Below are 72,089 nucleotides of genomic sequence, written 5' to 3'. Positions count from 1 at the left end.
AATCAAAGCACAGATCAAAATCTCATGTGAACAAGAAGAATGCAGAGTGTTGGGGCTGTCACAAGAAGGGACACTTTGAACGAGATTGTCCTATGTCAAAGTCCAAAGAAAAGGCGAGTGCATCCATTGTTGAGCAGATACATAATTCTAATGATGAATATGTATTAACAACGTCATGTAATAGTGGAGTCTATAACAACAAATGGTGTTAGACTTTGGTTGTACTCTATATATGACATCCCGAAGAGATTGGTTCAGCAGCTATGAGAAAAGTGGAGGAACTGTAGTAATAGGCAATAATGCAACTTATAAAATAGTTGGCATTGGTTCAATTTGGGTCACTGCCATGATGGAATCGTGAGGACTATTACAGAAGTCCGTCATGTTCTTGATCTGAAGAAGAATTTGATATCCCTAGGTACTCTAGATAATCAAGGCTACAAGTACATGAATAAGGGAGGTACAATGAAGGTGGCTAAAGGTTCTTTAGTCATGCTGAAGGCCAAGATAGAGGATGGCCTTTACACACTAGAAGAAAGCACCATTGTTGGCTCTATTAATGTATCTACAGTGCAACAGTTATCTGATGATGACAAGGTAAGATTATGGCACATAAGACTGGGCCATATGAGCGCACGAGGACTGGAGATATTGAGCAAATGCAACATTTTGAATAGTGAAAGATCAGTACACTTGAATTTTATGAGCATTACCTCTTACAAAAGCAAAAAAAGGTCAGTTTCAGCACTTGCAAGCACAAGACGAGAGGAATGCTAGACTATATCCATTCAAATTTATGGGGTCCTTCTTAGCTTCCATCGAATGGAGGAAATAGGTATCTTCTCACATTTATTGATGATTTTTCACAAAATATTTAGGTGCGTTTCTTGAAGGCAAAAAGTGATGTTTTTGAAGCATTTAAAGAATGGAAGATTTTGGTAGAGAATCAAATGGAGAGAAAAATTAAGTATCTGATAATGGCTTAGAGTTTTGTAGTGAAAAGTTCAATAATTTCTGCAAGGTTCATGGGATCGCAAGACATAAGATGGTCAGGCACACACCACAGTAAAATAGAGTTGCTGAGAGAATGAACAGAACTCTTCTTGAGAAGGCTTGTTGTATGCTCTTACAAGACAAAATGTCCAAAGTGTTTTGGGCTGAAGCAGTTCACACGGCTTCTCATATTGTCAATCGATCTCCAACATCAGCGCTTGACTTTAAGAATCCTAATGAGGTATGGTTAGGTGAACCCTCTAACTATTTATACCTGTGAATATTTAGGTGTCTGGCTTATTATGATGTTAATGAAAAAAAGCTCGAACCAAGGGCTAAAAAGGCTATATTCATAGGGTATGTAGATGGAGTAAAAGGGTACAAACTTTAGTGTTTATCTTTACTCAATTTATTATTAGTAAAGATGTTACCTTTGATGAATCCTTTATACTTGATCCCCATAAAGTTTCTGTGAAGTTATCAAGATACAAGAACAATGAATAGGTGGAGCATACCAAGGAAAAGGATCAAGAGACTCAAGTTGATGAGTCAAAAGATGCAGATCTTGAAGAACATGCTATCAATGAACCACACATAATTGTGAAGGGAAGGGACAAAAGGCAGATACAGAAATTGGAACATCTTATAGAGCAAGCAAATTTGATTGCATATGCATTCATAGCTGATGAAGAAGAATTAAAGACCTCGAGCCCTTTTTGTATGTTGGAGCAACTTCTTGCAAAGATGCTGCACAATGGCGGTTAGCCATGATGGAAGTGATGGATTCTCTTCACAAAAATGAGAAATGGGTCTTAGTTGAAAGGCCAAAGGAGAAGAAGACAGTTGGATACAAATGGATCTATAGAAAGAAAGAAGGTATTCCAGAAGTGGAAGATGCTAGGTTCAAGGCAAGATTGGTTGAAAAGGATTTCAATCACAAGGACGGAACTGACTACAATGAGATCTTCTCTCCAGTCGTGAAATATTTCTCAATTCGCGAGCTACTAGCATTGGTTGCATAATTTCATTTAGAGCTTCAACAGCTTGATGTCAATACTGTTTTGTTACATGGTAATATAGAAGAGAAAATCTACATAGAACAGCCTGAAGATTTCCTAACTAAGGGAAAAGAAGATCTTGTATGCCAACTGAAGAAGTCTTTGTATGGTTTGAAGCAATCCCCTAAACTGTGGTACAAAAGGTTTGATGCATTCATGACTACACATGGATTCTCGAGGAGTGCATTTAATAGTTGTGTGTATGACAAGAAAATGTCTAGTAACTCTATGATTTATTTACTATTGTATGTTGATGATATGCTTATTGCTGCTAACAACATCACAGAGATAAATATTTTGAAGAAACTGCTAAGCAAGGAATTTGACATGAAGGATTTGGGAGCTGCAAAGAAAATTCTTGGAATGGAGATTTCAAGAGAAGATGGTGTTGTATATGTTTCTCAGAAAAGGTACATCAAAAAGGTTCTTGAGAAATTCAATATGCAGATGAGCAAGACTGTAAGTATACCGTTAGCTTCTCATTTTAAACTTTTAGAGTTACAAACACTTCAGTCTGGGGATGAGGTAGAGAATATGTCAAAATTCCTTATGCTAGCGCATTTGGTAGCATTATGTATGCTATGGTGTGCACACGTCCAGAGATTTCTCAATTTGTGTAACATTCCTTAAAATGCACAAGTGCCTTAACAAATGCCTTAGGAATAGGCCACTCATGTAATACGTTATCCTTAATCTTTTTAGAAAATCTAAATTTAGAATATTGATCAGGGGGTCAAAAACTGTGGGAAAAATATCTCGGTGGATTTTTTGGACCCGTATATTGGAAGATAGATTTTCGAAGAAACTAACAAAATAGAAAGGTCTGACCTGGCAAAGATTTTCTGGCCGAGTTGGGTTTTTAATAAGGGCATTTTAGACTTTTCCTAATTGTTAGCTAATGAAACTAGACATTTTTAGGACCTAATACAACTCTATAAATTGACCTAAACCTATAATTTTATTCATTCTCCTATAATTCACCTACTCAAATATTTCTCTCTCTACAAAAGACTCTCAAGAAATCCATTGAAGACTTCAAGTAAATTCACTCAAGCTCTCCATTAAAACTCTCAAGTTCTTCCAAATTATTTGGCGTTTTCACTTTAAGGTATGTGGGTATTGATTCATGGATTCTTTCATCTATGAAGCCCAATCAATTTTTCAAGATTTACTATCAAATTAAAGTATGGTATTTTATGATTTTTATGATCTCTATTCCTATTGCATGAATTATGATGCAAAATATGATCATGAGTCTATTTTGATATAAATTAATGGTTATTGCATTGAATTGAAGAGTTTTTCCATGAATTCACCTATTTTGATCCCAAGGGTTCATGATGTAAATTATGAGTATTTGATGGATATTATCTATAAGAATTATGTATGGTCTAATATAAAGTGTATGATCATGCATATTTTCGTGTGAATTACATGATTTTCAAAGTCAATTGATTATGCAATTGAGTTTTACTCTAAGTTCAAGGTATGAATTTCATGCAAATTATGAAGTAAGGTGACTTAGGGCCCTATGTGGTGACCTAAGGCCTTAGGGCCCTATGTGGTGACCTAAGGCCTTAGGGCCCTATGTGGTGGCCTAAGGCCTTAGGACCCTATGTGGTGACCTAAGTCTAACGATATGAATTATGCAAATATGATTATAATAATGAAAGGACAATTCTCACATTACAAGTATGTTATAAAAATGAGCTACTCTATGATTTCAAACCTATGATCATGACTATAATATATGTAATTATGATTTCTACGCTATGCATGTATTCCATTGGATTTGACTTAGCACCGAGTGGACATAAGGTCGGGGCCCTACCAAAAGCCTTAGTAGCAGCCTCATATCCCATAAACTACGTACCACCATAGGTTGCCTTTATGGATTAGCTATTGGATCCATATATAGCGTATGTATTACCCGCCTAGCGGGGTAGAGTCTACCTTGGCAAGTAGATTCCCCTTTTTATAGAACCTAATGCAACTCTATAAATTGATCTAAACCTCTAATTCTATTCATTCTCCTATAATTCACCTACTCAAATATTTCTCTCTACAAAAGACTCTGAAGGACTCCATTGAAGACTTCAAGTAAATTCACTCAAGCTCTCTATCAAAACTCTCAAGTTCTTCCAAATTATTTGGCGTTTTCACTTACGGTATGTGGGTATTGATTCATGGATTCTTTCATCCATGAATACCAATCAATTTCTCAAGGTTTTCTATCAAATTAAAGTATGGTATTTTATGAGTTTTATGATCTCTATTCCTATTGCATGAATTATGATTTAAAATATGATCATGAGTCTATTTTGATATAAATTGATGGTTATTGAGGTTTTCCATGAATTCTCCTATTTTGATCTCTAGGGTTTATGATGTAAATTATGAGTATTTTAAATTATACTTCCAAAGAATATAATCTATATGAATTATTTATGGGCTAATATAAAACTTATGATCATTCATGTTTTCAAGCGAATTACATGATTTTCAAAGTCAATTGCTTATACAATTGAGTTTTACTCTAAGTTCAAGGTATGAATTTCATGCAAGTTATGAAGTAAGGTTACTTAGGGCCCTATGTGGTGACCTAAGTCCTAAAAGGTGACTTAAGGACCTATGTGATGACCTAAGGCCTAACGATATGAGTTATGCAAATATGATTGTAATGATGAAAGGACAATTCTTACATTACAAGTATGTTATGAAAATGAGCTACTCTATGATTTCAAACCTATGATCATGACTATGACATATGTAATTATGATTTATATGTTATGCATATATTCCATGGTATTTGACTTAACACCGAGTGGACATGAGGTGGGGGCCCTATAAAAAGCCTTAGTAGCAGTCTCATATCCCATAAACTATGTGCCACCGTACGTTGCCTTCATGGCTTAGCTATTGGATCCACATATAGCATATGTATTACCCGTCTAGTGGGGTAGAGTCTACCTTGGCAAGTAGATTCCCCTTTTTTTCATTGTATGGGGAGACAACGGGATTCCATGTATAGCTCGTATAGTCTTATTGTCGATTATGGTTCCTATCCCACATATGTATGATTTCCTAAGTATGTTATGATTTTTAATTTATGCTTTTAAAATGCTTTGATCAATATTATTTTCTCATGACTTTACTTATTCCATCTTATTATGTGTTTTACTTGACCTTTGCATTCCATGATTTACGTTGCATATCACGCCCTCATACTTAGTACATTCCAACTTACTAATGCATACTTTTTCCTACATTGTTTCATACTGTAGGGGTTGAGGTTGAAGATCATACTCATCTATATGGCTAGTTAAGCTTCCCTATTCAGCGGCATTGTGGTGAGTCCTCATTTATCGGGGACTAATTATTGAGTTAGTTACTGCTTCTAAAGACTTTTGTTATGTTTCATATTAAGGGTAAGCTATGGACATGTCTTATCCCCCTCTCATATTCATTAATAGAGGCATATAGTTGGACAAATGTTTTGAGTCTATGTTGTCATGTAACATTCTTCAATTACTATTCATGGTTTAGACTCTCTTATGATGTTTCCATTTTTTATTTTACCTTATGAATGCTTATGATATGTATAAGAGTCTTGGTTGGAGTCCTTTGGGGTTTCAATCACCGTGTTACGACTAGGCCCTAGGTTGGGTCGTGATAATCTGTAAGTGTTGTAAGTACGTACATGGTCAATCCAGGAAAAAAGGCATTAGGAGGCTATCAAGTGGATATTGACATATCTCAAAGGAGCTTCTGATGTTGGCCTAACCTTTTGAAAAAGTAAAGGTATTTCAGTTCTCGATTATGTGGATTCTAAATATGTAGGGGATCTTAATAGAAGAAGGTCCACAACTGGATACATCTTTACTCTCGTTGGCAGTGTTGTTAGTTAGAAATCAACTTTACAAACGATTGTGGCTTTGTCAACAACAGAGGCAGAATATATAGCAGCAATAGAGGAAGTGAAAGAAGCTATCTGTTAAAAGGTTTGGTGGCAGAATTGAGTTTGGTTCAGCTGGAATCAACTCTAAGATGTGATAGTCAAAGTTCTATTAATTTGATTAAAAACAAAAGATTTCATGAGCGCACCAAACATATTGATATCAGATTCCATTTTATTCAATATGTCACTGAAGAGGGAGCTGTCAAGGTCAAGAAGGTTATCACAGACGATAATGCTGCAGACATGCTGACCAAGATAGTCCCACTTGCCAAGTTTGCACAATGCAAGGACTAAGTTGGAGTATGCATCCACTGATGCAAACTCTGGTAGAACAACTGCTAGTTGGAGCTAGTGTGTTCAACAAAGGTTTGATTCTTCTTGTTTCTTGGTGCCTTCTTCTGATTGGTCTTCAAGATTACCTTATCTTCTGAGGGGGGCCGTCTTTTGGTGGAGTTGTCTTTTTCTATTGATAAAAGGGTCCACTTCTGGTGAGTGGTAAAAAAGGTTGTCGGCCAGTTGTTAAAGTTGATGGCTTCTTTTCTGAATAAGTTAAAGCTTCTTTTGGAAAGAATATTTACTTTTGGTGGAGGGGGTCCCATTTTGATTTTATCAAAAGATATTCCGTCTTCTTTGAGACTCATCCTTTTCTTCTTAAGCAATTCTGACACTTTGTGTCTCTATTTAGAAGACTAATTATTTCGTGTTTTAATACACTCAATGAGGATTAATCATCAAATGGATGTAAATAAGATTTTGCTAAAGATTTGGGATTTAGCATGTCTCCGTTGTCATCACTTTGTGATGAGTCTTCTTCTAGAAGGTGAAGAATTTCTTCTTCATTGGGGTTATCATCAATTTCTGATAATGCCTTCTGAAGTCTTTTCTTTAAGTCATTTTTGGGTGACTTTCTTGTTGAAGATGGAGAACCTTTATGTGAAGGTTGTTGGATTTCTTTTGGGCCGATGACCATCCTTTGATAAGAATTTCCTTGGATAAGTATTTGATCCTGTCAAATTCTGCAATACAAAAGGTCCAACTGATAATAAAAGAAATCCTTTTTTGGATAAAATACTTACACATTTGAATATGTTCTGGTAAAGTGGAAATGCCTTGATTAATTTAAAATTGACTAAATTTTTCAGAAAATAATTTAGGCATGGCTTAGTGATTTCCTCTAAAGCAATGCCACCATTCATAAAACTATCTAGGGATGATGGATTTGGCTTATTCGAGACTGTATTTTACGAACCACGTATGAGATAAAGGTCGTAAATACATAAAATTGAACCATGCATTTTTCTAATCCCACCAATTGTATGTCTGGGGTCTGTGTTCCCTAGAAAAGTTAATGGGTATGTGCAAATGATCTACCTGCCATTCGAAAGGAGTTAAAATCTTTTTAATAGTGAATTTCGAATATGCAATGCTATCCGAGTTAGACTTATCTGCTAGTTCATGCTCAATTTCAACAGAGCCTGTGTCTACCAGAATGAATTCATAATATAACCTAGTCTTGAGTGGATTTTTAGTATCCACATAATTCCTTTTAGTGTAAACAGGTTTAAGAAGATGTTTGATTTCGTAATTCTCATACTCTTTATCCAAAGCCAATATAGGGATAACCTGCAAAGAAACAAGATCAAAATTTTCTTTTTCTTTGGGTTTGGCTGATGGGGTCGTTGTTGAGGGTGTAATAGCTTCATCAAAGCTTTTGGGAGCTTTCATGGTGTAGCTATCTTTGGTCTGAGAAAATCATTGTTTTCCAGAGGGAGAAAAAGAACTGGGTTCTTGGGTTTGAGCAAAAGGATTTTTCATGACTAACATATTGGAGGAAGTGCTTGGAGGGAATGTAGTAGGGTTAATTAGAGGCAATTGTGCTAGTGCTGAATATCGCTTGGGGAATGGTCTAGTTAATTCTGGTCTAATGTTGAAGGGTTTGGCTGAAGTAGTTTTTGCAACTACTTCTTTTCCGTTGAAGGGTCTTCTAGCTGGTGCTCCTGGCCTTATGCTTACCATGCAAAAATTCCCTAGTTAGGAAGTCTGGGAGAGAATTATCTTCTCCCTTGAGATATTCTATCTGAAAATCAAAACTAGATAATAAAGCTTGCCATCTAGCAAATATCTATTTTGAAACAAGGTTTTTAACATCCTTCTGAAAGATATCTTTGGCAGATTTACAATCAACCCTAAGCAAGAATTATTTATTGACTAAATCATCTTGAAACTTGGTTATTCAAAGAACTATAGCAAGGGTCTATGATACAAAATGGGGGAAATCTAGATCAAACTCGGATTTATCTTACTTAACCTTTTTAACACTACTATAATTCTTTTGTGTAGAATTCCAGATTCCAGAAGTGTATCTAACTAATTGTTCTATTGATTCTAGGGACTTTCTTTATTTGAGAATTCCCCCATAACCCTGGTCAGAAGCATCAGTTTCAACAATCATAAAATAATCAGGATTAGGAATTCCTAGACATGGAAGGATTTTAGCAATCTCTTTGATTTTAATAACATCAGTTGTTTGTTACTTGTCCCAAGGAATGGGGTTTTTCTTTAATCTGTCATACAAAGGTTTACAAATCTTCCTAACTTTAGGAATAAAGTCAGCAATATAATTAACACTTCCTAAGAATCTCTGTAATTGGGTTTTATCAGTTATAAGATCAGGAAACTTGTCTGAGAACTCAATAGCTCTACAAATTGGTTTATAAGTACCTTGGTATAAATCATGGCCGAGAAACCTGATTTTTGTTTGAAATAGTTTGATCTTTCTCGTACTAACCACAAGACCATTTTTCTTAACAATGTTATAAAAATTGTTTAGATGTTTAAAATGAGAATCAATATCTTCAGAGAAGATTAATACATCATCAATATAAACAATTGATATATGACTGATATGATTAAAAATTGAATTCATAACATTTTGAAATTCAGAAGGGGCATTTTTTAACCCAAAAGGCATAATATTCCATTCATATTGCCCAAAAGAAACATTGAAAGCAGTTTTGCATTTATCCTTTTCAGAAATATGAATTTGTCAGAAACTCGATTTTAGGTCAAATTTGCTATAGACATTAGCTTTGTAGGTTCTTTTCAAAAGATCCCTTTTGTTACGAATCAGATATCTGATCCATTTTAAATAAGTATTTAGAGACTTATAATTATAAGTCTGGGAGATTCTTTTTCTTTTTCCGCAGCATTGTTAACATAAAAGACTGAATAGCTCCACGAAAATTTAGAAGGCCTAATGATTTTATTAGCCAGAAGAGTGTAAATTTCTTTTTTTGCAAATTTCCATTAATTCATGGTTCATTTGAATGGGCCTAGCTTTCATGGAAATATCCCTTTCATTGAATCCATCAATATATGGAAGATTAATAGAATGAGATTTTTGTTCCCAAAAAGCATTCGAAAAATCTGAGCAAATTTCTTTTTCAAAAGATTGTAGGAGATTGGCAATCTTAGTTACTATTTCTGGGGTTTTTAAAATTTGCTCAATTTTTTTGATTTTTATATCATCTTTGAGAAAACAAATCTGCTGAGAAATAAGGTTTAGTTTGAAAGCAGTCTGCTTGTGCAAAAGTTTACTTTCTTCAGGAGAAAGAGTTTTGATAACGGGAAATGAAATTTCTTTTTCTAAAATGTATATGAGTATAACATCAAAGTCTGAAAGATATGGTTTAATCTGAGTAATAAAAGGTATACCTAAAATAATTTCTTCATTAATGTTTTTTGTAATAACAAAATCATTAGAAAGACAAATACCATTATTGCAAATATGGGCATTGGATAGTTTGTAGTCTATCAAAATACGTTCTCCTGTAGCGCGGTATAATTTTGTAGTCCCTTTAGTGAGGTATTTAGTAGGGATCAAACCTTCCACGATGCAATTCCTATCTGCACCACTGTCTAACAAAGCAAATTTTTTTGAGTATAAAATTATTATTAATAACTAGCTTAACTAAAATATGAGAACTTTGAGGTCTTATTTTAGTAATTGCTTTTATACCTGCCTCGGTTTCATACCTTGGAGATTCAGTATCGGTGTTAGCTTCATCGGATTCTCTGGTGAGGATAACTTTTGAGGTTCCATCGTGATTATTGGTACCCTTTTTAACCTGTTCTGTGAGATTTTCAATCTCAATTTTGTGAAGTCTTGCCTTCACATCTCTGACTTCATTTTTAAGAGCTTTGACTTCTCCTCTTAATAACTCTATCGAAGGTTCTTCCTTCTTTAAATCAAATATTCCCATGATTTGCTTCATGCTAAACGGATCTACTTTGGGCCTTTCTTCCTTTTGCCTAGTAACTAATTTTTATAATTTAATTAGATATTTTCTCCTTGCATCTTCATCTTGAATATCTTCGATAGTGGAAAATAAGGTTTCTATCGAATTTTCAGATACAACATTGATAGTCTTGCTATCACATATGCATAATGCTCCATTGAAATTGCATTCTGAATCATCTTCCTTAGAATCAGTATTATGTGCGACGTTAAGGAACTCATCATCGCTTTCATCTTCGGAGGAAGATTTTGTTTCGGATTCTTCTTCTTCTATGATAGAGAAGAGCTTTTGTTTGGTTTCTTCATCTACTTCCAGTAAACTGACTTTCTTTCTTTTCCTTTTGTTTCTAGGGAATTCATTGGATCGGTGACCTTTCTTGCCACATGTCCAACAAGTTTCTTCAGACGAATTTTTAGAAGGTTTTCTTTTGAACCTTCTTTTGGGTTTATCTCTATATTCGTTTCTCTTAGAGAATTTCTTTTTATGAGAATAACTTCCCGAAGTTCTTCCTCTCTTTCCAATCTTTCTAGAAGATGGAGGTTTTAATACGGAGAAACCAAAATCTTGACAGAAGCTGCCAAGTTCTATAGAATAAGTTTTTTGCTTTTTCTTAAGATGTTCCTTTAGCTTAAGTTCGGTGCAGAGTTCCATGGCAGTTATATTGATAAGGCTGATAAGGTCTCCGTAAGAAAGTTGTGGGTAGGGGATTTTTCCCTCACATCTATCTCTAATTTTAGACCTTACTTTTTCGGCAAAGTGTGGAGGTAAACCGCTAAGGAATCATTCCTTCCAATAGTCATTATTGCAATTAGATCTTATCATGACTTTGTTGATGAACATGTGTTTGTACCATCTAAAGTCAGTCAATTTCTTGCAATACAAATTGTTCAGAATCTCTGGGCTTCTATCTTGGAAGAGTCGGGGTTCACCCACAAAGTGTTTTGCTATGTAATAGATTAAGGTAGCAATCGCATCTTCTATAACTACCTCAACCGTAGTTTCAACTCCATTTTTGGTTTTTACTACCATTCTAGTGGTAACTGCATTCTGAATTTTGGCCTTATTGTGATCAGTGAGATAGTTATCCCACCAATTTTTATCGTGCCTGTGAAACCTGCAATGAGTCTTATAGCAGCATTCTTATCACTGGCGCCTTTCATTTTATATGCCGTGATATTCATCCCTATTTCTTGGAGTTTACCATAGATTTTACCCTCTTCCATACCGTCTATGTTCCATTCCTGAATACTAGTTCCATCTACAGAGGATGCAGGGTGAAGAGTATCTTCTTCAAATTGGATGTCTGGAAAGGATGGTCTAGGATAGTAGTTTCTCTTGTTGGGATGACGACTTCCTTGGGCGACATTTTCTGTTATGGCTCTAAGTTTGTCTCCTTTGGTGATGTTGAGCTTAGAGAGATGGTCATTCATCTTTTCTAAGATGTCATTGGACTGACTAAATTGGTCAGCTAACTTAGGAAAATCTTCTTTAGAAAATTCTGGGATCTTGAAAATGGGGTTAGTTTCAATAAGGGGACTAGAGTAGGAAGTGTTGGGTTTACTACCAATGTGACTTATTCCTTTATAGTTTCCCTTGGCTTCTTCTATTTTTTGAGAGATGACATGAAGAACATGGTTGGTGTAGTGTTTTTGTTCAAAGATGCTATTGATATCAGTAGTAGAAACTAAGGCGGTTTCTTTTTCAATGGGTTTTTTGAAAGGTAAGGCCTTTAGGATTTCTTTCCTATAAGGAATTCTGAGTCCTTCTAGAGGAGGTATAACACTTTTTACCACTTGTTCTCTGGTGTACCATTTGTTAACGAGGACTTGAATGGATGATTGTGTTTCATCTATTTGTCCTGAATATTCAAACCATTTAAAAAACTCTATTTTGGTTTTGAGTCTTTTCATATCTGCAAACCATTTATCTCTAAAGGAGATCCTTTGTTCTAGAGAATAGGTATCTTTGTACCAGTCAACTTTTCTTTTGTGTATAGAAAGTTTCCACCATTTGTTTAACTTTCTTTGATTTGGGGAAAAGGTTTCATCAGAAGTGAGAACACCTATAGAGTCTTTTCTATTTGTTCAGGTTTCATGTCACTAAGAGTAGGGCTTCCAGGGGTTGTAGCTTCGTAATAAACCTTTGGGATGGTTCTAGAGAAATCTACTCCATGAACTTTCCCATGTTCAACATTTTCAGTGAATGATCCATCTCCCTCCTAGGGGTTAAAAGAAGAAGGTCTAGCCAAAGACATTCTTCTACTTGTAGAAGCTTGGCTGTAAGAGTTGGATCGTAAAAACTTGAGGTTAATAGATCCATTTGGGAATTGAATAACCCTTTCAATGTGAGACCATTCAGGTTGAATAGGCAAAGGGTTGGTGATGGAATCAAATTTCCATTCTTCGTTTGTAAGTATGTCATCCCATTTAAGAAGCCTAGGGATGAAAGTAGTACTGTGCTCTTGGTTTGCTTCCAAGAGCATAGTTACTCATTTAATGCTAGTGGATATAGCCTTTGGGGCTATAGTGGTTTTCATTAGCTTGTAATATACCCTATATATTATAGCTATTTCTCTGGTGTCTAGTTTACTGTTCATGTCACGACCAAGCTCCGTGGGCCGCAATTGTTGCCCTATTTGGATACCCAAATAAACTTACATACCAAAGTCGCGCGTGCAAAAAATAACATATCAAGCCAAAAGGGGCGACGAAATGCGCATCGCCGTATATGGGCATATATATAAACATATGGGCTGTTTTTTCCATTATAATGGAAGGGACCATATTAAAACAGAAGTCATAAATAAACAAACATACATGACCCATGACCCACACTGGTGTCTACAGGCCTCTACCAAAACATAGCAAAAACATATAAAGGGACAGGGCCCCGCCGTACCCAAATGGTCAAATATACAAGAGTGTGTACGTCGGAAAGACATATACCAAAATGTAGGCTCTGGGTCAAAGGAGCACTCTGTAGTAGAAGAAAATATGTAGCCTACGCTGATAGATCCTAAACGTCCGTACCTGCGGGCATAAAATGCAGTCCCCAAAAAAAGGAGGTCAGTACGAACTTTATACTAAGTATGTAAAGCATAAACATAAAGAATATAGATCGTAACTGAAAGAAAAGGTACAAGAAGCACATACCAAACCAGGACATCAAAATCTGTATTGAAAACATATGTACATAATGCAAAAAAAAAATCATGCATAAGGCTCGGGAACGTGGTCACCACCCTGACGCTCGTACCATAATATATCATACTCCGAAAGGTTTCAAATCTCCATACAAACCCGGAACACATCATATCATCACAACATGTCATATCATCAGAACATCTCATATGCCATATCACATCATGACAACATAAATGGTACCCGGCCCTAGGGCGAGGTCTCAGGAGCCGTAACACATCATACTTCCGAGTATGTTATAGGGCGCACGATTATAAAGCCGACGCGGGTTCGGCGAAAGATATCATAATAGTAGGCACAAGCAGAGTAGTTAGAATCTAAATGCAATTTAAAATAAAAAACAATTATAGAGACACAATAGCATAATCCTGATGACAAATCATAATCAGAGTGCGTGACTTTCCGATGTTACGATAGTCTATGTCAAAATATTCTTGTTGAAATCGTCTTCATATTTTAAAATATATATTATTAGACTGAATGGAATAATTAAAATAATAGTCGTATAATATTTGGAAGAGTAACCATGAGTTTTCTTTAAATTCTACTCAAAATAGGCCAAACGGAATAACAAAGTAAAGTTCGGGAATAGTGGAGGCCACCTCGGCCAAATAAGGTGGCGTGTACAAATTATGTGCGTTAAACTTCCTAATGGTACCTCTATGGGTTTCAAGGTAGTCAAATTCTATTTATGTAAATTCTAGAAGTTTAGACAATTTTTCAAAAATATTCATAAATATTTAATTCAATTCTACTAAATAGAAAAGAGGCAAATTTAGGTGTTGATTCCGAAGAGTAGATTCATCCACGAGGCTCGTACCCAACCCTATTGCACCTAAGACATGCCAAGAGAAGAAAAGGTAAAGCTTTACATACCTTATTAGCCATTTACGCTTGTCCAAATTCAATTTCCGATTCCTTCAAAATCTACAATTGGTCACATTTACCAAATATTAATTGTAAGGTTGTAAGAATTCAATCTTACCCAATACTTATCTACCGAAATTTCGGCAGCATCTCCCCTATATATACACCATCCCCGAGATTCCAACTCGGCCACAATGTCAACAACCATGCCAACAACAACACCACTAACATCAATAATTAATTTACAATGCACCATAACATAAATTGATTTCTTTTCCAAATAGTGCAACAACTTCCAACCCAACTTTGCATTTCCAAATAAATATGAATATTTCATGTTCATAAATTACTTTAAACTCATTCAAACATAGGTAAAGAATTTTTTAAGCAAGCTATCCAATATTCATCAATTCCATATTTCACCCAAAAGCTCTATAAATGCAACAAAGCTATTATAATTTATTTTCTTTTTTCAACTTCATAATCAACAACAACAATCCACACTTTAACGACTTTATTTCCATAATATTATGAAATTATACTATCAGGACATAATTCCCTACAATCCATTTCAATACCAACTTAAATCATTAAAGCTCCATTTATATGCCAAGAATCACAACAACAAGTAACAAACTATACAAACTTAATTCTTTCCATCTCATCACCTTAACACATATTTCCAACTTCAATTAAATTAATCCAACTTCCATTTTCAACATACAATTTCACCATAATTACTACTCCATGACTACTACTAACATACTACATAAAAATTTAATAACTCTTGCTCATATAAAAACATGTATACATGGCACCCTACTACCATGCAAACTTCCATATTTCCATAAATTCTACACATCTCTACATACTACAACATAAACAATATTCATAACATAATAAAAAGGAATTAATTCTTACATTTTCCCTTCTAACTTCTTCACTCCTCAATCAAAGAAACAAGCCTCCAATCTTTCAAAATAACTCCACCATGTTATAGAGGATCCTTGAATTAGTGGGAATACTAGAAGAAAATGTTTTTGGGAGCAAGATTTCAAGGACCAATTTTTTTACCCCTTTGGCCGATTTTCTTCTTTTGTTTTCTTGTTTCTTTTGTTCTTCACTCCTCTCAATTAGTCTTTAAAGTTCTTGGAACTTATGACTAAGTACCCTTTTATGTCATTCATCATATGGATGAATTTACATAGGCTTGGATCTTTTTATTTTTTTGGGGGGGCATGACTTATGGTTGGGCCTCTCTTATTATTTTATTTTGATTTTCCTTCCAAGCCCAACCCCTTAGCCCATATATGTCATAGAACTACATGTTGTGAAATTCCAATTTTTCCCTTAGCCTTCTCTAATATTTCCATCACCAAATTCCAATTTTTGCCCCTAATTTTTCTAGTATTTCCACATCTAAAATTTTCATAACCGACTTACATATCAAACAAGAACAAAACATAGCATTATCCTTAACTGGGTACAATTATCCCAAAATGTCCAACTGTGCAAAATACGAGTTATAACATTCTTCCTCCCTTTTTAACATTCATCCTCGAATGTTAAACTGATCCTATGGGGGTTTACGAATACGGCTATTTCACATAATTTATTAATTAACCAACATAGGTAAATAAGGAATTTAGGTTACCTGTGATCACATCTAGAAACACCTCTTGATCCCGCCGGGTGGCGAAAGAATAAATGCGGTTCGAAGGACCGCTAGAATCAGAAACCCTGCCATAGCATCGACCACAGCCCACCGATCCTAACACACCTCATCCCACAGGACATGCAGCAAGAGGGGTAGACAACGAACTAGCAGCTGATCTTGTCGGCTGGACTATGCCACCTTAACCGCTCGCCAATGGATAATCTCACATGATATGGCCTTGACGGCTGCAAGAAAAGAAGTCTCCCATAGCTCAGAAACACTCCCCGGGATGTGATCTCCCACATTAGGAACACTGAGGCACAGGGGGGCCTGGACTGATCAGAACCTCTGTCTGGCTGCGAACTGGAAGCCCTGGAGCTCAAATCTGCTCCCGAATATCCTGTGCCACCTGATCTCCAGCCTGAGTACTGCGGAGACACACTTCGTGTTGGCTGGGTAGGCTGCCTGCTCTAGAACTCTCCAGAATACCCAGCTGATCTGGTCCTCTTGGGCGGCCTCCTGTCACGATCCCTACCAGACTAATCCCCCTATGCCGGTCCTCCATTCCCTGTGTGTAGGCCTGTAATTGGCCGATGTCCATGCCGACCTGAGATGCTATCGCCATATAGCTATCAACCAAATAATGATCCAACTCTACCATGTACCGATGCATCCTGTCCTCCATATCAGCTACAATAGTAGGTGCATATCAGGACAGAGAATCAAACTCCAAGTTGTACCCTTGAACACTCTTGCCTTGCTGCCTCAGCTATAAAAATCTATCAACTCTCGCTTGTCGCAGCTCCAGGGGAAAGAAGTGGCTGAGAAAGCAGCCACAAACTCATCACACACAGTTGGGGAAGCATCATCACCCCTGGACAGCTCCCAAGACTCATACCAATTAATCATAATATGTCGTAACCTGTGTGAAGCTAACTCAATAGACTCGGTCTCAGAAGCCCTGACCAGTCTCAATAAGCGCTGCATCTGTCGAATAAAATCTTGGGGTTCCTCCTCGGGCTTAGACCCGAAAAACTCTAGGGGGTTACATGTCAAGAAATCGCGAACCCTCAAACTATCACATTTGTCACCATCATTACCTTTCTGCCCACGTCCGTAAGCCTGACCCGCTATTATCATCGTCATTAACTACACAGCCTCCCTCAGCACCCTATCCTCCGCCCCAGGCTGAGGAGCTGGAGGCTCAGGCTCTGGAGACTCTAGAGCTAATGGGGGAGCTGCTCCCATCTCCTCTAGTGGTGGTGTAGCAGAATCCTCTGACTAGGGTATAACTTCGGGCATGATATGAGCACGAGCCCGGGTAACTCTTGGCATTTGACTAGTCTTTCTTACCACCGTTTTTCCCTTCTGGACCGTCATCGCCTTCTTTGGAGGCATCACTGAAAAATACAATAGCCGATCAGAAAAGAGTCATCCTAATAGAACAGCTCTATCGCACGATCTAAGATTTAAAGAAAGGTAACACCCTAAATGTCCTATAGCCTCCTGTTTATAGATGTGGTGCACAACACACCAATAAACAAGACTCTACGAGACACGACCTGTAGATATTCTGAGGACAAACCACTTTGATACCACTTTGGACACCCAAATGAACTTACATACCAAAGTCACGCATGCAGAAAATAACATATCAAGCCAAAAGGGGCGACGAAATGCGCATTGCTGGATATGGGCATATATACAAATATATGGGCTGTTTTATCCATTATAATGGAAGGGACCATATTAAAACAGAAGTCATAAACAAACGAACATACACGACCCATGACCCATACTGATGTCGACAGGCCTCTACCAAAACATAGCAAAAACATATGACGGAACAGGGCCCCACCGTACCCAAATGGTCAAATATATACGAATGTGTACGCTGGAAAGACATATACCAAAATATGGGCTCCAGGTCAAAAGAGCACTCTGTAGTAGCAAAAAATATGTAGCCTACGTTGATGGATCCTAAACGTCCATACCTACGGGTATAAAATGCAGTCCCCGAAGAAAGAGGGTCAGTACAAACTTTGTACTGAGTATGTAAAGCACAAACATAAAGAATATAGATCGTAACTGCAAAAGAAAGGTACAAGGAGAACATACCAAACCAGGACATCAAAATCTGTATTGAAAACATATGTACATAATGCAAAAAAAAAATCATGCATAAGGCTCGGGAACGTGGTCACCACCCTGACGCTCGTACCATAATACATCATACTCCAAAAGGTTTCAAATCTCCGTACAAACCCTGAACACATCATATCATCATAACATGTCAAATCATCAGAACATCTCATATGCCATATCACATCATGACAACATAAATGGTACCCGACCCTATGGCGAGGTCTCAGGACCCGTAACACATCATACTGCCGAGTATGTTATAGGGCGCACGATTACAAAGCCGACCCAGGTTCGGCGAAAGATATCATAATAGTAGGCACAAGCAGAGTAGTTAGAATCTAAATGCAATTTAAAATAAAAAACACTTATAGAGACTCAATAGCATAATCCTGATGACAAATCAAATCAGAGTGCGTGACTTTTCGATGTTACGATAGTCTATATCAAAATATTCTTGTTGAAATCATCTTCATATTTCAAAATATATATTATGAGACTGAATGGAATAATTAAAATAATAGTCGTATAATATTTGGAAGAGTAACCATGAGTTTTCTTTAAATTCTACTCAAAATAGGCCAAACGGAATAACAAAGTAAAGTTCGAGAATAGTGGAGCCCACCTCGGCCAAATGAGGTGGCGTGTACAAATTACGTGCGTTAAACTTCCTAATGGTACCTATATGGGTTTCAAGGTAGTCGGATTCTATTTATGTAAATTCTAGAAGTTTAGACAATTTTTCAAAAATATTCATAAATATTTAATTCAATTCTACTAAATAGAAAAGAGGCAAATTTAGGTGTTGACTCCGAAGAGTAGATTCATCCCCGAGGCTCGTACCCAACCCTGTTGCACCTAAGACATGCCAAGAGAAGAAAAGGTAAAGCTTTACATACCTTATTAGCCTTTTATGCTTTCCAAATTCAATTTCCGATTTCTCCAAAATCTACAATTGGTCACATTTACCAAATATTAATTATAAGGTTGTAAGAATTCAATCTTACCCAATACTTGTCTACCGAAATTTTGGCAGCATCTCCCCTATATAAACACCATCCCCGAGATTCTAACTCGTCCACAATGTCAACAACCATGCCAACAACACCACCACTAACATCAACAATCAATTTACAACGCACCATAACATAAATTGATTTCTTTTCCAAATAGTGCAACAACTTCCAACCCAACTTTGCATTTCCAAATAAATATGAATATTTCATGTTCATAAATTACTTTAAACTCATTCAAACATAGGTAAAGAATTTTCTAAGCAAGCTATCCAATATTCATCAATTCCATATTTCACCCAAAAGCTCCATAAATGCAACAAAGCTATTATAATTCATTTTCTTTTTTCAACTTCATAATCAACAACAACAATCCACACTTTAACGACTTTATTTCCATAATATTATGAAATTATACTAAAAGGACATAATTCCCTACAATCCATTTCAATACCAACTTAAATCATTAAAGCTCCATTTATATGCCAAGAATCACAACAACAAGTAACAAACTATACAAACTTAATTCTTTCAATCTCATCACCTTAACACATATTTCCAACTTCATTTAAATTAATCCAACTTCCATTTTCAACATACAATTTCACCATAACTACTACTAACATACTACATAAAAATTTAATAACTCTTGCTCATATAAAAACATGTATACATGGCACCCTACTACCATGCAAACTTCCATATTTCCATAAATTCTACACATCTCTACATACTACAACATAAACAACATTCATAACATAATAAAAAGGAATTAATTCTTATATTTTTCCTTCTAACTTCTTCACTCCTAAATCAAAGAAACAAGCCTCCAATCTTTCAAAATAACTCCACCATGTTATAGAGGACCCTTGAATCTGTGGGAATACTAGAAGAAAATATTTTTGGGAGCAAGATTTCAAGGACCAATTTTTTTCCCCTTTGGCCAATTTTCTTCTTCTTTTTTTTCTTGTTTCTTTTGTTCTTCACTCCTCTCAATTAGTCTTTAAAGTTCTTGGAACTTATGACTAAGTACCCTTTTATGTCATTCATCACATGGATGAATTTACATAGGCTTGGATCTTTTTATTTTTTGGGGGGGCATGACTTATGGTTGGGCCTCTCTTATTATTTTATTTTGATTTTCCTTCCAAGCCCAACCCCTTAGCCCATATATGTCATAGAACTACATGTTGTGAAATTCCAATTTTTCCCTTAGCCTTCTCTAATATTTCCATCACCAAATTCCAATTTTTGCCCCTAATATTTCTAGTATTTCCACATCTAAAATTTTCATAACCGACTTACATATCAAACAAGATCAAAACATAGCATTATCCTTAACTGGGTACAATTATCCCGAAATGTCCAACTGTGCAAAATACGGGTTATAACAGTTCATGTTCTTGGTTTTGACATTGAGGGTCAAGGTATCCATAATGTTTGGATCATGGATATCAATCGAGAAGTTGGGATAACAGTTAAAGTATACCGGACCATTGGCTAGGTTACTTTCTAGAACTCCTAACAGAGAAACATCAAAATTAAGCAGTCTATCATATCGAAGTAGTAGACAAATAGGGAATTTAAGGCCTTTACGGAAAAGGGGTTTTATAGCTACTTGAACAAGGCTAATATGAAGGAATTTAAACTCCTTCTTATATCTATCAATATCAGCAGCAATTAATAACTTGATAGTTTCAAGGGAATTATTAATAGCAATTGTTGATTCGCAAGTCTTGATATTATACTTTTTAAACATAGAAAAATTACCTAGCTGGTAAATCTTTTCAAAAGGCTCTTTAGGGATAGACCAATTCTGTAAATCATTTTCTACCTTAGAGATAGACAAGTTAATACTATTAATAGTATAATGGTAATTGAGTTTCGATATACTTGGATCAACTTCAAACATTCATATCTCCTACAATATAACGACTTAGGTGGACCATAACCTATCAAATTAAAGGTATTTCAGTCATATTTCCAAATCCACCAAGTTTGCATCAATCCGAGTTCAGAATAAAAAGTTATTACTATTTTACTAGAGATGCTAAAAGTTGTTAGTGGCTGACGGAAAAAGTGATGACCGTCAGACCTGCGACGTCCTGTCAGCCTTGTCCATCATGCTTAGGCAGAATGGTCAATTATTGTGACAATTATGGAAGTCTGGGTGATGGCCCATCACACAAGCGATGTTCTGTCACTCAGATGACTGCAGAACAATGATTTTGGCCAATTTTTAGTTTCTAAGGGGGTATTTTAGTCCAAAACCCTTTGGGGGGGGTATATAAATGGTCTTAAACACAAAGAAAAATAAGATTTTTCATCATCTAACCATCTCATTCACTCCCAAAATTTCTTCTCTCAAGAACTTCAAGAAAACCAACCTTCTCCAAGGTTCATCAATCATCCAAGGTAAGAATTGACCATGGAATTCCATAATTTCTTCATCTTAAAACCAATTAATATCTTCTACCCATGGATTCTTAACACCAATTAATATCCTCTACCAATGGATCTACAGGTTTTCAAGGAGATCCACCACTAAGGTTCAAGAAATTAATTTTGTCATCTCTTCCTCCATAGATTTCATCTTTCTCAAGAATTAGGAGCGTATAAAATATGTAAGGCTAACCTAAAATATGGATTGAGTTCTTGCATATGCCCCATAGATGTGTTGGATAGAAATTGTGAAAGACTTGAACCTTTCATGAATGTTTTCTTGAATTTTCTAAACTCTAGAATATTTTTACATACTATTAATTGATTGATGATATTCATGACTTAAATTCTTGAATAATTACTTTCATGTTTTATTTCATAAGTTGTAGCTATATATTGACTGTAAATGATTATGTATATGTATTGATTAGAATAAAAAGCATGAATTGGGATAGCTATGAATATGAATGGCATAAAATAGGAACGAAACCTTGGTGGAGGCAGAATGTCCTTTAGGTGACCATAAATTGAACCCAAATGATTGAATATAACTGACTGTTATCATAAAAGTATATCTAGCTACTCTTGAAAAATGTGATTGGGATTGATTAGATAGTATGATTGGTTGATAGGTCTGATTGTTATAGAATTGATAAATTGATAAGGGTCCAAATGAGACTTGTTGAAATGAATAGATTTAACCGATTAGATAGGTATTTATGAGCATGAGTCTTGGAAGGAGTATTGAGCACCGATTTGAGTAAGAATATAGTTACAACTCAAATCCCATGAACTACGTAGCCAACATAGAATGGAGGGTTAAACCTCTTAACTCCTAAAATGATGGACTGTGGTTAATTATGGATCTAATGATAGTAATTCATCCCTTACCCTGGCAAAGTATTGGAGGGGTGTGGCAACAATACCGCTTTATTGTACATCACATGCTCATAGGTGATGGTTGTTGGTTAGAGAAACTCTCACTTAGTATATGATCTTGCATGATAGGATTGTTTGATAGAAATTGTAGATGGTTGAGTCGATTTGAAAAGCACTTGCTAAATTCTAAAATCTTGCATATCCTTTGAGTTGATTGATGAGATTGAGGTAAGTGTTGTTGACTATTTCTCCTTCTTGCCATTTTACATACTCTTACATTTCATATACTGACGCTTTTTGTCCTGCATCATTTCATGATGCAGCTACAGGTGCTAGAGATCATCAACAGGTGCGCCCTTGAAGATCTACATCTTTTCATAGAGTGTTGAGACCTCTTTTCTTTTTCGGAGGGATCATATTTATTTTATATTTACTTTGAGTATTCTCTTTTGGGTAGCCATGGACTTGTCATTGGCACCTTCTAAATAGTGATAGAGGCTTCATAGACGGATGGTGATAATGTTGAGTCATTTGTTTGGTTTTTAAACTATTCTTTGAATTGAAATTGGTTTTAAAGTGCATTATATTTCTTTGAATTGTTGAGTTGGTTAGCCATCCGAATATCTTTTAAATTCATATTGAGTCTTCCGCTGAGAGCATGAATGATTGATAGAATATGTGATTGGACCAAGTGGTTCGCTTAGAGACTAGCAATGGTTTTTGACTGCCAGTCATACCTAGGGTACCCTCTCGGGGTATGACAAACTTGGTATTAGAGTACAGAGTTCAAGAGTCCTAGGAAGTCTATGAAGCCGTATCTAATAAAGTCTTACTTATGGGTGTGTTGTGCACCATACTTATAATCAGGAGGCTATAGTATATTAGGAATAGTTTCACTTCTTCTTACTCTATGTTCGTGCGAAAGAGTTTAACTCTAAGACTTTGTTCCTAATTCATGCATTATGCATTTTTAGATAATGCCTCCAAAACATACTGCAAGTCAGAAAAACATTTCTAGCACAGAGGTTCCATAGTCAGAGATGCCCCCACTGAGGAATAGGCGCCGATATGCAAGGTATACTGAGGCACCTTAAGTACCTACTACTCAGCCTATACCAACTTCAGAGGCATATTTCTGAGGAATGATTGCTATACTCACTCAGTTGTTAGCTGCCCGCAATGGTAGCTAGAGTTCACCAACTCCTAGCTTTAGTTCTCAAGAACCGTCTGTTGCCATAAGCATTAGAGATTTTCTGAGAATGAATCCGCCAGTTTTCACAAAGACTAAGGCTGGTGAGGACCCCAAAATTTCATAGATGAGATTTGGAAGATACTAAAAGCAATGCATGCTACTGAAATTTAGGAGGTTGAGTTGGTTTCCTATCAGCTCAAGGATGTGGTGAATGTATGGTATAACCAGTGGGAGGAAGGTAGAGGTAAGGATGTTGAGCCTGTTATTTGGGATGAATTAGAGGGTGATTTTCATGATCACTTCTTCCCTAGAGAATTGAGGAAAGCGATAGTAGAAGAGTTTGTGAACTTAAAGCAAAAGGGTTTAATACTGAAAGAGTATAGTCTAAAGTTTATCCAGCTATCCAGATATGCTCCAGAGATGATCCCAGATATAAGATCAAAGATGAGGAAGTTTGTCTCCAGCCTAACAAACATATGAAGAAAGAGTGTAAGGCAGCATTACTGATTTTTGACATGGATATTTCTAGGTTGATGGTTATACCCAATAGGTTGAGGATAATAAGAAGAAAGACAGAGAAGAGCACTTTAACAAGAAGGCCAAATTAGCTGGGCAAGAGAATGAGATAAGTCAAGGTAAGGGCAATAGATCCTTCTCCTAAAAGAAATCTTCTAACTATGCTCCATCAACAGCAAGTGCATCTGCCCCCAGCCACAGGTATGACCAGAAAGCACAAAGCCATTAGAACTTCAAAGCTTAGAGTTCTTAATCCCTAGCTAGTATGGTTCCAGGTTCAAAGGGAAATCCACCTTGTAGTAAATATGGCAAACTCGACTTGGGAGAATGCCAAGATGGAAGTAATAGTTGCTACAAATGTGGTAATATAGGCCATTTTTAGTGGTGATATCCGATGTGGGGAGACAAAGCCTAATCCTCTACTGCAGCACCCCCAACTCGAGGTAATCAAAGAGGTACTACTTTAGGTACGGGCGGAGATTCAAACCATTTGTATACCATGGGTAGTTGCCAAGATTAGAAGAACTCCCCTAATGTTATTATTGGTATGATTTGAGTCTTTTCATTTGATTGTTATATTTTGATGGATCCGGGTGCCACTTTGTCATTTGTAACTCTTTATGTGGCTAGTACATTTGATAAAATCCATGCATGTCTTCTTGAGCCTTTTAGTGTTTCTACTCCTTTTGATGAGTATATCTTAGCTGAGAGAGTCTACTGAGATTGTATTATGTTAATCTATCATAGGGACACCATGGCTGGCTTAGTTGAGCTGGACATGGTTGATTTTCATGTGATTCTTGGCATGGATTGGTTTTATGCCTGTTATGCCTCTATGGATTGTAGGACTCAAATTGTTAAGTTCAAATTCCTGAATAAGCCTTTGATATAGTGGAAGGGTAGACCTATTGTGCCTAAGGGTAAATTTATTTCCTACTTTAGGGCCAGAAAGTTAATCTCGAAAAGGTGTATTTATCACATCGTGCTAGTGAAAGATGATAGTGTTGAGTCTCCATACCTTGAGTCGGTTACGATTATTAATGAGTTTCTTGAAGTCTTTCCTGAGGATCTGCCTAAAGTCCCTCATGATAGAAACATCGACTTTAGGATTGATGTCCTTCCTAATATGCAACCTATCTCTATTCCACCATATAGAATAGCTCCTGTGAGTTGAAAGAACCGTTGAAAGACTTGTTAGATAAAGGATTCATTAAGCCTAGTGTCTCACCTTGGGGCGCTCCTATCCTATTCGTGCAAAAGAAAGATGAGTCCTTTAGAATGTGCATTGATTATTGGCAACTAAACAAGTTCACTATAAAGAATAAGTATCCTCTCCCTAGAATAGATGATTTGTTTGACCAGCTTTAGGGTGTCCCTTGCTTCTCAAAGATAGACCTTAGATTAGGCTACCACCAGTTGAAAGTGAGAGAATATGATATTTCAAAGACTGCTTTTCGAACTCGATACGGTCATTTCGAGTTTCTTGATATGTCTTTTGGTTTGACTAACAGAAATGCATCATTTATGAAGTGTATGAACAGAGTGTTCAAATAATATTTGGACATGTTTGTGATTGTGTTTATAAATGATATACTTATCTATTCAAGGAGTTAGGAGAAGTATGTCAATCACCTCAGAGTTATTATACAAACTCTCAATGATAGGGAGTTATATGCTAAGTTCTCAAAGTGTGAATTTTGGCTTGCTTCTGTGGAATTCCTAGGCCATGTTGTATCAGGAGAGGATATACGAGTCAATTTGCAAAATATTGAAGCGGTTAACATAAGAATTTCCTACTTACATAAGAATTTTCTTGGGTTTGGTTGGTTACTACCGGAGGTTTGTTGAGGGATTTTTATCTATATCATATCCATTTACTAAGTTGACTCAGAAGAAGGGTAAGTTCCAATGGTCAGAAGCTTATGAGAAAGGTTTTCAAGAGCTAAAAATGTGGTTGACTACTACCCCAGTTTTGTCCCTACCCGAGGGGAAAGATGGATTTGTTATCTATTGTGTTGTGTTCAGAGTTGGATTGGGTTGTGTATTGATGCAGAAGGGTAAGGTTATTTCCTACGCTTCCAGGCAACTTAAAATTCATGAGAGGAACTACCCGACTCACAACCTTGAGTTAGTAGTTGTAGTATTCTCTCTCAAGATTTAGTGTCATTATCTCTATGGCATGCATGTTGATGTATTCACAGACCACAAGAGCGTACAATATGTGTTTACTTAGAAAAAGCTAAACCTGAGGAAGAGAAGATAGATTAAGCTGCTCAAGGACTATGATATGAGCATTTTGTATCACCCAAGTAAAGATAATATTGTTGTTAATGCTCTTAGCAAGTTATCTATGGGGAGCACTGCTCATGTAGAAGATGGAAGAAAGGAGTTGGTTAAAGAGGTGCATAGGCTTGAACATTTGGGAGTTCAACTTATTGATGCTAATGATGGTGGTACCATTTTTTAGAATAGGGCTGAATCATCGTTAGTGGTAAAGGTGAAAGAAAATCAAGATCAAGATTCCATCCTCCTCCAATTAAAATATGGTGTCCACAAATAGAAGGTAATGGCTTTTGGAAAAAGGGGGGACGGAGTGTTACAGTATCAAGGTAGATTATGTATTCCAAGTGTTGATAGCATCCAAGAAACAATTATGGCAGAGGCCCATAGCTCGAGTTATTTCATCCATCCAGGTTCTACAAAGATGTACCACGACTTAAGAGAAATATATTAGTGGAGTGGAATGAAGTGGGATATAACAGAGTTTGTGTTCAAGTGCCCAAACTGCCAACAAGTCAAATTTGAGCACCCAAGGCCTTGTGGGGTGGCTTAGAACATTGAGAATCCAAAATGGAAGTGGGAGGTGATAAATATGGACTTCATTATAGGCTTCATTATAGGTTTACCATGATCCCGTATGCAACATGACTCGATTTGGGTAATTGTGGACAAGATGACCAAATTAACTCATTTCTTATCGGTTAAAACTATGAATACAGTAGAGAACTATGATCGATTGTACCTTCGAGAAATTTTTAGACTTTGTGGGGTCCCATTTTCTATCATTTTGGATAGGGGAGCTCAATTCACTGCTTAATTCTAGAAGTTATTCTAGAAAGGTTTGGGTTCGAAAGTGAATCTTAGTACCGCTTTCCATCCTCAGACAGATGGTCAGGCAGAGCATACTATTCAGACCCTTGAAGATATGTTTAGAGCTTGTGTTATTGACTTCAAAGGTAATTGGGATTACCATTTTTCACTTATTGAGTTTGCTTATAATAATAGCTTTCATTTGATCATTCAAATGGCTCCATATGAGTCTTTTTATAGGAGGGACTTTGAGTTTGAGGTAAATGATTGAGTGTACCTAAAAGTTTCACCCATGAAGGGAGTTATGAGATTTGGGAGGATAGGAAAGTTGAGTCCCCGATACATTGATCCTTACCATAGTATAAGGCGATTTAGACACGTTGCCTATGAGTTAGAGCTTCCGCCAGAGGTAGATGTCGTTCATCCAGTGTTCCATATTTCTATGCTTAAGAAATTCTTGGGAGATCCTTCACTCATTGTTCCTACAGAAAACATTAGAGGGAAAGATAGTTTATCCTATGAGGAGATTCCTATCCAAATTCTTGATCGACAGGTTCGTAAATTGAGGACCAAAGAGGTTGCTTTAGTTAAAGTTCTATAGAGAAATCAATTTGTTGAGGAAGCTACATGGGAAGCCGAGGAGGATATGAAATCCAAGTAACCACACTTATTTGTATCTCCTAGTATTGATGTTGAATGTACTATTCCTACTCTTATCTTTCAATTAACCCCTTCCTGAGTTGAGGAATTGACTGAGTTAACTTTGGATTAGAATTTTTTGAGTTCTTATGATTTATTCGTGCCTTGGGTAAATCCTTAGCTTGGTCATCATTTGAGGACGAATGATCCCAAGGGGAGATATTGTAACACCCCAAAAATTTCTATGCTAAGAACCGAACTAATCTTTGTATGTGTATAGGCCCGAATACAATTAATTTTAATTGTAATATAATTGTTATAACTGATTCTTTAGTTCTTGAAGTGAGTTTAATGTGAATTAGGGTCACAATAGTCCCCTAGCACAAAGTTGAGTTGATAGCTTTCTTACTGATTGAGTTTCAATATAAGATTTTACTTGGGTCAACTTCAAATGCTCATATCTCTTAGAATATCATGAGTTAGGTGGACCATGACCTATCAAATTAAAGTCTTTGAGTCTTCTTTCCAACTCCATCAAGTTTACATCAATCTGAGTTTGGAGTAAAAGTTATGACCATTTTATCAGGGATGCTAAAAGTTGTCAGTGGCCGATGGAAAAAATGACGACCGTCACACCTGTGATGGTCCGTCAGCCTTGGCCGTCACGCTTAGCCAAAATATTCAATTTTTGGGACAATTATGATGATCTGGGTGATGGCCTGTCACCCAAGCGGCGTTCCGTCACCCAGATGATAGCATAACAGTGATTTTGGCCAATTTTTAGTTTTTAAGGGGGTATTTTAGTCCTAAACCCTTTGGAGAGTTATATAAATGGTCTTAAACACTAAGAAAAAATCATACTTTTCATCATTTAACCCTCTCATTCACTCCAAAAATTTATTCTCTCAAGAACTTCAAGAAAACAAACCTTCCCCAAGGTTCATCCCTCATCCAAGGTAAGATTTGACCATGGAATTCCATAATTTCTTCATCTTAACACCAATTAATATCTTCTACCCATGGATCTATAGGTTTTCAAGGAGATCCACCTCTAACGTTCAAGAAATTGATTTTGTCATCTCTTCCTCCAAAGATTTCATCTTTCTCAAGAATTAGGAGCGTATAAGGTATGTAAGGCTAACCTAAAATATGGATTGAGTTCTTCCATATGGACCATAGATGTGTTTGATAGAAATTGTGAAAAACTCGAACCTTCCATGAATGTTTTCTTGAATTTTTCTAAACTCTAGAATATTTTTACATACTATTAATTGATTGATGATATTCATGACTTGAATTCTTGAACAATTACTTTTCATATTTTATTTCATAAACTATAGCTATATATTCACTGTAAATGATTATGTATATGTATTGATTGAAATGAAAAGCATGAACTAGCATAACTATGAATGTGAATGGCATAAAATAGGGACAAAACCTAGGTGGAGCTAGAAAATCCTTTGGTCTCCATAAATTGAACCTAAATAATTGAACATAACAGATTATTGTCATAAAAGTATATCTAACTACTCTTGATAAATGTAATTGGGATTGATTGGATAGTCTGATTGGTTGAGAGGTTTGATTGTGATAGAATTTATAAATTGATAAGGGTCCAAATGAGACTTGTTGAAATGAACATATTTAACTGATTGGATAGTGATTTATGAGCATTGAGTCTTGGTAGAAGTATTCAGCACCGATTTGGATAAGAATATAGTTACAACTAAAATCCCATGAACTACGTAGCTAGCGTAGGATGGAGGGTTAAACCTCTTAAGTACCAAAACGATGGATTTTAGTTAATTGTGGATCCAATGATAGTGATTCATCCCTTACCCTAGAAAAGTATTGGACGGGTGTGCAACGACACCACTTCATTGTACATCATCGGCTTATAGGTGATGGTTTTCCGATAGAGAAACTCCCAATTAGTATATGATCTTGCATGATAGGATTGTTTGATAGAAATTGTAGATGGTTAAGTCGATTTGAAAAACACTTGCTAAATTCTAAAATCTTGCATATCCTTTGAGTTAATTGATGAGATTGAAGTAAGAGTTGTTGACTGTTTCTCCTTCCTGCCATTTTACATACTCGTACATTCCATGTATTGATGCCTTATGGCCTGCATTATTTTATCATGCAGATACAGGTGCTAGAGATCATCAACAGGTACTCCATTGAAGATCTACATCTTTCCTTAGATTGGTGAGACCTCCTTGCTTTTTCAGAGGGATCATATTTATTTCATCTTTACTTTGAGTATCCTCTTTTGGGTAGCCATGGACTTGTCATTGGCACCTTCTAAATAGTGATAAAGGCTTCATAGACGGATGGTGATGATGTTGAGTTATTTGTTTGGTTTACAAACTATCCTTTAAAGTGAGATTGGTTTTAAAGTACATTATGCTTATTTGAATTATTGAATTGTCTTTTAAATTCGTATTAAATTTTCCGCTGAGAGCATGAATGATTGAATGAATGTGTGATTGGACCAATTGGTTCACTTTGGGACTAGCAATGTTCTTCGAGTGTTGGCCACGCCTATGTTACCCTCTCGGGGCATGACAACAACATTTTTGAACAACTATGCCTGAGAATGAATTGTAATACAACTCCAAATAAGCCATTGCTTTATTCCTAACTCAATATCCACAAAGGACTTTAAGGGCCCCAATAGGCTGATACCATACATCATGCTACCCTAAAACACTGAGAATTTGAAAAAAAAACACCAATTTTTAGTTTACCATTTGTATTTATAGTTAATTGATTTAGAGTATGTTTAATAGATTTGAATGATACACTATGCAAGGTGTGGTGAATAAACATCAGAAACAAAGATATTGCACTCTGATAGAGGCAACTGGTGTTGAAACCAATAATCTACTTTCTTATTCAAGTAGTAGAGGTAACCTATTCTCAGTGTAGTCAGATTCATTTGATTCAGCATTGGGCTTGAATAATACTTTATCAACTTCGCTCTCATCATCAATTTCTCCACTATTGTAACCATCTTCATCAGATGCACTGTTGAAAGGGAGAATTCGAAGTCTTATATCTATTCATGTTCCAATTCCCTCTGACATTAGCTTGTACTTTCTAACAAGATCCTTCTGAAGAAGTAAAATATTTGTTGGACTACAGAGTAGCTCAACAGGTTCCCCTTTTGGAAATACCACTCGCTCCATGGCTATTCTAGCCTCCTGCGAAAAGTAGATGCACAAAATCCACTCAAAGCTTTTAAAGTAACTACATCAATGATATTATTTGGTGATATATCAAGAAACACAGATAACTAACTAGGATACATTAGAACTATCAATAGTACATTATGTTAATGCAACGATAGATGCACACATATAAAAATAAGCTAATTTTGGGCTTCGATTGCCATAAAATACTCAGACGATGTAGGTGACACACAGTAAATCTTAGGAATTGACTTGTGGATCATGGTGATGGGCCATATGGAACTTTGTTTAAGGGGAAGATTGTTCAATGTGAACGAAGTTCCACATTTGGGAACCTATATATAAGGTGAATGATCTCTTAATGGCATGAGGCCTTTTGAGAAAAAACTGTGTGGGCTTTGCAAAAGCGTACAATATCACACCATGTTATCTTTGGGCTGATTTATCCCAACAAAAACAAATGAGGCCTAAATCATAGACCATTTTTGGGTAACAAACCTCTCCCACATTGGATGGAGAAGAAGAAATGTGTCACGCTCTGAGAGGGTACCCTAGGCATGGACGGCACTCAAAAGCCATTGCTGGCTCCCAAGTAAACCACTTGGCCTGATCACACATTCATTGATTCAACAAAAGACAGTTTAAGAGAAAAAAATCTTAGTGGGCTAACTCAATCATCAATATCCATCATTCAAATCAAAAACATAGTTTGAAAGAAAACTAATCAAGAGTTAAAGACATCAAAATAAATCCATCACTATCTAGTCTATGAATCCTCTATCTCTACTACCTAACTGGTGCCAATGACAAGTTCATGTCTACCTAAAAAAACTACTCATAAGCAATGGAAATAATGAATATGATCCCTTCGAAGACAAGGAGGTCTCCCACTATCACGAAAGAAATAGATCTTCAACGAAGCTCCCATTGATGATCTCTAACATCTGTCCCTATATCATAAAATGACGCAAGCCCAAATAAATGTCAGTATGTGGGATATATGAGTATGTAATAAGGGAGAATGAAATAACAATACATCAAAGGTACTCAAGATAGAATGAAACTCACCTAACTTAGTATGATATGCATGTATAAAATATAACAATGCTTTAAGAAGGACTCAGTAATATGCAACTTGCTCAAAACATGTCATATCATTTCATGCACAATTTGAAAGTCTCTCTTAACCGATAATAATCCCACCACCTATAAGTGGGTGATGTACAACAAACCAATGTTGTTGCCATATCCTATATTTTCAGGATGATGAAATAGGGAAATATTCGACTTTAATGGTCCAATCCTCTCTTATGCTGGCTATGTAGTTATTGAGTTTTATTTTCTCTAAATTTTGTGCTCGATACTACTCTCAAAACTCAAAATGCTCATGCAACTTAAACAAATTAATTCAATCAAAACTTTCGACTAGTCTCATTGGATTCCCAACAAAAGTCAATCTCATGTCAATCATTATGATCTTTCAAATTAACTCAATCAAATCCACTCATTGAGATTAAATACTCGACTCTTTTAAATCTCTTTAAAACATGCAATTTCAACTCAAAATCATGCATAGCAAAATCACGATCAAAATGGTTAAAATTCTTAAAGATTCTTTCAATTCAACTCGGGCTCAACTCATGCTCAAATCATCAAGTTCTTTCAGAAATGTATTTTTAAAAATCAATCACAAATCATTAAAACTTTGTCTTAAAATCATCATTTATGCTCAAGATATCCATGTTCAAAATAATGAAAAAATCAACTTATGTGAAAACTCAAACTATTGTACAATCAATGCTCAAAATCAAATATAATCTTCAATTAGGGTTCATGTGAATGAAGACATGAAAATGCATCCAAATCAAATACTCAACCCATGAGAAACATCAATACGTATTTTAAATATGTACAAGATACCCAAAAGATAATAGATAACTCAATAATTCAATTCAAGGAACTCAAAAACTCCAACTCAACTCAACTTAAATAAATAAAGATGAAGGGGCATGTGAACAAACTCGGTCCAACGCTGTGTTAGCCTTATATACATGAATCTTAGGAGTTATTAGATAAAAGTGTTAGGTTTGGAACCTTGTAGCTTGAAGTTGAGAAACCAATCTATGAATTTGTGAAAGAGATCTTGAACTTGGAGTCTTTAGATCTCCCAATATTGGAGAAATCCCTTTCTTGAAGTTCTTGATCTTTGGGAGAAGGAGAATTTGAGATTTTGAGTGTATCTCTACGTATAAGCATATTATTAGGTTGAAAGATTGAGAAAAATCACCGTTTAATAAATCTCGTCGATAATTTTGGCGAGCTGGGGGTCTCCTCGCTGAACCATTCGGCGAGTCACCAAAGGGTGTTTGAGCTCGCCTAAAATAATAGTTTATGGAGAATTTCAAATCCATTTGGCGAGTCACCAAATAGGAAGGTGAGATCGCCGAATTGTCCTATCTGGACATGCTGCAGTAAAATAATCATAATTTTTTACTCCAAACTCTAAAAACTGCAATCTTAATGGCGTTGAAAAGAAGACTCAAAGAAATTTAATTTGATATGCATGGGTCACCCAATTTTTTATATTCTAGGAGATATGGTCATTTAAAGTTGACCCTTATATGAACTCATTCAAAAACTTAGCCGATAGAAATTATTTAGATTTGGATTGGTTTTAGGGATCCCTTATGACCCTAAATCACATCTAATATCTTTCAAATATTTAAAATTTATCGTAACTCATATATAAAATTACAAGTCATTCAATTCGAATCTACACACATATGAAGAATAGTTCGAGTCTTGGCAAAAAAAATTTGGGGTGTTACAAAATGTACCAATATATAAGAGCTCACCCAACTCCATTAGTATGAAGCCTTTTGGGAAGTTCCCAAAAATAAATTCGTTAAGGCTTGGCCCAAAGCGCACATTATCACACTAATGTGGAGTTTGGGTGGCGGTATACACAGTCCCAACATGTGGTATCAGAGCTGCAACCACAGAGTATACTCAGACAGAACTTTGGCTCTGATACCAATTGTTAGCAAAAATGTGAAAATATAAAGAACAAGGAAGGAAACCAATATTTAATGTGGTTCAGATCAAAATGATCCTATGTCCACACTTGCAATGGATGTCCGAGTGTTGATATATATCATGACTGATACGAAAATAGATTGAGTAGAGAACAACTGCCTTTATTTTGCATATTAGCAATTACGCTATCAATTCTCTACTCTTCTAATATATTTTGCAAATGACTTAGAATATGAAACGGTAAGAGAGAGATGTGATGAAAGGTCTATTTCAAATAAATCAAGAGCTACCTATTTATAGGAATAAAGTATTGCTCTTAATGTCATCCATGATATCACATTGTGTCAAGATGTCAAAGTTTACCAAACTTTTACCTAATTTTCACCTACAAAGTTGCTACATTAATTTATCTAGAATCTTATCAATTTTAACAACCATTAACTGTTACTTCAAGACATGAAATTCATCATCTAAACTATTAAAACAATAATATTATGGGCACGTGTGAAAGAATCTTTGGTCAACTAAGACTAGCGGTAAGTGTTAGGCGAGTCTCAAGAAGTGTAATTCATACTCAATAAATGTAATCTCATCCACAAGAATAAATGTAATCTCATCCACAATAACTTTAAATCACATCCAATCATCAATTTTACATTTTGATATGCATAGGAATAGTTAATGAACCCTGCGGTTCTATAATTTGATTGTTAAGAGGATAAAAGTTAGTTAAAAATTTAGAATATTCAACTAATATTTTTTTTATTGTGATTCAATAGTGTAATAAATCAAGCATTTGCAATATTTGTGATTTTTATTGGCATAAACAAAGGGTGAACGTGACGTAATCTATAAATTGTTTTATATGTTGTTCTCTTTTTAAAATAAAGAAAAAAATCACTTATACCATTCTTTAGGATCATTTAGTTTAAAATCCAGATATTCGAGAATTATAATTGTGGAATAATAACTAGGGTTATAAATTATAACTTAGGATCAATTCACCTCCTTATTGGGATAAACATACTTAGCTAATATTTCCAATGAAAATATAAAATGAAATACATTGAAAAATTAAGGGGAAAAAAGAAGAAATTAACATATTTAATTTACTCACGAGCCAATGTGGAGTGCAATACACACAAATTTGACATGTTAGCATTAGGAGCCCATGAGATGTATATATGTCAAGTAAAAGTGTCTATCTAGTCACCAGATAAGTTTAAGTGTCTAATTTACAAATTGTGCCATGTTTGAGGGACTAAAAAAATAACAACAACAACAACCCAGTGAAATTCCACAACGTGGGATCTAGAGAGGGTAAAGTGTATGCAGACCCGACTCCTATCAAGGTAGTATGACTGTTTTCGAAAGACCCTCAGCTCAGTAAAATTATAAAAAGAAGTCAGATAAGGATAATAAGTTCCAAGCGATATGGCAAAGCAAATAACGAAAGCAACTCAGATAAAATAGAGAAATCAAAGTACATAAAGTAATAGATAATAACAGAAATTAGACCACAAGGAATTATAGTGAGCTAATACGCCTACTAAAAAGGAAGAATAATGAGACTATGAACTAGCCTTCTACCCTAATGTGGGTCCTTTGCACCCTCCTATCTAAGGTCATGTCCTCGGTAAGTTATAACTGCACCATGTCTTATCTAATCACCTCTCCCCAATATTTCTTCGGCCTACCCCTACCTCTTCTAAAACCATCTATGACTAACCTCTCACACCTCCACACTGGGGCATCTGTGTCTCTCCTCTTCACGTGCCTAAACCATCTTAGTCGCATTTCCTGCATCTTGTGTTTCACTGAGGACACTCCTACATTGTCTCGAATAGCCTTATTTCTAATCCTGTCACTCCTGGTATGCCCACACATCCATCTCAACATTTTCATTTCAGCAACTTTCATCTTTTAAATGTGAGATACCTTAACTGGCCAACACTCCGCCCCATATAACATAGCCGGTCTAACCACTTGGTAGAACTTTTCCTTAAGTTATGGTGGCACCTTCTTGTCACATAGTACACTGGAAGAGAGCCTCCATTTTATCCACCCTGCCCTAATACTATATGTGACATCATCGTCAATTTCCTCGCTGCCTTGCATAATAAACCCAAGGTACTTGAAACTAGTTTTCTTTAGGATGTCTTGGTCACCAAGCCTAACTTCCGTGCCAACTTCCTGAGGTGTCTTACTGAACTTGCACTCTAAGTACTCTATCTTGGTCCTACTCAGCTTAAACCCTTTAGACTCCAAGGTCTGTCTCTAATCCTCCAACTTAGCATTGACTCCACTACGAGTCTCATCGATCAAGACTATGCCGTCCACGAAAAGCATACACCATGAAACCTCACCTTAAATTTGTCGTGTCAATCCATCTATCACTAAGGCAAATAAAAATGGACTAAAAGCTGATCCTTGATGCAACCCCATCACAACTAGGAAGTACTCTAAGTCACCTCCGACTGTCCTTACCCTAGTTTTGGCACCATCATACATATCCTTGATCACCCTAATATATGCCACAGGTACACCTTTAGCCTCCAAACATTTCCATAGTATCTCTCGTGGAACTTTATCATAGGCCTTTTCTAGGTCAATGAATACAATATGCAAGTCCCTCTTCCTCTCCCTATACTACTCCACCAGTCTCCTCATAAGATGGATGGATTTTGTAGTTGAGCGTCTCGGTATAAATCTGAACTAGTTCTCTAAAATAGACACGCCTCTCCTTACCCTCATCTCCACCACTCTTTCCTACACTTTCATAGTAGGGCTTAGAAGCTTAATACCTATATAATTGTTGCAACTCTGGATATCCTCTTTATTTTTGTATAGAGGGATCATTATGCTCGACCTCTATTCTTCGGGCAATATTGTCGTCTTAAAGATAACATTAAATAACCTAGTCAGCCACTCCAAACCTACCGAGGTCATGCTCTTCCAAAATTTCACAGGAACCTCATCAGGTCCGGTCGCTCTTCCCCATTGCATCCTACGAACAACACCCTTAACCTCCTCGACCGTAATAATCCTGTAACAACCAATATCATGACGCCTCGCTGTATATTCCAAATCTCCCAACATAATCTCTCTTTCCCCTTCTTCATTCAAGAGTTTATGGAAGTAGGACTGTCATCTCTGTTTAATGAAAGTCTCATCTACCAATACTTTTCCATGTTTGTCCTTAATATACTTTACTTGATCCACATCGTGTTCCCTTCTCTCCTACGCCCTAGCTAGCCTGAATAATTTCCTATCCCTGCCTTTCTCTTCTAGTTCAACATAAAGGCATTCAAAAGCTACCGTTTTTGCCGTCAAAACTGCTGACTTCGCCTCCTTCCTTGCTATCTTATAAAGTTACCCATTTGTCCACTTCTCCACCTCATCCTTGCTTTCTATCAACTTCGCATATGCCATCTTCTTTGCTTCCACCTTCCCTTGCACTTTTCCATTCCACCACCAGTCCCCTCGATGCCGACTACGACTACCTATCGAGATTCCCAACACTTCCCTTACTACAACCCTAATACAACTAGCTGTCCTATCCCACATACTATTCACATTCCCGCTACTATCCCAGTCCCCCATATCCTTCAATTTCTCTCCTATATACAGGGCACTAGCCTTGGTCAAACTCCCCCATCTAATCCTAGGTCGGTCATCCCCGACCCTCCTCTTCCTCTTTATCTTGATCCCTAAATCCATCACCAAGAGGTTATATCGGGTTGTAAGGTTATCGATCGAAATGACCTTACAGTCTTTGTACAGACCTTTATCATCCTTTCTAAGGAGTAAATAATCTATTTGATTCTTAGTCACCGAACTATGAAAGGTTACCAACTTGTCCTCCTTCTTTGGGAAACTCAAATTGGCTATCACCAACCCAAAATCTCTTGCGAAATCCAAAATTTAAACTCCTCCTCCATTTCTGTCCTCGAAACCAAAGCCTCCATGCACATCATCATACCCTCCCAAAATAAACCCAACGTGCCCATTGAAATCCCCTCCTATGAAAATCTTCTCAGTAGGTGGTATGCCTCCCACTAACTCATCCAAATCCTCCCAAAAGCGCCTCTTATCCTTGTCGCTTAAGCCCGCTTGTAGTGCATAAGCACTAATAATGTTCAATGTGATCCCTTCAACGACCACCTTAATCGACATCATCCTATCAGTGACTCTCCTAACCCCCATCACCTGATCCCTTAAATCACTGTCTACTAAAATGCCTACCCCATTCCTATACTTCGATCTACCAGAGAACCAAAGCTTATACTCGTCTACCTCCTTAGCTTTAGAGACTACCCATTTGGTCTCTTGGACATAAGTTATATTAATCTTCCTCTTCTTTAGAATGAGGGACTATCTAGATATTTAAACTAAATTATTTATATGGTCAACTTTAAACATGCTCATAAGCAAGTAAAGGATACTATATAAATACGCTTGAAGGGGTAATTGAATTCTACGTTAGAGCTTCAATTAAAAAATCTATCAAAAGCGTTAAGTGTTTCTCTAACAAATTCAACCTTTTACATAACAAATTAGTTTCTTATATCTCCTTATTGTTATGTCATATCTGAAGAAAAAAAATTCCAAACTCATGTTGAAGAAACAGATTATCCAATGGAAGCTCCTTTTTATGGGTATGGAAGAAGAAGTTTGTGTGTTACTGGTAGATCATGACAAAGAATTTATTACTGATCAGATGATTGATTTTCTAGAATTTTATGAATATAGAGGTGACATCCCTAGAACTTATAATCTTTGTTTCTTTGATATAAAAAAAAATAATGTGTGATTTCCTTTTTATTATATAGAGATTTAATTGATATGATGTTGTTCTTCTCATTTGTGATTTTAAAATTGTCTCTTTTTAAATTTCATTTATCTTGTAAATCTTGAATTTCTCTTTTCATTGTTATTGTAACACTATTTCTATGCTTGTTTATGTTGTTTTACAAGCTAATAAACAAGTTTTGTGTGGTTACAAAGAACCTAATCACACACTCGATTAGCTTTCTCCATAAAGATGTATATGATTTTCATAGGGGATAGATAGTTTTATGTCAATTTATGTGTTGTTCTAACTTTATTAGATTCCCCCCCCCATAAGAGACATGGTTTTATGTTAATTCTAATTATTTAATCAACTTACATATGTGTTTTACTCTTATTACATGTTTGACTCAACTTATTTTAAGCAGCTTATAAAGTGAAAGTAGCTTATAAGCCCAAAAAAAATAAGTTGGGGTAGCCCAACTCTACCCCAACTTATTTTTTTTGGCTTATAAGCTCTTTTAGATAAATAAAGTCAAACAGACCCAATTATTTTTTTGGTCTTATTTTAAGCACAAAATAGCTTTAAGTTAGCCAACCAAATACTCAAAAAGCTGAAAACAGCTTATCAACAACTTATTAGCCAATCCAAACGGGGATCTTAGTCTTTTTTTAGAAAAAGAATGTTCTTTGTCATTAGGCCTAGACTGACATGGAGTTGGAGGAGACAATTAAGAAGGAGTTTCCATTGGATTATCTATTCCTTCAATAATTTGAGAATTTTTTCTTCATACATAACAATAAAGAGATATAAGAAGCTAATTTGTTATATAAAAGGCTGAAATTGTCAGAGAAACACTTAACTCTTTTCATAGATTTTTTAATTGAAGCTCTAATGTAGATATCACTTACCCCTTAAAGTTTATTTATAAACTATCCTTTACGGGCTTATGAGCATGTTTAAAGTTGACCATATAAATAATTTAGTCTAAATACCCGGAGAGTCCCTCAAACTTGGCACAATTTGTAAATTAGACATTTAAACTTATCTAGTGACCAGTTAGACACCATTACTTGACATATATGCATTTCATGAGCAGCTAATGCTGACATGTCAAATTTGTGAAATTAGTCGAGGTGTGCGAAATCTGGCCTGAACACCATGGTCATAAATAAAAAAGCATCTCAGACACTCAATTAGCTTTTTCCATAAAGATGTTTATAAGTTTTCAAAGTGGATCAATAGTTTTATGTTCATTTCTGCGTCCTTCCAACTTTATCGGAATTTTCCCATAAGGGACAGTTTTATGTTGATTTTAATTATTTATCATATTTTCCCCATAAGGGACATAGTTTTATGTTAATTTTAAATACAACTAGATCCACTATGGTGGCAATTATTCTTTTCCTTTGTTGATTTGTTCTTTTTCTTTCTCTATTTTGTTTCTTCTGTTATTTAGTTGAGTTAACAAATATCAGTTCAATTTCGATGAAAGAAATAATTATCCTGGACTAAACATTAGATGTAGACTCTACCCTCAAGCCTCATACCCATTAAGAACCACATCCAGAAGTGTTATAATTTAGTTTTTTAAAGTTTAACAGTAATAAAGTTCTAGTAACTCGAGCGCAAATAGTAATGGTGACACTCTATATCCTGAAAGAAAAAAATAAAGGCTTTTGCATCCGTTAGTTGATTTTATTGGACGAATATTAACAAGTTGATGTGTTTTTTTTCAATCTATTGGCTTTTAAGCTTGTCTGATTTGCAAAGGAGAATTCCTATGCAAAATTAACAAAGTACGATGGAGCGCCCTATGACCTTAATTTCAATGCTCACACTCCTTCAGTATTCTGCATTAGATTCTAACTAGTAGGCTAATATATATGTCGAATGCTCCACCTTCAGATGAGACCTTAGGCAACAAGCCACTTCACACAACATTTGAAACATTAGTCTGAAATGAAATTTTTGTCTCTTTTTCATTGTAAATAGCTGATGCCCTAGTCCAAAATGAATAAAGAAGAAAGGACATCACGCACACTAAGCTCCCCCTATGCACAAACTGGGAAAGGCTGGGACCACATTGGGTCTCATATAGGCTGCATTACCTTGCATTTATGCAAGAGGTTGTTTTCACGGTTTGAATATGTGACCTCATGGTCATAAGGCGGCAACTTCTATTCTTAGACTGAAATGAAAACACAATATTTGTAACCTGAGACTTGGTGAATCCTAAGTTGAAGTCCACTTTATGTTTTGTTTTATTGCAAACATCAGATGTCTTTACACAGCATCACAAAAGAATACCTTTTTCACATAAATAGGAATGCCGTGAGATCTTGCAGTTGCTTGAATCCGAGAATTTTTCTTATGCTTGGACTACAGAGCAAGTAGAACATCTGCTTCACTGATATTATCAGTTAACTCAATAGCATCGTCAATGTTTAGCTGTTTTATCCCTTGCATCACACTTGCCTCTAAGATCTACAATACGTACTCAAATATGCAACAACTTCCACAAGAAACCAAGGGCTACATCAAGCTGGACAAGATAGGGATGGCAAGCTTCAGAAGAAAAAGATTAAAAAGGATCAAACAACCTCCTTGAACTATTTTTATCTTCAATGTTCTAACTTACTCTTCAAATTGGATATCAATATGACTAGTGATAACCACTTTGAAGGTTCTACAGTTAGGACCATTGTAAAGGGGAGAGTCTCCCCTGCATCTTACCTACCTAGGATTAGAGTAGCCTTTTTCTTTTTCTTTCCTTTCCTTCTAATTTTTGACTGTGCAGGAACTTGTACACATGCAACATATCAATCAACAGTTGGAGGGCCAGCTATGTGTGCTGCATATTACAGCAGTGGCAGGATGGAGCACTTCACCATTTGGAGCTTGCAGCTTGTGGAATTCCTCCATACAACCAGAACTTACATCAAGGGGCTGGTGCTGGAGTGCCAGCAACTGAGCTTGGAATTCCAACAAATTGCAGCATACAAGGAGAAACTACAGCACAGTTTTTGCTATGCAGAATTTTTCTTGTTCTTTTACTTGTGCAGGTACAATACACAACTGCAACCTCCAAGAACAAGTTCTTCAGCATACAACAAATCATTAGAACATAAAGCAACATCAAGACATACCTGCAACAGATGGACTACAGCTGCAGCAACAGCCATCAAAATTCCAGCACAGGCCACAGCTGCAGCCCCCAACAAAAGCATCATGCAACATCAAATTGACTCCAAACTAGGCAGGAATACAGAAAATACAGTAGTTGCAAAGCCCAAGAAGTTTCAGCTCAAACGGAAATTTGGAGACGTTAGTCGAGCGACCTTGAAAAGGTTAGCCGAATTAAGTCTCCAAATGGAACACTTCACTACTTGGAGCTTCCAGCTTGTCCAAAAGGCCTCCAAATGTTGCAAGAACACAGAAAATACAGTATTTGCAAAGCCCAAGAAGTTTTACCTCAAACGGATAATTGGAGACGTTAGTCGAGTGACTTTGAAAAAGTTAGCCGACTTAACTCTCCAAATGAAGCAATTCACTACTTGGAGCTTCCAGCTTGTCCAAAAGGCCTCCAAATGTTGCCAGACCATAGAAAATACTGTAATTACAAATCCCAAGAAGTTTCATCCCAAACGGATAATTGGAGACGTTAGTCGAGCGACCTTGAAAAAGTTAGCCGACTTAAGTCTTCAAATGGAGCAATTCACTACTTGGAGATTCCAGCTTGTCCAAAAGGCTTCCAAATGTTGCAAGAACACAGAAAATATAGTAACTACAAGGCTCAAGAAGTTCCACCTCAAATGGATAATTGGAAACGTTAGTCGAGCGACCTTGAACAAGTTAACCGACGTAATCATAATGAGGAGGTTGGTGTCTATTTTTTTTTGGTCTTGTTGGCTTGTCTCTATGCATTTGCAGGTATCTGGAGATACATTAAAGCATGTTACAGTTGGGGACATGTTTACAAGCCACAACACACAAAAACTCCAACAACATGCAGCATACAAGGACAAACTACAAGTCCACAATGGACCTGCAGAACCACAGCACAGTGTTTGCTGTGCAGAAGTATTGGAGGTATTTTTCTTCTTGTTCTTTTACTTGTGCAGGTACAATACACAACTACAATCCCAAAGAACAAGTACTTCAGCATACAACCACTCACTAGAACATAAAGCAACATCAAGACAGACCTGCAACAGATGGGCTACAGCTGCAGCAACAGCAGTGGCAAAAGGGTTGTTTTTCTTTGCAGATGCAGGGATTACAAAGTGCATGGTTACACTTGTAGATGCAGCCAACAGATACCATGATACAACACCTGCAACAGCCTTCCTGGATTCTGTGCAGGCACACAAGAACCCTCCAATATCCAAGGCTGTTGGAACATCAGAAGCTGCAAAATTCTCATTTCATCCTCCTTAGCTGATAATCATGATTGCGATGCTGTTGCATACTTCCCTTGGACTTACTTGGTACGACAAGATGAAAAAGGGCAAAGATGAAAAGAGCTTCTTCACCCCATGCAAGATAGAAGGTTCATATACTTGTTCTTCTTCAATTTAGCTATGTATGGTACGTAGCATAGTTTAATAGGACTAGTATAGGTTACTTTCTTGTCTTTTCATGGAAGGGGAGAGTCTCCCTCATTTATGCTTTCTTAGTCGACTTGTATCGGGAGGAGTCCTCTCATAGGTTTACTGCTTTCTAGTTATAGATAGCTCCTTTTGCTACGGGGATGAGTTAGCCGACCTTAATAGGTTAGCCGACTTATGAACCAATATAGGATCGGAGGTAAGGTTTATGTCCCCCTCCTTGTATTTTTCTGTTTTATTTTATGTTAAGGCTTGGGGGTGATGCTCAACCCCTGACTGTGCATGAGAGGTGGGAGCCTCGTGTAGGGTCTGTTCCCTCAAAAAAAAAAATATGAGTTCCACGTAGATGTTTTCATATAGAAGTTGATGGAAGGTTTATCATGTTTTCTCCTCTCTTCTTTTTTTTCCCTTCACAAGAATCTCTTATTCTATGCCTTAGTTTCCCTAATAGTAGTTAAAAACCTTAAAGCACTAAAAGGAATAGAGAGTGGATTAACCCAAATGCTTCATCAAAAGGATATAAAGTTTGAGGAGGAGGCTCTGTAATTGTAAACGGTGTCTTTGAAAATTACTTTAATGAGGAAAATCTTAATGAGCTAAAGCAAAGAAGAATCTCCTCTTTTCCACCTATACAAGGAGTGACAAGACTCAAGTTGAAGTTCTTTTTTTATCCAGGAAATACTTTAAAACAAAAATATTTGTCGTGCTTGAATCTGAATAGTCAGCCAAAAGAAAAAAATCATTCCTGCTTGATATTTCTACTCTTCATTTTTGGAGCACCAAGCACTTTCCACAAAGGAGGGACCTTAACAGGAGAAAAGGCAAAGGAGGGGACAACTAAGGATACTGGAGAAGCATCAAATTAGGCTTATTAGATCCACAATTAAAAGATACTAAGCTTTGCAGCAAGTTAAATAACAATATTAAAATTGATAAGATCCTAGATAGTCTTAATGTAGCAACTTGGTAGGTGAAAGTAAGGTAAAATTTTGGTAAACTTTGACATCTTGACAAAATATGATGTTATAGATTACATCAAGAGCAAGAATTTATTCCTATAAATAGGTAGCTCTTGATTCATTTGAAACACATCTCAAAAATATTTCTCTCTTGTCTTCTCATATTCTAAGGCATTTGCAAAATACATTAGAAGAGTAGAGAATTGATAGAGCAATTCTCTTAGTTGTATTTGAGATTTCTCCCCTTTCTTTGTTAATATAAATGCAGTTATTCTCTGGTGGACGTAGGATTATTCTAATCCAAACCACATTAAATATTGTTGTTCTTCCTTGTTCTTTATATTTTCACATTTCCGCTAACAATTGGTATCACAGCCAAGGTTCTGTTTGAGTATGCTTTGTGGTTGTAGCATAGTCTGAATTTCCACATTAGAAAAGAATTACTTTGGTTTTCTGTATTTCTAAATACTTTGTAGTAGAAGAGGAAGAACAAGTAAAAATGAGTTCCATGAAGTTTGAAATTGATAGATTTAGTGGGCGCAACAATTTCAATAGATGGAAAATCTTGATGATGGTGTTACTCTAGAGGGAAGTTTCTATACACGCTATTGTTGGAATGTACCCCGATAACATATCAGTTTCTGACAAGGAAAATATTGAAGGATATGCATTGAGTGTAATCCAACTATCCCTTACACCTAACGTGCTCAGTGAAGTGAGTACAAGTATTGGGGAGACGACCAAACAGTTATGAGATCGGCTGGAAGGGCTTTACCAGGACCGGTCAGTTATAATAAGGATGTTGTTACAACGACATCTTCACACATTTAAGATGGAGTTAGATACTTTATTGCAAGACCATCTAGATGCATTCAATAACCTTATGATGGACTTACAGATTGTCAAAATTAAGAAGGATGAGGAGACGCTTGCATGTACTTTGCTATTTTCATTGACTTCAAGATATAGTAATATTGAGAATTCAGTGATGTATAGAAAGGAGCCTATCACTCTTGAGAAAGTGAGGCAAACACTTAACTCTTGTGATGTGCGGAGGCATTTTGAAGGAGAAAAAGATGATGAATCTAGTGGGCTCTTTGTAAGAGGTCATACTAGCCAATAGGGAAGGAGCAAATCAAAGCACAGATCAAAATCTCGTATGAACAAAAAGAATGCAGTGTGTTGGGGCTGTCACAATAAGGGACACTTTAAACAAGATTGTCCTATGTCAAAGTCCAAAGAAAAGGCGAGTGCATCCATTGTTGAGCAGGTACATAATTCTGATGATGAATATGTACTAACAACATCATGCAATAGTGGAGTCTATAACAACAAATGGTGTTAGACTTTGGTTGTAATCTGTATATGACATTTCGAAGATATTGGTACAGCAGCTATGAGAAAAGTGGAGGAACTATAGTAATAGGTGATAATGCAACTTATAAAATAGTTGGCATTGGTTCAATTTGGGTTGCTGCCATGATGGAATCGTGAGGACTATTATAGAAGTCCGTCATGTTCCTGATCTGAAGAAGAATTTGATATCCCTGGGTACTCTATATAATCAAGGCTACAAGTACATAAATGAGGGAGGTACAATGAAGGTGGCTAAAGGTTCTTTAGTCATACTGAAGGCCAAGAAGGAGGATGGCCTTTACACACTAGCAGGACGCACCATTATTGACAAGGCAACAGTTATCTGATGATAACAAGGCAAGATTATGGAACATGAGATAAGGCCATATGAGCGCACGAGGACCGGAGATGTAGAGCAAATGCAACCTTTTGAATAGTGAAAAGATCAGCACACTTGAATTTTATGAGCATTGTGTCTTAGGGAAGCAGAAGAAGGTCAGTTTTAGCACTGGCAAACACAAGACGGGAGGAGTGCTAGATTACATCCATTCAAATTTATGGGGTCCCTCTTAGATTTCATCTAATGGAGGAAAGAGGTATCTTCTCATATTCATTGACAATTTTTCACGAAAAGTTTGGGTGCATTTCTTGAAGGCAAAAAGTGATGTTTTTGAAGCATTTAAAGAATGGAAGATTTTGGTAGAGAATCAAATAGAGAGAAAAATTAAGTATCTGATAATGGCTTAGAGTTTTGCAGTGAAGAGTTCAATAATTTCTGCAAAATTCATAGGATCGCAAGATATAAGATGGTCATGCATACACCAAAGCAAAATAGAGTTGCCGAGAGAATGAACAGAACTCTTCTTGAGAAGGCTCATTGTATGTTCTTACAAGACAAAATGTCCAAAGTGTTTTGGGCTGAAGCAGTTCACACGGCTTCTCATATTGTCAATCTATCTCCAGCATCAGCACTTGACTTTAAGACTCTGAATGAGATATTGTCAGGTGAACCCTCTAACTATTTATACCTGTGAATATTTGGGTATCTAGCTTATTATGATGTTAATGAAGAAAAGCTTGAAACAAGGGCTAAAAATACTATATTCATAGGGTATGTAGATGGAGTAAAAGGGTACAAACTTTAGTGTTTATCTTTACTCAATTTATTGTTAGTAAAGATGTTACCTTTTATGAATCCTCTATACTTGATCCCCGTAAAGTTTCTGTGAAGTTATCAAAATACAAGAACAACGAGTAGGTGGAGCTACCGGTGGAGCATACCAAGGAAAAGGATCAAGAGACTCAAGTTGATGAGTCAAAAGATGCAGATCTTGAAGAACATGCTATCAATGAACCATACATAATTGTGAAGGGAAAGGACAAAAGGCAGATTAGGAAACCGGAACATCTTATAGAGCAAGCAAATATGATTGCATATGCATTCGTAGCTGCAGAAGACGAATTAAAGACCTCGAGCCCTCTTTGTATGTTGAAGCAACTTCTTGCAAAGATGCTGTACAATGGAGGTTAGCCATGATGGAAGCGATGAATTCTCTTCACAAAAATGAGACATTGGTCTTAGTTGAAAAGCCAAAGGAGAAGAAGACATTTGGATACAAATGGATCTATAGAAAGAAAGAAGGTATTCTAGAAGTGGAAGATGCTAGGTTCAAGGAAAGATTGGTTGTAAAGGATTTCAATCACAAGGACGGAACTGACTACAATGAGATCTTCTCTCCAGTCGTGAAACAATGCTCAATTCATGAGCTACTAGGATTGGTTGCATAATTTCATTTAGAGCTTCAATAGCTTGATGTCAATACTTCTTTGTTATATGGTAATCTAGAAGAGAAAATCTATATAGAACAGCCTGAAGGTTTCCTAACTGAGGGAAAAAAAGATCATGTATGCCAACTGAAAAAGTCTTTGTATGGTTTGAAGCAATCCCCTAGACTGTGGTACAAAAGGTTTGATGCATTCATGACTACACATAGATTCTCGAGGAGTGCATTTGATAGTTGTGTGTATCACAAGAAATTGTCAAGTAACTCTATGATTTATTTACTATTGTATGTTGATGATATGCCTATTGCTGCTAACAACATCACAGAGATAAATATTTTGAAGAAACTACTGAGCAAGGAATTTGACATGAAGGATTTGGGAGCTGCAAAGAAAATTCTTGGAATGGAGATTTCAAGAGAAGATGGTGTTGTACATGTTTCTCAGAAGAGGTACATCAAAAAGGTTCTTGAGAAATTCAATATGCAGATGACCAAGCCTGTAAGTATACCATTAGCTTCTCGTTTTAAACTTTTAGAGTTACAAATGCCTCAGTCTGGGGATGAGGTGGAGCATATGTCAAAATTCCTTATGCTAGCGTAGTTGGTAGCATTATGTATGCTATGGTGTGCACACGTCCAGAGATTTCTCAATCTGTGTAACGTTCCTCAAAATGCACAAGTGCCTTAAGAAATACCTTAGGAATAGGCCGCTCATGTAATGCGTTATCCTTAATCTTTTTGGAAAATCCGAATTTGGAATATTGATCAGGCGGTCAAAACCTGCAGAAAAAATATCTCGGTGGATTTTTAGGACCCATATATCGGAAGATACATTTTTGAAGAAACTACACGAAACGGAAAGGTCTGTGACAGGTTCGCGTTGTGGACCTGGCAAGGATTTTTTGGTCGAGTTGGGTTTTTAATAAGGGCATTTTAGACTTTTTCCTAATTGTTAGCTAATGAAACTAGACTTTTTTAGGACCTAATACAACTCTATAAATTGACCTAAACTTTTAATTTTATTCATTCTCCTACAATTCACCTACTCAAATATTTCTCTCTCTACAAAAGACTCTCAAGGAATCCATTGAAGACTTCAAGTATATTCACTCAAGCTCTCCATCAAAACTCTCAAGTTCTTCCAAATTATTTGGAATTTTCACTTTAAGGTATGTGGGTATTGATTCATGAATTCTTTCATCCATGAAGCCCAATCAATTTCTCAAGATTTTCTATCAAATTAAAGTATGGTATTTTATAAGTTTTATGATCTCTATTCCTATTGCATGAATTATGATTCAAAATATGATCATGGGTCTATTTTGATATAAATTGATGGTTATTGCATTGAATTGAAGAGGTTTTCCATGAATTCACCTATTTTGATCCCAAGGGTTCATGATGTAAATTATGAGTATTTTGATGGATATTATCTATAATAATTATGTATGGGCTGATATAAAATTTATAATCATGCATGTTTTAGAGTGAATTACATGATTTTCAAAGTCAATTGATTATGAAATTGAGTTTTACTCTAAGTTCAAGGTATGAATTTCATGCAAGTTATGAAGTATGGTAACTTAGGGCCCTATGTGGTGACCTAAGGCCTAAAAGGTGACTTAGGGCCCTATGTGGTGACCTAAGTCCTAACGATATAAATTATGCAAATATGATTGTAATGATGAAAGGACAATTCTCACATTACAAGTATGTTATGAAAATAAGCTACTCTATGATTTCAAACCTATGATCATGACTATGATATATGTAATTATGATTTCTATGCTATGCATGTATTCCATGTGATTTGACTAAGCACTGAGTGGATGTAAGGTCAGGGCCCTACCAAAAGCCTTAGTAGCAGCCTCATATCTCATAAACTACGTCCCACCATAGGTTTCCTTCATGGCTTAGCTATTGGATCCACATATAGCGTATGTATGACCCGCTTAGCAGGGTAGAGTCTACCTTGGCAAATAGATTGCCCTTTTCTTCGTTGTATGGGGAGACAACGAGATTCTATGTTATAGCTCGCATAGTCTTATTGTCTGTTATGGTTCCTATCCCACATATGTATGATCTTCTAAGTATGTTATGATTTTTAATTTATGCTTTTAAAATGCTTTGGTCAATATGATTTTCTCATGACTTTACTTATTCCATCTTATCATGTGTTTTACTTGACCTTTGCATTCTATGATTTACGTTGCATATCACACCCTCATACATTGTACATTCCAACTTACTAAAGCATACTTTTTCCTACATTGTCTCATAATGTAGGGGTTGAGGTTGAAGACCATACTCATCTATGTAGCTAGTTTAGCTTCCCTATTCAGCGGCATTGTGGCGAGTCCTCATTTATCGGGGACTAATTATTGAGTTAGTTACTATTTCCAAATACTTTTGTTATGTTTCATATTGAGGGTGAGCTAGAGACATGTCTTAGCCCCCGCTCATATTCATGAGTAGAGGCATATAGTTGGATAAATGTTTTGAGCCTATGTCGTCATGTGATATTTTTCATTTACTATTCATGGTTTAGACTCTTTTATGATGTTTCTGCTTTTTACTTTACCTTATGAATGCTTATGATATGTAAAAGAATCTTGGTTGGAGTCCTTCAGGGTTTAAATCATCGTGTTACGACTAGGCCTTAGGTTGGGTCCTGATAATCTGTAAGTGTGGTAAGTAGGTACATGGTCAATCCAGGAAAAAAGGCATTAGGAGGCTATCAAGTGGATATTGAGATATCTCAAACGAGCTTCTGATGTTGGCCTAACTATAACACCCCCCAAAATTCTTCTCTAAGATTTGGACCCTTCTTTGTATACGTGTAGGATCGAACCCGACTATTTTGAAGCGTATGCATGATTAAGATGAGTTCCCAAGTAATTTAAGAGTGTTAGGGGTGATGTGGGGTCACAAAGGATCCCTAGAACCAAGTTAAGTCTAAAGAATTCATCTTGGCTAAGTTTTAGAATGAGTTCGTAGAAGGGGTCGACTTCTAGCGACCATATCTTTTGAAATATGATGATCTGGGTGGCCCATGACCTGTTAAATTAAATGTCTTCGAGTCTTCTTTCCAACACCGCCAAGATTGTAATTTTTGGAGTTGGGAGTCAAAAGTTATAACTATCCTAAGACAAACTAGTACTGCAGGAATTTCAGGCCTGGGTGGTAACTGCTGGAAACCTGGGCTTGGCGCCTCAGTAGTTTAGTCCCTGGCGTGGCGCGCCACTATGAGATGTGCAGGGTTTTCAAGCCTATTTTCTAGAACCCAGAAAATATAGTCTTGGCGTTGTAGGGGCGCGGCGCGCCACTATCGCGCCATAAAACAGCCTCAGTAGTTTGGTCCTTGGCATGACGCGCCACTATCAGATGTACAAGTTTTAAGCCTATATTCGACTTGGCGCCGCAGTGGCGCGACGCGCCACTATCGCACCAAGAGTGCTTTAGCCGTTTTTCGAGATTTTCGAAGAAAGGGCAAATTGGGCATTTCCTAAATTATATATACACACTAGCCTTGGACGTTTTTGGACCATTTTTCAGTTCCACTCTCTCTCTCAAAAGTCCTAGAAATCCCCTCTCTTCTCCTTCAAATCCTTTTCCAACAAGGATTACCTTCAAGAACTTCAAGATTCAAGCTTTCTATTGAAGACCCAACATCAAGGTTTTCTTCAAAGTCTTTACTAAGGTATGTAAGGCTACTAAAATCATGGGTTGAGTCCACCTATGTGCCCTACATCTTCTGTGAGATTGATTGTTCATAAGAATGAAGCTTATTGTTGAAGTTAGGTCCAAATAGGTCCTTTTCATCTTTTACCCTGATTTCTATTATTATGTTGATGTTGTGGAGTCAAGAAAGTGATGTACTACATGTTGGTATGAGTTGATTGAGATAAGAGGTCGAACATATATTGTTAATTTCTTAACTATGTCGATTATGATAAAGAATGTTAATTTTCTTAAATATGTTATTTATCTTGAATTATTGATTTAAAACCTTGGAGTTGTGTTGAGTCCCAAAAGATTTGTTAAATGAATAGAGGAACGATTGGATAGGTTTGTATGTTGTTAAATACATATTTAATCTACTCTTGAAAATTATGATTGGGATTGATCGAATAGTATGATTAGGAGAGGTTTGATTGTGATAGAATTGATGAGTTGACAAGGTCCTAAATGAGACTTGTCGGTATGATTTGATTGAGTTGATTGGATGGAGTTTTATGAGCATTGAGTCTTAGTAGGAGTATCGAGCACCGAATTGGGTAAAAGTAAGTAATAACTGGAACCCAATAACTACGTTGCCAAACGTAGGAGGGGATTGAACCATTAACGTCGGATGCTTCCCCAAAATTATTGTCCTGACATTATAGGACTTGGTTGGATTGGATCCATGATTGGTTGATTTGTTTATACCATGGCAAAGTATGAACGGACGCGGCAACAACGTCTGTTTGTTGTACTGTCACTAGCTCATATGTGATGGTTGTCGGATAAGAGAAACTCCCATATAGGTCTTGATAGTACTCGGAGTCGGATTGGGTTGAATTGTATATGATTAGTCCCGTCTAAACCATATTCTTGTTTAGACTTAGGACACTTGATTAAGTTGTTCTTCTTTCTAAGTTGAGATTCCGAATTGGTTCGATTCTTTCTGATGTTGTTTTATTCGGCCATTTTACATACTCGTACATTCCATGTACTGACGCCATTTGGCCTGCATTGTTTCATGATACAGAGACAGGTACTAGAGATCGTAAATTGGTGCACCGTTGAAGATTGACTTACTTCCAGCTAGTTGGTGAGTCCTCCCTGTTCCGGAGGATACCGAGATCTATCTTTGTAGTTGTGATTTATTTCTCCCTTATTTTGATTTTTTGGTAGCATGGACTTGTCATTGGCACCTTTGGATTGTTGATAGAGGCTTCATAGACTAGAGTGTGGAAGTGTTGAATTGTCCATTTTGACTAGCTTTATTTTAGCTGATTATTGATGTGATAGTTGTTTGGTCTTTGGACTAATATTATGGTTAGTAGCCCATAATAGAGTCTTCCGCTGATAGAATGTGATTGAATGAAAGTGTGACTGGACCAAGTGGTTCATTTAAAGGCCAGAAATGGCTTTCGAGTGCCGGCCACGTCTAGGGTACCCTCCCGAGGCATGACAAACATGGTATCAGAGCCCAGTGTTCAAGAGTCCTAGGGGGTCTATGAAGCCGTGTCTAGTAGAGTCTGGCTTATGGGTGTGTTGTGCACCACACTTATAATTGAGAGGCTATAAGACATTAAGAATTATTTCACTTCTTTCATACTCTAAATTCGTGCGATAGAGTTAAACTCTATAAAACTTCCTTTCTAATTCGTGCATTTATACGTTACAGATAATGCTTCCTAAACGTACTACTAGCCAGAGGAATGCTGATAACGCAGAGATGCCACAGTCAGAGGTACGCCCATCGAGGGCTAGGGGCCGACCTACGAGATATGTGGAGGCACCTCAAGTGCCTACTACTCTGCCTGCACCAACTTCGGAAGCAGATTTTCGAGGAGCGATTGCTATGCTCACTTAATTAGTGGCTGCCCGAAATGGTAACCAAAGTTCACCAACTCTTAGCTCTAGTTCCCAAGATCCGTCTGCTGCCACCAGAATTAGAGATTTTTTGAGAATGAATCCGCCGGCATTCATGGGTTCTAAGGTCGATGAAGACCCCCAGAATTTTATTGATGAGATATGGAAGATCCTGAAAGCTATGTATGCTACGGAGATCGAGGGAGTTGAGTTGGTGTCTTATCAACTCAAAGATGTGGCAAATATTTGGTATAACCAATGGGAATAAGGTAGAGGTGAGGATGCTGAACCTGCTATATGGGATGAATTTGAGGGAGCCTTTCTTGACCACTTCTTTCCCAGAGAATTGAGGGAAGCGAAAGTGGAGGAGTTTGTGAATTTGAAACAAGAAAGTATGACCGTTAAGGAATATAGTCTAAAGTTCATCTAGCTATCCAGATATGCTCTAGAGATGATCCCAGATATGAAGTCGAAGATGAGGAAATTTGTCTCCGGTTTGGGAAAACATGTGAAGAAAGAGTGCAAAGCGGCATTGTTAATCTCTGACATGGATATTTCAAGATTAATGGTGTACGCTCAACAGGTGGAGGATGAGAAGAGTAAAGACAAAGAGGAGCATCTGAGCAAGAAGGCAAAATCAGCGGGGCATGAGAATAAACAGAGGCAAAACAAGGGCAACAGGTCCTTCTTTCAGAAGAGTCCTTCCAACTATGCCTCATCTACCGCCAGTGCACCTATGTCGCAGAATAGGTATGATCACCAAGGACAGAGTCGCCAAAATTTTAGACCCTATGGTTCTCAATCCTAGGCTAGCGTGGGTTAAGGTTTGCAAGGGAAGCCACCATACGGTAAGTGCGGTAAGCTCCACTTAGGGGAGTGCAGAGCGAGAAGGGTTGGTTGTTATAAATGTGGACAAATAGACCATTTTCTGAAGGAGTGTCTAACATGGGGGAATAGAGCCCACTATTCTACCACCGTACCACTAGCTAGAGGTAATCAAAGGGGCACTACTTCAGGTACGAGCGGAGTTACAAACCATTTATATGCCATGGGTAGTCGCCAAGATCAGGAGGACTCCCCAAATGTCGTGACGGGTATGATTCGAGTCTTTTCTCTTGACTAATATGTTTAGATGGATCCGGGTGCAACACTATCTTTTGTAACTCCTTACGTGGCAAGTAAATTTAATAGAATTCCTGAATGTCTTCGTGAGCCTTTCTGCGTAGCTACTCCTATCGGTGATTCTGTCTTAGCTGAGAAAGTCTATAGAGATTGCACCATATCAATCCATCACAGGGATACCTTGGCTGACTTAGTTGAGTTAGATATGGTTGACTTTGATATGATCCTTGGTATGGACTGATTTTATGTCTGTTATGCCTCTATTGATTGTAGGACTCAAATTGTCAAGTTCAAATTCCCGAATGAGGCGGTCATAGAGTGGAAGGGTAGTCTTGTTGTGCCTAAGGGTAAGTTTATTTCATACCTTAGGGCAAGAAAGATAATCTCAAAAGGATGTATTTATCACATGGTCCGAGTGAAAGATGACAAGGTTGAGTCTCCATCCCTTGAGTCAGTTCCGATTGTCAATGAGTTTCCTGAAGTATTTCCTGAAGACCTGCCCGGAGTCCCTCCCGATAGGGAGATCGACTTTGGAATTGATGTTCTTCCTGATACCCAGCCTATCTCCATCCCTTCATATAGAATAGCTCCGGCTGAGTTGAAAGAGTTGAAAGAACAATTGAAGGACTTGTTAGATAAGGGATTCATTAGGCCGAGTGTCTCACCATGGGGTGCTCCTGTCCTATTTGTGCAAAAGAAAGATGGGTCCCTTAGAATGTGTAGTGACTACAGGCAGCTGAACAAGGTCAACATAAAGAACAAATACCCTCTCCCCAGAATAGATGACTTATTTGATCAACTTCAGGGTGCCACCTATTTCTCAAAGATAGACCTAAGATCGGGCTACCATCAATTAAAGGTGAGGGAGTGTGATATCCTAAAGACAGCTTTTCGGACCCGTTATGGCCACTTTGAATTCTTGGTTATGTCCTTTGGGTTGACTAATGCCCCCACATCTTTTATGGATCTCATGAACCGAGTATTTAAACCATATATTGATATGTTTGTGATTGTATTCATAAATGATATTTTGGTTTACTCCAAGAATAAGGAGGAGCACACCTATCATCTTAGAATCATCTTGCAAACTTTGAAAGACCGGGTATTGTATGCAAAGTTCTCCAAATGTGAATTTTGGCTTGCATTAGTGGCTTTTCTAGGCCACATTATATCTGGAAATGGTATTCAGGTTGATGCTCAAAAGATTGAGGCAATGAGAAATTGGCCCCGACCCACATCCCCGATAGATATAAGAAGTTTCTTGGGTTTGGCTGGCTATTATCGAAGGTTTATAGAGGGATTCTCATCCATATCATCACCATTGACCAAGCTGACCCAAAAGAAGGCTATGTTCTAATGGTCTAATGCGTGTGAGGAGAGTTTCCAAAAATTAAAGACCAAGCTAACCACTGCTCCTGTTCTAACTTTGCCCAAGGGAACAGAGGATTTTGTGATCTATTGTGATGCGTATAGAGTTGGTTTGGGCTGTGTGTTGATGCAGAGGGGAAAGGTGATAGCCTGTGCTTCAAGACAGCTTAAGATTTATGAGAGAAATTACCCAACTTATGACCTTGAGCTGGCAGTTGTGGTATTTGCTCTTAAAATTTGGCGCCACTATTTGTTTGGAGTGCATGTTGACATGTTCACCGATCATAAGAGTTTACAATACGTCTTCAACCAGAAGGAACTCAATCTGAGGCAAAGGAGATGGCTCGAACTACTCAAAGACTATGATATGAGTATCCTCTACCATCCAGGTAAAGCTAATTTTGTTGTTGATGCTCTTAGCAGGTTGTCTATGGGTAGAACTACCCATATAGAGGAGGGAAGGAAAGATTTGGCAAAAGAGGTGCATAGATTAGCCCGATTGGGAGTTCGTCTTGAAGAGAATAATGAAGGTGGAGTTAATATTCAGGATGGGTCTGCATCCTTACTCGTGGCTGAGGTTAAAGAGAAGCAAGACCAAGATCCCATCCTTCTCCAGTTGAAGGAAGTTGTTCACAAGCAAGAGGTGATGGTTTTTACCAAAGGGGGAGATGGTGTGTTGAGGTACCAAAATAGATTGTGTGTACCAGATGTCGATGATGTTCGGGAAAGAATTATGGCCGAAGCGCATAGTTTAAAATACTCTATTCATCCTGGCTCTACAAAGATGTATCATGACTTGAGGGAAGTTTATTGGTGGAGTGGAATGAAGAGAGATATAATAGAATTTGTTTCCAAGTGTCCGAATTGCCAACAGGTTAAAGTTGAGCATCAAAGGCCATGTGGGTTAGCTCAAAATATAGAGATTCCGAAATGGAAGTGGGAAATGATCAACATAGACTTTATTACGGGTTTACCAAGGTCCCGAAAGCAGCATGATTCAATTTGGGTGATTGTGGATAGAATGACGAAATCAGCTCACTTCTTGGCAGTTAAGACTACTGACACTGCAGAAGATTATGTAAAATTATACATTCAAGAGATAGTCAGGTTGCATGGGGTCTCCTTGTCTATCATCTCAGACAAAGGAACTCAGTTCACTTCCCAATTTTGGAGATCCTTTCAGAAGGGACTGGGTTCAAAGGTGAACCTTAGTATGGCCTTTCATCCCCAAACAAATGGCCAAGCGGAGCGCACTATCCAGACGTTGGAGGATATGTTGAGGGCATGTGTACTTGACTTCAAAGGAAATTGGGATGATCACTTACCTCTCATAGAGTTTGCATATAATAATAACTATCATACGAGCATTCAAATAGCTCCTTATGAAGCTTTGTATGGGAGGAGGTATAGATCACCAATTGGATGATTTAAAGTTGGTGAAGCTGAGTTGATTGGGCTTTATTTTGTTCACCAAGACATGGAGAAGGTGAGAGTTATTCAAGATATGCTAAAGACAGCCCAAAGCCGTCAAAAATCTTACACTGATGTGAGGAGGAGAGACTTAGAGTTTGAGGTGGATAATTGGGTATACTTGAAAGTGTCACCCATGAAGGGCGTCATGAGGTTTGGAAGGAAAGGAAAGCTTAGTCCTCGATACATTGGTCCTTACCAGGTTGTGTGGAGGATAGGGAGTATCACTTATGAATTGGAGTTACCCTCGAAGCTAGCCGCCATTCATCTGGTATTTCACGTTTCGAGGTTGAAGAAATGCTTGGGCGATCCCTCATTGTTAGTCCCCATTTATAGTATTGGAGTTAAGGATAGCTTATCCTATAAAGAGGTTCCGATCCAAATTCTTGATCGCTAAATTCGCAAATTGAGGAACAAAGAGATTGCCTCAGTCAAAGTTTTGTAGAGAAATCAATTCATTGAGAAAGCCACATGGGAAGAGGAGAAAGATATGAAATCTAAATATCCACATCTATTCGTGACTACTGATAAGAATGTTGAAGGTAATGTCCATCTTCTTGACTTGAATTCGTATGTGCATTTATAGTTCGAACAGTAAATTATTTTGAGAATTTGATTGATTGAATGACTGAATTCTGATTGTGGTTTTTACCCCGAGTCCATCCTTGGTTTACTCGTCATTCGAGGACGAATGATCCCAAGGGAGAGATAATGTAACACCCCCTAAAATTCTTCTCTAAGATTTGGACCCTTCTTTGTATACATATAGGATCGAACCCAACTATTGTTAAGCGTATGCATGAGTAGGATGAGTTCCTAAGTAATTTAAGAGTGTTAGGGTGATGTGGGGTCACAAAGGATCCCTAGAACCAAGCTAAGTCCAAAGAATTCATCTTGGCTAAGTTTTAGAATGAGTCCGTAAAAGAGGTCGACTTCTAGCGACCATATCTTTTGAAATATGATGATCTGGGTGGCCCATGACCTATTAAATTAAAGGTCTTCGAGTCTTCTTTGCAACACCACCAAGATTGTAATTTTTGGAGTTGGGAGTCAAAAGTTATAACTATCCTAAGATGGACTAGTACTGCAGGAATTTCAAGCCTGGGTGGTAACTGTTGGAAACCTGGGCTTAGCGCCTCAATGGCGCGACGCACCACTATCGCGCCAGGAACAAGCCTCAGTAGTTTTTTCCTTGGCGCGGCGCGCCACTACGAGATGTGTAGGGTTTTCAAGCCTATTTTGCAGAACCCAGAAAATATAGGCTTGGCGCTGTAGGGGCGCGACGCGCCACTATCGCGCCATGAAACAGCCTCAGTAGTTTAGTCCTTGGTGCGACGTGCCACTATCAGATGTGCAGGTTTTAAGCCTATATTCGACTTGGCGCCGCTGTATAGTGACGCGCCACTATCGCGCCAAGAGTGTTTTATCCGTTTTTCCAAATTTTCGAAGAAAGGGAAAATTGGGCATTTCCTAAATTATATAGACACACTAGCCTTGGATGTTTTTGGACCATTTTTCAATTTCACTCTCTCTCGAAAAAGCCCTAGAAATCCCCTCTTTTCTCCTTCAAATCCTTTTCCAACAAGGATTGCCTTCAAGAACTTCAAGATTCAAGCTTTCCATTGAAGACCCAACATCAAGGTTTTCTTCAAAGTCTTCACTAAGGTATGTAAGCCTACTCAAAGCATGGGTTGAGTCTACCCATGTGCCCTACATCTTCTTCGAGATTGATTGTTCATAAGAATGAAGTTTATTGATGGAGTTAGGTCCAAATAGGTCTTTTTCATCTTTTACCCTGATTTCTATTATTATGTTGATGTTGTGGAGTCAAGAAAGTGATGTACTACATGTTGGTATGAGTTGATTGAGATAAGAGGTCGAACATATATTATTAATTTCTTAACTATGTCGATTATGATAAAGAATGTTAATTTTCTTAAATATGTTGCTTATCTTGAATTGTTGATTTAAAACCTTGGAGTTGTGTTGAGTCCCAAAAGATTTGTTAAATGAATAGAGGAACGATTGGATAGGTTTGTATGTTGTTAAATGCATATTTAATCTACTCTTGAAAGTTATGATTGGGATTGATCGAATAGTATGATTGGGAAAGATTTGATTGTGATAGAGTTGATGAGTTGACAAGGTCCTAAATGAGACTTGTCAGTATGATTTGATTGAGTTGATTGGATGGAGTTTTATGAGCATTGAGTCTTGAGAGGAGTATCGAGCACCGAATTAGGTAAGAATAAGTAATAACTGGAACCCAATAACTACGTTGCCAAACGTAGGAGGGGATTGAACCGTTAAAGTCGGATGCTTCCCCAAAATTATTGTCCTGACATTATAGGACTTGGTTGGATTGGATCCATGATTGGTTAATTCATTTATACCATGGCAAAGTATGAACGGACGCAGCAACAAAGTTGGTTTGTTGTATTGTCACTAGCTCATAAGTGATGGTTGTCGGATAAGAGAAACTCCCATATAGGTCTTGATAGTACTCTGAGTCGGATTGGGTTGAATTGTATGTGATTGGTCCCGTCTAAACCATATTCTTGTTTAGACTTAGGACACTTGATTGAGTTGTTCTTCTTTCTAAGTTGAGATTCCAAATTGGTTCGATTCTTTCTGATGTTGTTTCATTCGGCCATTTTACATACTCGTACATTCTATGTACTGACGTCATTTGGCCTGCATCGTTCCATGATACAGAGACAGGTACTAGAGATCGTCAACCGGCGTACCGTTGAAGATCAACTTACTTCCAGCTAGTTGGTGAGTCCTCCCTGTTCCGGAGGATACTGAGATCTATCTTTGTAGTTGTGATTTGTTTTTCCCTTATTTTGATTTTTTGGTAGCCATAGACTTGTCATTGGCACCTTTGGATTGTTGATAGAGGCTTCATAGACTAGAGTGTGGAAGTGTTGAATTGTCCATTTTGACTAACTTTATTCTAGCTGATTATTGATATGATAGTTGTTTGGTCTTTGGCCTTATATTATGGTTAGTAGCCCATAATAGAGTCTTCCGCTGATAGAATGTGATTGAATGAAAGTATGAATGAACCAAGTGGTTCTCTTGAAGGCCAGAAATGGCTTTCGAGTGCCGGCCACGTCTAGGGTACCTTCCCGGGGTATGACACTAACCTTTCGAAAAAGTGAAGGTATTTTAGTTCTCGATTATGTGGATTGTGATTATGCAAGGGATCTTGATAGAAGAAGTTCCATAACTGGATACATATTTACTCTCATTGGCAGTGACGTTAGTTGGAAATTGACTTTACAAACGATTGTGGCTTTGTCAACAATAGAGGCAGAATATATGGCAGCAACAGAGGTAGTGAAAGAAGCTATCTGGTTGAAAGGTTTGGTGATAGAATTAAGTTTGGTTTAGCTGGAATCAACTATAAGATATGATAGTCAAAGCGCTATTAATTTGATTAAAAACCAAAGATTTCATGAGCGCACCAAACATATTGATGTCAGATTCCATTTCATTTGAGATGTCGTTGAAGAGGGAAATATCAAGGTCGAGAAGGTTATCACAGATGATAACGCTGCAGACATGCTGACCAAGATAGTCCGGCTTGCCAAGTTTGCACACTACAAGGACTTAGTGGGAGTATGCATCCACTGATGCAAACTCTAGTAGAACAACTGCTAGGTGGAGCTAATGTGTTCAACAAAGGTTTGATTCTTCTTGTTTCTTACAACGGAATTTCCCAGTAAGATTAGAAGTTTTGGCTAGAGTTGTTCATATGCATACTCGGAACGCAAACCATGGTGGAGATTGAAAGAGTTGAGGTTGAAGAAAGAATCAAAAGTTGCTGAAAGAAAGTTGAAAATGGAGAATCGTGCCAAGGTGGAGATTTGTTAAAATTGACAAGATTCTAGATAGTCTTAATGTAGAAACTTGGTAGGTGAAAGTTTGGTAAACTTTTACATCTTGACAAAATGTGATGTCATGAATGACATCAAGAGCAAGAATTTATTCCTATAAATAGGTAGCTCTTGATTCATTTGAAACACACCACAAAAATATTTCTCTCTTGTTTTCTCATATTCTAAGGCATTTGCAAAACTCTTAGTTGTATTTTGGATTTCTCCCCTTTCTTTGTTAATATAAAGACAGTTATTCTCTGGTGGACATAGGATCATTCTGATCCGAACCACGTGAAATATTATTATTCTTCCTTGTTCTTTATATTTTCATGTTTCCTCTAACAAACAATAATATGCGAATGTAGAACCATCATGCACTAGGAGGTAATTCACTCTTTTGGAAATTGATTCTCTTTTGAAAGCCCTTCAACAATATGAATAAAAGCACGGCGATAAATTTGAACTAAGAAAACAGATTCTGAGACAGAGATTTTTATACATATTCAATGTAGTGATGTCATTCTTTTTTCCTTCTGAATAAGTTAAATGGTAATGAGCCCGTTTGGATGGGCTTAAAAACAGTAACTTTTATGTATGAAGTGCTTTTAGAATTTTGAAGTGTTGAAAGTTATTTTTATAAATAAGCACTTGAGTGTTTGGATAAAAGTGCTTAAATGAGGAAAATGATGTGAATTTTAGGGTTAAAAGAATAAAAAGGGTAATTTGAGAATTTAGTTAGAATATAAGGGATATAAAAGTAATTTCCATGGTAAAAAAAATGACTTTAAGCACTTAGAAAAAAAAGTTAGGAATCCTAACTTTTCATTTTTGACTGACTTTAAGAACTTTATGGCTTAAAGTTACCATTAGACAAACACGTCCAAAAGTTAAAAAGGGACTTTAAGTTGATTTTAACCAACTTACAGCCCATCCAAATGGGCTCAATATCATCTTACCTGATAAAGAAAAGTGCAAAAGGGCATCCTCACATTCACCGGAACCTCCTTCCATGTGAGGATCTATTTCTGAGATGAGCTCAGTAGAATCAGGTATACCTCCATTCATCTGGATAATGTCTTCAACCAAAACTTCATTTCTCTCATCAAATGGTGCTTGGATGGATGAACTTTCCATTATTCCATCTTGTGATCCTGGATTTATCTTGCAAATTTCATATTTCGGGTAACGTCCTTCTCAACATGAAAATTAACACCGTGGTGCACGAGTGTAGAGAGTCACTCCATGCTTTAATGGTATTATTGCATTTTGGAACAGTAGAGTTAGACCTGATATCATCTTTTAAGAACTTCTCCACTTATAGATATCAATGTCAAGACACCTCCATGACTAAATATTTAGGCAATTAAGAAGATTCCCAAATTTTATTGATGTTGAATGTGATACTAAAATAAGCTATTAACATCATTATAGGAAGGTAGGTTCCCTTGAGCATTACTTATTTTAATCTTCAGTTTCTCGCCTATTTGTTTTTTAAACCTCTGTCCCTCCATGCTCATCTCATGTTGTAATTACGTAGGAAATATAGAGAATGCATTGGTTCCCTTTAATTACATTATTTTTGTTTTTCACCCTTCATGCACGGCTCGTGTTGCAATTGAATAGATTATGTAGTGCATTAGTTCACTTTATTGCAGTGATACTAGTTTTGCATACTTCTTGTGAGATGTGAAAGGAAAAAGAAGAAGTCACATCTGGTACACCTAGGAAAGGTGGGATGTCCCTTTCTTTGTAAATAGACGTCCTATTACCTAGAAATGTGAAGAGACGAGAAGTTTCATTGGGAAATCACAAAGTTACCATAATTACCCATTTGTAGTATGACAGCATTGCTCAACATTTACTAACCATCAACTCCAATGGTATAACTGTAACATTTACTGACTATTGAAAAAGTTCTGCAAAACAAGAATTACCTGTACTCCTCCATCCAGCATCTCTAAAGCACGGTTCATGACTAAATTCTCTATTGTTACACCATGAGCAGTTGCAACTAACTGAATTCCTCATTGTGCAATGGTGCTTGCAGCCATTGCCTCAAGCTTAGTACCGATCTCATCTATTACATTCACTTGTGGCATATGATTTTCCACTGCTTCTATCAGCACCTACAAAAATATAAAGTAAATACCAATCCACATTGATCGATGATCAATTGGATTATGTTTGGAGCCACTCGTAAGGGAAGGAAAGGTCCACCCAAAACCAACAATAGGTATATCCTCAGGAAACCGATTCATCTAATATATGTAGTTTCAATTTTGCTTTCATAAATGTGGGTAAGATACAAGCACCTTTTCAAAACAGTAATTTTATTTTCATCTTGCTAACGGGGTGGAATTCAAGCTCCTACCTTGTGTCGCATCCCCCGAGCATTACCTATTCCTGCGTGAGGTATATCACCATCTCCATCAATTTCATTAAAGGTGTCAACAATCATTACGCACTTCCCATAATCATTTACAAGCATCCTGTCTATGTCCCTAGGACATAAACAAGGAATCCTTTATACTCGTCTGCAATAAATAAAATAGATGCACAAGACATACAGAATAATTACAAGCTATATATATATATATAGAGAGAGAGAATTATATAGATCTAGATCCCAGTATGAGTGTGATACACAATTAAGGAGTTAGAGTTAGATTTAGCCTTCCGAAAAGTAGTTAATTCTGTTAGGAAGCTACAGTGAAAGAAGTTAGTAAGGCAGTTATAACTGATTTCTGTTAGATTAGTGAATCAATAGGTTTACAATTCAGTCATTCTTTTTTCTTGAACTTGGTAACTTTGAATTATATCACAGTAGAACATGGATAGTCCTAAACCTTATATACAGATGAACTCCAAACTCCATTTTTCTAATTCTATATTGAGTCTAAAACATTAGTTATAGAGACAGTTTCATTTGAGTATAATTGATTACGCCAAAAACATAACAACAAAATGCAGTTAAGTTTAACTTTCTGCATACTATTATCTATACTCTCAAAACACCTAGAATTCCTCTCTTTCCAGGTTGCCCACCAACATTTTAGAGCTTCAGTAATTCTCCTAGGCATAGTCCAAGATATACCTTTTAAGACTCAAGAATACCCTCCATATCTGTTGAGTAAATTTGCAGTGTAGAAAAAGATGGTTAATTCTCAAGATGCAGAGGAGTATTATCAAAGTACTGGTCAACAGGTCGTTTCAGGTATGAGTAGTACTTGAAAATGTGAAAAAAGCTGCAATTTTGGACGCGGACAACTTAACAGGCAAAGTATCCAAGCTTGGTCGTGCACTAAAACAATCACGGAATCTCCTAGAAATGAAGAACATAGATGATGAAAATAGGTTTCACCAGACCTTGAAGAGTTTTGTGCAGAATGCTGAGCTTGACATCATGTGGTTATTCGAGGAAGAAAAAAGAATTATGGCCTTAGTTAAAAGCACGAGAGATTATTTCCACGGAAATGCAGGAAAAAGATGAAGGTTTACTATTGTTTGTTACTGTTCGAGTTTTTTCTGATAATATTAGATAAGTTATGAATAGAGGTGAAAAATACTCAGAGAAAGCTAAACGGTACGCCAAAGAAGGAGAATTTGGCAAGTAAAACTTCAGAGTCCACCAATCCTCCTTCCCTTGAACTCCAACAGAAGCTTTTTCCAGCTATCACAGATAGGAGAATTGATGATTCTAGCTCAGATGATGATTCTTCTTAAGATAGGGTGAAACTGGCTGTGTTTTTCTTCATTTTCTTGAAACAATCCACTGATCAAATTTTGATATGATAATTGGGAAGTTGAATTGGTGAAAATTTCATAATCATAGCACACAAGTCTAGATGCACCCGAGGGTGTAGCCTAGCAGTCAATGAAGTGTTTCCTAATCCTCGGAGACTAGAGTTCAAATCCTAAATACTAGGTAATTGATCCCCTGTAAGATCGTCTTGGTGGGCAGAGTTATCACGTACTTGTTTTAGTAGGGAGGTGGTTGGTAACAAGTCGAATAATCAATATGCCTACGAGCTGACCCGAACGACACATCCCTAGGAATCGAAATCTTTTGATTTTTTATTGTACTGATCATTAGTACCAGAGTGCATTGTATCTAAAATTATATGTTAAAGCTAAATCTTGTGTACATGCCTGTTAAATTTGTTTTTCGTTATCGTTGGCGCAGGGATCCGAGTCATTTCAGAGCTCAAGTATGGTAAATAGGAAAATGAGATTCTCAATTTGAGACAGAGGAGGTGGTTGGAGTTGCTCAAAGACGACGATATATCTATTACATGGCTCTATTTCACATATTTTTCTTTATTGAAGCTCCACTTGTACTTAAAAGAGTAGTTAGGAAAATTCTCATTCATTTTTTTCTCCAGTTTAGTTCATAATTCTTTTTTAAAATAAAAAAATGTAATTGAACAAAGTAGCCTTGTTGATTATTATCTTTTATCTATGGTGTTTCCAAATTGAAATGGTAGCTTTGTTATTGTCACGATCTAACCCACAGGGCTGTACAGGCACCTATTCTAACACCTAAGTAGGAGAACCCTCAATTCCATAAAGGAAATAACATGTGGAAGTTTAACAAAATACCAATAATAGCCCTAAGAGCCAGGAATACACCATAATTGAATTATCAAAACTCTAAAGTTTATTACAAGAAACATTCTAACACCCCCAAGGATACTAGTCTAAATAGGTACAAGAGCTTCTAAAGATACAATATACAATAAAATAATAACACACCTCCCACCATAAGGAAGGAAGAGTAGAAATTGTTGGATAATCAACTTCATCGTCACCTAAAACACATCACTGACCCTGGAATCACTGTCACAACCCGAAATCAAGGTGTGATGGCACTTATCCATTTCCACCGGACAAGTCATCCTAAATCTAACAAATGCTAAAATAAAAGCGAAAATAATTTAAAATGGATAATAATACTAAGGTAAAAGCGAAAATCATAGTAAAATACAAAATCCCCCACGGACTGGTTGTCATATGTACAAGCCTCTAAATACAATGATAGGAAATAAGTACATGTCTCAAATCTTTGTCTCTCGAATAGAACAAAGTAAAAGTAAAGAGGAACAAGAAAGATCGTCGGCATCATCAACTACCTCTCAAGTCTCCTCTAGTAAGCCTCGGATGAATGAAAGAAAACTGGATCACTATCTAGGATCAGAACCTACACAAGTGTAGTTAGCAAGGAGTGGGTACCAACAACGCGGTACCTAGCAAGTAACAACTAAGGCTAAGCAAAGCTAATAGAATACACGTACTCCTATTATACTATCTAACCCCCAGACTACAACCTGTACCAAAAACAGCCCAGTCTAGCAGTTCTAACAGCATAGTAATCATATATCTCAACAATAGTATAACTCAAGTCTCAATCAAATCACAACAATCAATAATACATATTAGGAGAATATTGCGGTAAAACAACCCACAATGGCGAAAGATGTATGATGCAATGAAATGCAATGCAATGTCACATATAGTGATGCATGTCTATCCTAAATGATATATATCCGCTGACTAAAAGGCCAAAACCCATGGGGCCCACACATGGACCATGTATCTTCCAGAACCATTTTCCATCGGCATAATCATCTCTTGCAGAAACTATTTCCCATCGTCATAATCATCAAATCAAATTTCATCTCAAAGTATCGAAACCAAAGCAAATAGGCAATGTCCATGTAAACCACAATGACGAAATGATATAATCAATAAGTCACAACTCATATAACGACAATTATATTCAAGTATTCACAATAAGCCAATGATCAATTCATATCGAACACAACATGTTAAAGAATCTCATTTGTCATTTATTACCCCCATTCTTTGTTATCAAGTTCAATTGAATACCAAATAGTTTTCAAACCACTTTCTATTACTCTTCAACACATAAATCACAAATACATGATCCAGTAAGCTTAAGCATAGGTTTAGAAATTCACCTGCCTCGATTCAACCCCGAACTACTCTGGAATCTGAGCTTTACCCTTATGATGATGTTCCGAATCAAAATAATCTATTCTAATAAGCTACCCCAATAAGAACACGAGTCTAACAATACCCAAATTAAATTTTTCAAAACCGGGCCGAATATGACTCGAAAAACTCAATTTTGAAAACAAATAGAAAATTCAAAAAAAATTACACGAAAACTATCCTTGAAATATTTAGTAACTAATGCTAAAAACCAATTTGAATTTGGACTTAAAAACAACTCAGAATCATCAACACATTAAAAATTTTGTTTCTTGAAAACCCCCAAGATTTGAGTTCAAAATTCATGATTTCGAAGCAAAAATCACATTAAAATTACTGGGTATTGAGAGATTGAAGTCAAAAATACTTACCCATACCAAGATTCTCGAATAGCCCCTTCAAAATCACCTAAGTCGAGCTTCTAGGGTTCAAAAATGATGAAAATGGGATAAAATCCCGACCTTTGGGAAATTTCAGGTCTGCCAGTCATTACACTTCGCGATTGCGGCACCCCTCCTTGCAATCGCGAAGAGGAAAGTTGGTCAAGTCATTAAACCTGACCATCACGATTGCGTAAAGTCCCATGCGATCACAAAGAACCAAGCTCAACACCTAAGCAATCGCGAGAAAGGATCTTGCGGTCGCGAAGAGTTATTTTGCTTGCACCAACAATATATCAACACAAAAAATACATGTGTCGGACCCTCAAGATTAGTTCAAAATCCCATGCACACAAACCTTATATGCTACCATACTAATTTTGACATTTCCTACTCAATGCAACCATTGAAATTTGAATTTGAGGTTTCATTGACTCGAAACTCAAAAAGTCACAACTAAATTAACTAATGCTCCCAAAATACCAAAATGATCTCAGGGCCTTCAAAATTCAACCAAATCCACTCCTAGATCTAAAACTATCCCCCGAATCCAACGGAGTCATCAGAATTCCATTCTGAGCATCGAAACTCCAAAAGTTGACCAAAGTCAAACCTTAGCCTAAAATTCCTCAAATCTTCATTACAACTCCAAAACTAATTCAGTAAACTCTCCTAGACCAATTTCCCTATTTCGGAGCTGCAGGAATTGACAAAATTCCATTCCAAGGCTCATAGCTCCGGTTGGTCCCAAATACCACTTTTAAACACTTAAAGCAACTCAAAATTTCCAAAACCCAACTTTTTCATAGAATCTTCCCAAAACCATCACTTGATACTAATCAGAAACAACTCGAGGCAACTATAGGGAGGGATAAAATGGTATTTTTTTGTAAAAAAATCCAAAAATGACCTTCAGGATCATTATAACCACACTATGCCACATGGCATAGGAAGAGTAGTATCAATACAAACAACACGTACTGGTAAGCATCATCTGTCAACCTAATACCCACCGCATAATATAAAGAAATCAATAAGAAGAAAACATACTCTTAAGTAAATACACCGCCAACCCTCATGCACAAGCTCTTACCATTTCCATTAACCTCATTAAAGTCATTCAAGCCTAAGCCTCATCCCTTTTAGTTGGTTCACTGCCAACTCTAATACAGATCAAGGTCTAGCTCTTCTATCACATACAGAGTTTCCAAACTACGGGTCACCACTAACTCTGTCTAACTAGTGTACTACCTTTAACTTTCACACCAATATTGGACCTAGAATAATTAGCATCTCACTTAGAATAAGGAAAATTTAGGTGGACTAAGGCTCACCTTCTAGATGTATTGGCCCACCATGGAGGTATATAGCCCACTATAGAGGCCTCGCGACAGCGGCATTCCTCCTTCTAGGGCAGCCTACCTAGTGAAAGAATCTCTGAATTCTCCCTAATCCCCCCATTTTCACATGTACCAACAGAACACCATCAATATCTGACTCTAAGTCACTGATCTTACTAAACCACACATCAAATTATAACTACTTGTTTACCCATGGCCTCATACCTATGATATAGACGCATCTAGCTACCATAACATAATTTGAACATGCATATATTAAAGCACATTACCAATTTAACATTTCAAAAGCAATATATAGTTTCACAGTGTACATCTCAAATACAACAGTCAATATGGTAACACTTGGACCTTTGGTCCTTTCATATCAATTATTACACATGATGAGCATGTTTGATTATAATCGGGTTAGTTTCTTTATCATCACCCATACAGTCAAAAACAATTCACAAATGATAACCACACAATAGTTCTCTCATGAAACTCATACCCAAACTATATATGTGTCGGAACGTGACACCTAATCCAATATATGTATCAAAACATGACACTAGATCCTATATATGTGTCAAAACATGTCACCTTATCCAATATATTTGTCAGAACATGACACCAAATCCAATATCATAATCACAATGACAATCACAGTCCACAACAAATAGTTCACATACTTGTATAATCAAGTAATAGGTTCATTGCATGCAATTGTTTACAAAAAGTCATTCAATTGGTTTCATTCTATCTTTCCTTCATTAACAATTTTTCATCAAGCCTTCTTTAATCAAGGCATCACTTTTCGTAGAGCAAGCTCAAAATTATGAATTTTACTATATTGGGATTGTAGACCAAACACAACAACATATCAATCACTCAACCACAATAATTAAATGCATGGTAAATATCACAACATTACTTAGTCACTATTAAAAGTCTCTCTATGATATAGACTAAATAATAACCTACAACCACAAGTAATCAAATAGGTCCATGGGATTAGTTTATAGACACTAAGTCATCCATATTTAACTTTTATTTCATAATTCGTATTACTTAAGTAATTCACAGGGAATAATCAGCTATATACATCAATATCCCATAATCCCCAAGTCTCAGGATTCTATTATGCCCCAGCTAATGTCTACACTTAATCTCACAAGAGTCATTGGCCTTCTAAATAGTTTCACCAAGATTAACATTCAAAGATTGGACGTTTATCACTAGTCATATAATAATCATGATCCATAACATACATTCTTACTCTAAACAATAATTAATAATCATTTAACCTTCCAAACTCTGTGCCCGAAGGCGTAGCTATAAAATCTCTCATCAATCTACATTATATGAATAAATTGGAATGAACTTATAACTACTCAATTGAAAAATTATAGCCTACCTGGGCGCCAAGCAATTGTAGAAGGATTATTGACTTCTGAATGGAGAACTATGGTGATGGGCCTGAAATTTATGGGTTGTAGCCTTCCTTGCACTAGGAATCTCTTCTTCCCTTCTCTCTAAGCTTATAGCAGCTTTTTGGGAGATTATAGGGTAACCCTCATCTATTTTGGAACCTAAGGGAACAAGGAGATAATAAAAATATATGTTCTTTTCATTCTGGCTTATCAAATCCTGCTCTGACAGCCCAGCATAGATAGTGCTTAGTAAAATGGGCATAACTGTTAACTCTAAATTCCAAATAAGGAAAATTTTGTAGCATTGCAAAAAAGACTCATAGACCTTTAATATGATAGGTAATGAACCACCAATTCATTATAGATTGAGAGATATGGTTATTTGAAGTTAACCCTAGTTTAAACTCAAGTCTGAAACTATATCGGAAATACACTTTCAACTTAACTTTATGCTAGGGGCATTGTATAACCTTAATTCACAAGTAATACACTTGCATACCAAGGAGTTGATCCTAGACTTATGAAGAATGAGATTAGTATAACTTTACTGCATATATTTTTAATAACGACGGGCTAGGTCGTTACAATAAATACCAATTTACCCCTCGTTCATGTCTGAATGATAACACAGAGGAGACAACACGAGATGATCTAAGAGTTTTTTGAAACCAATGATGAGACATCATTACATCTTAGGGAAAAATCACATCCCGCACTAACCCCTTTGCGTCAAACACTACACAAGAAGTTCTACAAACTCGTATTCCATTCCAAAAGTTTCTATGGGTTACTATGTCCCTCATATATCATGATGCTGCTTTAATTTTTCTCAAACACTACACCTCGAGACACCAAATACATCTAAACCACACAACATATAAATTTCATAGGGACGATCCTAGCCAGGATTTTTGTCAACTCTCATACTAGGGAGAACCTTACCCCAGGCATTTACACCCTAACCAATAATATTCGCCAGCAATGACCTCGACATCATACTCTCACCAGAAATGACCTTGGCTACACACTCTTACCGACGATGACTTTGGCATTAAACTCTCACTGGAACATGACATTAGATCAAATATATATGTTGGAATATGATACTCGATCCAATATATGTCAAAATGTGACACCCAATCCTATATATGTGTTAAAACGTGACCCCTGATCTAATATATGTGTTGGAACGTGATAGTTGATCTAATATTACAAACATATTCCACAACAAATAGTTTACATACTTGCACTATCAAGTAACAGGTTCATTGCATGCAATTATTTATAAATAATCATTCAATTAGTTCCATTCTATCTTTTCCTTCATTAACAATATTTCTTTAAGCCTTCTTTATTCAAGGTATCACCTTTCGTAGATCAAGTTCAAGATTATGGATTTCATGGTCTTAGTATTGTAGACCAAACATAACAACAGGACAATCACCCAACCACAAAAATTAAATGCATTGGTAAATATCACAACATTACTCAATCACTATTAAAATTCTCTTTATGATATAGACTAAATCATAACCTACAACCATAGGTAATCAAATAGGTTTATGGCATGAGATTTATCAATACTAAGTCATTCACATTCACCCTTTATTTCATCGTTCGCATTACTCAAGTAATTCACAGGGAACAATAAGAATGAACATACACAATTATTTGTTTAAATATATCCCTTTATATACATCAATAGCCCATAATCCCAAGTCTCAAGATTTCGTTATGACCCAGCTATTGTCTACACTTAATCTCACAAGAGTCATTGGCCTTCCAAATGAGGCACATTTTGTGGCATTGGAAAGAAGACTCA

General features: G+C 36.8%; 1 pseudogene; it reads right to left on the bottom strand.

Moving 5' to 3' along the window:
- Positions 1-17,180: 17,180 nt before the first annotated feature.
- On the bottom strand, positions 17,181-63,980 carry LOC129905006 (protein SEEDLING PLASTID DEVELOPMENT 1-like; annotated as a pseudogene).
- Positions 63,981-72,089: the final 8,109 nt, after the last annotated feature.

The sequence above is a fragment of the Solanum dulcamara genome, chromosome 10 (assembly GCF_947179165.1).
Source record: "Solanum dulcamara chromosome 10, daSolDulc1.2, whole genome shotgun sequence".
Taxonomy (NCBI): Eukaryota; Viridiplantae; Streptophyta; class Magnoliopsida; order Solanales; family Solanaceae; genus Solanum; species Solanum dulcamara.
This window is presented reverse-complemented; position numbering and strand designations above follow the sequence as displayed.